This window comes from Phyllostomus discolor, chromosome 9 (genome assembly GCF_004126475.2).
Source record: "Phyllostomus discolor isolate MPI-MPIP mPhyDis1 chromosome 9, mPhyDis1.pri.v3, whole genome shotgun sequence".
Classification (NCBI taxonomy): domain Eukaryota; kingdom Metazoa; phylum Chordata; class Mammalia; order Chiroptera; family Phyllostomidae; genus Phyllostomus; species Phyllostomus discolor.
The window spans coordinates 82,169,272-82,241,042 of NC_040911.2; the positions used below are offsets into that span (position 1 = coordinate 82,169,272).

At 47.3% G+C, this 71,771-nt stretch overlaps 1 protein-coding gene across 1 annotated transcript; it reads right to left on the reverse strand.

Annotated features, from left to right (window-relative positions):
* Positions 1 to 14,206: 14,206 nt before the first annotated feature.
* Positions 14,207 to 55,168, reverse strand: TGM3 (transglutaminase 3). Its single transcript, XM_036009640.1, has 13 exons — positions 55,098 to 55,168; positions 43,955 to 44,128; positions 43,331 to 43,573; positions 42,585 to 42,703; positions 41,107 to 41,235; positions 37,992 to 38,169; positions 37,748 to 37,883; positions 27,509 to 27,612; positions 25,701 to 25,946; positions 21,885 to 22,193; positions 19,183 to 19,340; positions 15,215 to 15,348; positions 14,207 to 14,824 (listed from the first exon to the last, which is right to left on the reverse strand). Exons 1-13 carry the CDS (start codon positions 55,102 to 55,104, stop codon positions 14,677 to 14,679), a joined length of 2,085 nt encoding a protein of 694 aa, XP_035865533.1. The 5' UTR covers positions 55,105 to 55,168; the 3' UTR covers positions 14,207 to 14,676.
* Positions 55,169 to 71,771: the final 16,603 nt, after the last annotated feature.

Sequence of the window (71,771 nt, forward strand, 5' to 3'; positions counted from 1 at the left end):
AGCTCTCTACTTAGTCTGTGAGTTTCCTAGTGTCCTTTCAATATTTCTCCTCTCCTTGGTCCAGCCAGCGTCTTTCCCTTGCTCGCAGATGGGTTGACTGCGCTTGGCTCCTTCAGGTCTCAGTGGATAGGTCACCCTCTCTCCTCAGGGAGGCCTGCCCTGGCCCCAGGGGAAGGTAGCCTGTGTTCCCCAGGACAACAACCCGAGCCTTTCCTTCACTGCACTTGGCGTAACCTGCCAGTATTTTCTTTGTTTGTTTATCTGCTTCTGTCTGGCTCCCCTTTACGGTAGAAACTCCATGAGGCGATGAGCCACTGCGTTCTTGCTTGTGCCGACACTGTGTGTTCAGGACCGTTGTGATGGGCTGAATAGGTGCGGAGATGTCTGGTGGATGCATGGACAGTTAAAGAGCTTGGGCTGGGACAGGGCTAGCCCGGTAGTCACAGGTGGGCAGACAACCCCTTACCTCCAGTCACATTCCTTCCTCCAGCGTCACCTGGAGTCTCTGGTTCTTTCCCTTCAAGCTGAGTGGGTGCATCATTGACTATGAGAGAGCATCATGAAGAGAAAACCCGATTCTTAAACAGAACCATGACGCTGGTTCCTGCCCTGGGTGGGGTGTCTGCCTCCCCAAAAAACAAGCACCAGCCAAGCACAATGGGGAACAACAAAAAAATAATATTCATGTAAGAGGCTATAATTGGCTTTAATGCCTGTGTATAATGCCTATTTAGACATCGATAACCCTGGAAATAATAGGGAGAAATTAATGATGGTGGGACATTATTCACCAGGCTGACATGTGTTGGAGCTTGTTCCAGTTACTGCTGTTTCGTAACCAACTACACTCACTGTTTCTATGAGTGAGGATTTCCGACAGGGCGTGGTGGGATCGCTTGCCTCTGCTCCTTGACATCTGGGGCCTCAGCTTGAAGGCTTGATGTCACTCAGCATCTGGGGCTGAAGCTACTGAAGCTCATTTGCTCACGTGGTTTGCGGTTGAACCTGGCTGGTGGCAGGAATCTTAGCTGGATTTTCAGCTGCTCCACCTACACGAGAGCTTTCCACGTGGCCTGGGCTTTCTCATAACATAGAGGCTGCATCCGAGGTGAGTGTCCTGAGACAGCGACACAAGCAAAAGCCATGTTGTCTTTTATGATGTATCAGAAGTCACACAGCATCACCTCTGCTGCATTGTGTTCATCAAGGTAGTCTCAGAGGACAACCTGTGAGAAGGAAGGAGATTAGATTCCACCTTCGGATTGAGTCTGGGAGAGCATATGGAATCAGAGCTATTACTATGGCCATTTTTGGAAAACACAATCTGCCACAGGGCCCCTACCCTGGTCCCATTGTGCCAATTTGAAATTCACTCTGGCCGCTCAGTGTCCGGCTTTCCCCCATCCTCACCCACCTGCCTCTCCAGCCTCCTGTCCCCCAGGCTTAGTAACACGTCTTTCCTTCTCATGTCTCCCCCTGCCAGGGTCCAAGTCCCCTTCCTTAAAATGAGGATGTCTCAATACCCTGCAAAGCTAACTCATCTGAAAAAGTCTCCCTTTCCTCTGAAATTGGCTCCTTCTTGGCAGGACTGGCTCGGATCCCTGAGAACCTGGGACCTCCATCAGTGAAGATGCTCCCTGGGCTTAGGCCAGGGTCCCAACACAGTAGTTAGGGAGTCGGACACAGCGAGGTGGCTGGTGGGGGCCGGAGTGAGCCTGGAGGGGGAGATAAATAGCTCCCACTTTACAGCCCCCAGGGCTTGCCTGGTGGAGGAAGAATCAAGAGCTATGTTCAGTGAGACCTGGAATCACCAAACTGCTCAGGCTAGCAGGTGTTGGGGTCAGATGATGACTCCTTTCTTCATGTCCCACCCAGGATGTCTGGTGGGTTCTGCTTTATCCACCACTTCTCACCTGACCTGTTGCTACCCTCCTGGTCTGAGTCACCCTCACCTCCACCTGGGTGGTTACTGGAGTGGTTACCTGGGTGGTTACCTCCTCACGGGGCTCCCTGCCAGGACCAGATATTTCTTTCTTTAATTTTAATTTGATTTTTTCTTCTTTACCTTTTGGACCCCTTCACCCATTTCTCCTACTCACCACCCTCTGCTTTTGGCAGCCACCAGGCTGTTCTCTGTATCTATGACCTTGTTTTTGTTTGTTTGTTTGTTTTTAGATTCCACATATGAGAGAGGCCACATGATATGTCTTTCTGTCTGTCTGACTTATTTCACTTAACATAATGCCCTTGAGGTCCATCCATGTGGTCTCAAATAACGAGATCTCATTTTTTATGGCTGAATAATATTCTATTGTACACACACAGGGTCTGATACAAATAATGTCCCTTTTTCATTACAAAAGCTTTTATTATAAAATCATAAGCATGTAGTACGGTAACATAACCTTATCACACTCAAGCACACCATATGACATTTTAGGTGAAATGTTCAAATTAAAACTATAAATTATCTCACCCATATTATTATCCTTCCAACCACACTCAAGCAGGCATTACTTCTGCCAGAACTTATATATATATTTATACCACAATTTCTTATCCATTTATCCACTGATAGACACTTAGATTGTTTCCATATGTTAGCAACTGTAAATAATGCTGCAGTGAACATAGTGGTGCATACATCTTTCCTAGTTAGTGTTTTTATTTTCTTTGGGTAAATGCCCAGAACCGGAATTGCGGGATAATATGGTGGGTCTATTTTCAGTGTTTTAAGGAACCTCTTCCATACGGTTATCTGTAGTAGCTGCTTCAAGTTCCCTTCAGAAGGTCTCTTTTAAAACACAAGTCAGATCCGGTCACCTCTCTGCTCAGAACCTCCCCGAGGCCCCCATCTCATGCAGAAATAGAAGCTAATGTCCTTACGGTAGCCGGCAAGGCCCTGTCGGTGATGTGCCCCCCTCCCATCACACCTGTGTCTTCATTTTGATTATCCCCACCCTCCCTGCTTCACTTCCTTTATGTTCCACATGCACACGGGGAAAATCCCCCACCTCGGGCCTTGCCCCATGTTCCTGGAAATCACTCCTTTAGATCTTCACATGGCTTGCCCTCAACGTTCGTGTTAGGTTTCTACCCAAATATCACCTACCAGAGGGCCTGCCCTGTCCAGCCCCTCCCCAGCACACACCCCATCCTGACCTATATTTGGTCTTTGCTTGATTATTCACTTTATCATCTCCCTTCCCACATGCAGCCCCGCAGCTCTGTCTCCCCTGTGATGACAGGCTTCCAGGCAGGTTATCTGGTCACAGTAGGGGCTTACTAATTATGTGTGATTCAGTGAAATCTTGGCCATGGAGCCTGATGGCTTGGTCACCCTGAGCAGTCACATCTTCCAGACCCAGGTGAGTTGCATTGCCTGTGTCATACAGAAAAACACCACAGTCTTTCTGTAGAGCTGGGCCCCCAGCCCCCACAGGCACAGAAGGCTTTGTCTTCAGTCTGAAGCACTGTCCATCAGATTTTACAAAAGCATGTAATTCCTGTGATGGAACAGTAGGAGGCACCTGACTCTCATCCCTCATGGGCCCAGAAATATTGGGAAGGGCACACTGGGTGTCCCTGACAACTTGGGTGTTCTCTGGGAAAAAGAGTGCAAGAAAAGTGGGAAAGGGCAATGGTCTAATTTTTTCACTCTCTTACATGCTATGTACTTAAGGAATTTTTATACTGTGACTCTATTTGTGTAAAATATTTTCATAAATGTGCCTGCATATACTTAGAATTTTTTACTTTATAAGAGGGAAAGCTAATGTAATACACAGTGTCCATAGAGTCAGAATACAAAGTAATATTATTTTATTTTGTTCTGGATTAAAGCCCCTTGATTACATCCTCTGTGGCTTGCTGAAGGAGCAGGTTTATTCCGTGAAAGTGGGAGTCACAGATTGTCCGTAGCTGCGCGCAGGGTTGATGGAATCGCTGTGCTAACACTCCAGTTTCACCGCACGTCTGTGCAGCAGAGCAAGTTAAGCCGTGCAAGAATTCAAACACGTTGAACTTATCGTGCTACGCCACTGAAAATATTATGTATTATAATGTGATATCAATAAATCATTTTGGTGCACATTTGCCTGTTTCCACCTGTACACTGGCATTCACAGACAGATAAACAAATGATTGCAGAAAGTGCTGTAGGTTATTACAAAGGTGTGTTAAAGCTGGTATGAAAGTAAAAAATGGAGAGAACCCGCTCTAACTCTGTTTTCCCCATTGGTGCCAGGTGGGTAAGTAATGTCCGCCTTCGAACATTGCTCGAAGGAGAAGTGATATAATGGCAGGAGGAGCCCCTACTACTGAGCAAACTCCAGGACAGGCTAGGGTGTGGGGTGCAGCTGCTGGAGGCTGGCGCCTAGGCAGGTGTGATCAAGGTTGGGAGAAGGGGTGGCCTAGAGCCAGAAGCAGGGTGGGTGAAGAGGCTGCTTCTGGGAAGAGGGACTCCTAATTTCCCCGCCTATGGCACTTCCTCAGCGTGGAACCGAGCGAGCCAATCACTAATTATTGCAGGAAAGCAGGCTGGGCGGCATGCACGAATACCTCTGGAGGGCTGGGTGCTGGAGCAGACACCGGCTTCCTTGAGTTTCTGCATCATTTACTTCCCTGTCTCTTTGCAAACCTGTGAAGGCGCTTATCCCCGGGTACCTTTTCAGAATTTGTGTGGGTGACACGGCATAACACAGAGGTTAGGGCCTGGAGTCAGTCCGCCTGGGTACCAACGCTGCCATTTGCTAGCTCTCTTGTGACCTAATTAACTCTCTTAAGCCTCAGTTCTCTCATCTGAAAAATAGAGATAATTTTCATCCTTTCCTCCAAGGATTGTGGAAAGGATAAATAAACACTTATAAAATGCACAGAATAGACTTCCCGGTTTCCAGGATCTAAGAAGCTTGGGAGTTGCCACTCTTTCCTAACAACAGGTAAAAAGCTGAATGAGTTTAGAAATCAACAACTTCTTAGAACTGTAGGAGAACTGGGGCCATAGAGTCAATGGCTGCCCCCCAAATCAGAGAGACTGAGAAGGTGAGTACAGAGAATCCCAACTTATGGGAGCAGAGCCCTATGAGCTGCAACCACCATGGGGACCAGGGGTGGGGCAGGGAGACCTGAACTGTGATAGACACATTGCTGAAGGCTCAGCGTGGACAAATCTGACAGTTAAAAACTCCATGGGGACCCAGTCCTAGAGGAACCCCTCTATTTTGAGAGCTTTACATCCAGGAACCCTATCCAGCTCTCACAGTGAAGATCAGAGAAAAATGTCCTCTTGCTTCAGGCAGGGGTAAGAGGTAAGCAGCTATTTAAAAATTTTATTTATTTATTTTTAGAAAGGGGTGAAGGGAGGGAGAAAGGGAGAGAAACATTGATCAGTTGCCTTCTGTACTTGCCCAACTAGGGATGGAACCTGCGACCCAGGCATATGCCCTGACCAGGAATCGAACCAGTGACCCTTCAGTTTGCAGGTCGAGGCTCAACCAACTGAGCCACACTGGTCAGGGCATAAGCAGCTATTTAAAAATACTCCAGAGCATTCTCTTTCTCTTACCAAGGCCTGCCTTCAGAAGAACTATTTTACTAGAGCTGAACCTGCTGGGCTTTTGTCGGAGCCTAGCTGATGGTGGGGAGGGAAACAGCCAACTTTAGCCCTCACTAGCCCTCCGTGTAGAAGAGGGAAATACACAGCTAATAAGCTGTTATAGCAAGGTTTCAGGATTCAAGGTTAATAGACAAAGTCCATCATTTTCCAATATACCGGCAATGAACAAGTAGACTTGAAATAAAAGACATAACTGTTTACTTTAGCACCTATAAAAATGAAATAGGTATAATTCTAAGAAAATACCTACAAGTTGTACATAAGGAACACTACAAACTCTTATGGAAAAAATCAAAGCAGTAAATATAGGACAGATACTCCATGTTCCTGGAGAGGAACGCTCAGTATTGTCGGGAGGTCAGTTCTTCCCAACTCGATCTACAGAGTCAATGCAATTCCAGTCGAAACCCCGTCGAATTACTCTGTGGACACCAACACACAATCTAGAGTGTGTGTGGAGAAGCTGAAGACCTGGAAGAGCCAACACAATGTTGGAGGAGAAGAACAACCTCAGAGGACTGACACTCACAGCTTCAACCACAGAGCCACAGAAAGTAGACTAATACATCAGTGGAATGGAACAGAGGGCCCAGAAATAGACCTATGTAAGTATCGTCAGCTGATCTCTGACGAAGGAGTAAAGGCAACGTGGTGGAGCAAAGACAGTATTTTCAACCAATGCACTGGAACAACTGGACATTTATACGCAAAATGAATCTAGACACAGACCTTACACCCTTCACAAAAATTAACTCAAAATGAATCACAGACCTAATGTAAAAGCAAAACTGTAAAACTTCTGGAACAGAACATAAAAGAAAACCTAGATGACCTTGGGCTCACCAAGGGTTTTTTTTTTTTAGATACAACACCAAAAGCATAATCTATGAAAGAATTAATAAACTGTAATTCATCAAAAGTAAAAACTTCTCATCTACAAAAGACACTGTCAACAGAACAGACAGCTAAATCACAGACTAGTAGACAATATTTGCGAGTGACACACCTGACAGAGATCTGCTGTCCAAAATACACAAGGAACTCATAAAGCTCAGCAAGAAGAGCACAGCCTGATTTAAAAACAGGCCAAAGACTTGAACAGGCACCTCAGCCAAGGAAGATAGATTAGATCTTAAATAAGCCTATGAAAAGATGCTCTGCATCATGTCGTTAGAGAAATGAAAATGAAACCGAAAACGAGAGTCCATTACAGGTCGACGAGAATGGCCGTGGCCCAGAACTCGGGCACCACCTGCCCGTGGGGAGGGTGTGCAGCAGCAGGGGCCCTCCCGCGCGGCTGGTGGGATGCATAATGTACAGCCACACAGGGGGATAGTTCGGCGGTTTCTTACAAAATGAAACCAACTTTTACCATACAATCCAGCAGTCACACCCCTTGGTATTTACCCAAAAGAGTTGAAAACTTATGTCCACAGAAAAATTATGTACAGGGATATTTATAGCGACTTACTCGTAATGGCCCCAAATTGGAAGCATCCAAGATGTCCTTCAGTGGGTGAATGTATAAACAAATCGTGGCCCATTTGGACAAATGAATATGATTCAGTGCTAAAAAGAAGTGAGTCATCAAACTGTGAAAAGAGATAGAGAAAACTTTTTTAAAAGATTTTAATTTTTAGAAAGAGGGAAAGGGAGGGAAAAAGAGAGGGAAAGAAATATCAATGTGTGTGGTTGCTTCTCACACGCCCCCAACTGGGGACCTGCCACAACCCAGGCATGTGCTCTGACTGGGAATCAAACCAGCAACTTTTATGGTTCTCAGGCTGGCACTCAACCCACTGAGCCACACCAGCCAGGGCAGATAGAGGAAACTTAAATGTTTGTTACTAAGTGAAAGAAGCCGGGTTGAAAAGACTACGTACTAAGAGGTTCCAACCAGATGACATCCTGAAAAAGGCAAAACTATGGAGACAATAAGAGGATTAGTGGTTGCCAGGTGTTCGAGAGGGGGGTGATAAATAGGCAGAGCACAGAGGATTCTCAGGGCAGTGAAACTAGTCTGTATGATACTGTAACGGTGGATACTTGTCATTATAAGGCCATCCGAACCCATAGAACTCGCAGCTCCAAGAGCGAAGCTTAAGTTAACGACGGATTTCGGGGATAACGATGTGTCGGCATAGGCTCATCAGTGGTGTCAAGTGCGCTGTTCTAACAGGGGACGTCGATAGTGGGGGCCTGTGCACGTGTCAGGGCAAGCAGTGTATGAGGAATCTATGTACCATCTGCTCTATTCTGCTGTGAACCTAAAAATATGCTAAAAATGAAGTCTATTTAAAGAAAAAGTAGGGCAAAATATGAGTAACATTGATTGCTACTCAGGAATGTTATACAGAATTCAGTAAAAATGATGAATGTGAAAAATTGAGTGCAGTATCTGGCACATAGTAGGCACTCGATAAATTTTTAAAAATACTTAGAACAGTGACTAACAGATTATAGACTCCCCATGAATGTTAGGTGTTACATTTTTCCAGTCCTTCCAATTCATCACTTCACTCATTTCTCATCTACAATCCCATTCATTTCTTTAAACCTTCATGGATATTCACGAATGCTGAGTCTACACCAGACACTGTGCTAAGCGTAGAGGGCGAAGGGCTAAAGGAAACGTGGTTCTTGCCTATGACAAGCATGCAGTCTAAGAGGGGGAAGGGGATAGGCAGACCCAGCTGGTTTTAAAAGCCAAATCAGTCTCCAAAGACAGGCGCATCACGAAGGGAAACACAGAGAGAGGAAGGACCAACTGTGCTTGGGATGCAGCACGGCGGGAGAATGTGGGGAAAGTTATTTAGAAGACAGAATATTTGAGTTGGATGCTAAGGAGTAAATGAATGTTTCCATGGACACAAAGAATAAAAATAGTTAATAATATTCTTCGCTGCATAAGAAATCACACAGAAATGTAGCGACAAAACAACAACTACCGTAGCTCTATGGCTTGGCAGTTTGAGTTGGGTTCAGCGGGACAATTTATGTTGGTCTTTGCTTCAAATTTAGTTTCTTTAATAGATGTGGGGATATTCTGGATATCTATATTTCTTGAATGAAAGTTTGATAGTTTGTGTCATTCAAGGAGTTTGTCCATTTCATCTAAGGTGTCTAATTTATTGGCACAAAGTTGTTCATGATATTCCTTTATTATTCTCCAAATGGCTGTACGGCCCCTTGCTCTTGAAATTAGTGAAGTGTGTCTTCTTTCTTGACCAGTCTGGCTAGAGATATAGCAACGCTATTCTTCTCAAAGAACCCACCTTTAGTTTCATTGCTGTGCTATTTTTGTTTTTCTGTTTTCCATTTTATTAACTTATACTCTTTGTTATGTTTTTCCTTCTGCTTATTTTGGGTTCAATTTCCTCTTCTCTTTTTAGTTTCCTGAGGTGGAGTCTGAATTCACTGATTTTTTTCTTTGTTTATAATGCAGGCATATTAATGCTGTAAGTTTCCCTCTGAATATCGCTTTAGCTGCATTCTACAAGTCTTTGTATGTTGTGTTTTCAGTTTAAAATATTTTATAATTCACCTTTTAACTTCTATGACTCATGGGTTATGCAGAAGGTTTTTCTTTAGTTTCTAAATATTTGAGAATTTTCAGATAGATATGTTGCTGACTTTTCACTTACTTTCATTGTGGCCAAAGAACATTAAGACTAATTGTCCTTCCTGATAGATCGACCTTTTCATTATTATAAAATACTCTTTTCTAGATGTTATTTTCTGTAACAGTTTTCATCTACTTTGTTTGACGTTTGTATAGCTGCTCTGGTTTTCTTTTCATTGCTGTTTGCGTGGTGTATCATTTCCCACCCTTTTACATTTAACCTATTTTTGACTTTACACTTAAAGTTGAGTGTTTTATAGTAGAATATACTTGGTTTTTGGTTTTTGAAATCCAATCTGACAATATTTGCCTTTTAATTGAGATGTTTAGATCATTTACATTTCATTATTGGTTATACTAATTAAGTAATTATTAATATGTTGGGGTTTTAATCTACCATCTTGCTACTTTTTTTTATCTGTCTCATCTGTTATTCTTTCCCCCATTCCTCTTTTTCTGCCCTTTTTAAAAAAGTGAATTGAGTATTCTTTACTATTTGCTCAATGTACTCAAGAAGAGTCAGGAGGCTTTGGTTAGGAATGAATGACAATAATTTGTTCAAGGGCCCTAGAGACAGCAAACTGGAAAACACGCCGAGGCAACAACACCAGGGAGTTCTGGAGAAGAAGGAAAAACTGAGGGTCCTTATAATGGAGTCTTGGCCGTCCTGCATTCCCAGCCCTTAGACTGGTGCAAGCCAAGCTCTCAGGGAGATGCCAGGCAGTCTGGGTGATGGATGCCAGGTGATCCGGGGGCTGGGTGACAAGTGGACCTATGTCCTTCACAGAGTAGCCAAGGGTTATCCTCAGGTTTGGTATCTCTCCAGGCACTGATGCACAACAAGCTGATGTATCTCTAAGCATTGTCCTGGACAGTGCAAATGTTTGAGTCTCAGGCTAAGGAAGACAAAAAGAAGAATTGTTTCCTCATGTCTCAAACTTCATAATGTTAATCATTTAGCAGGTTGGTTAAAATGTCTCCATTTTATATTTTTAGCATCTTCACTCTTTCTTCATATTGTATCTACTTTGTTATTTATTAATCATAAATATTTGGGTTTTTTGTTTTATGTTTTTAATGGTTGCTTTAGGTTTACAGCATACATCTTTAACTTATCAATCTGTCTTCAAATGACGTTTGATCACTTCGTGTATAGTTAAGTAATTTGTATCATACAGTTCAATCTCCCCCTCCCAGCCATTGTGCTATTATTTTCATGTGTTATACTTACAACATTACTTTCATATCTTACTTATACTTATAACATCTATAACATTATAAGTTCCACAACATGTTGCTATTGCTTTTGCGTTAAGTGTAGAGAAGCCACCACTGAGTTAGTGATGTCAATGCACCTGTCACCAACATGTTCCTGCTGGCCTAGTGAGTGGTGGGTGTATCCTCTGCAACCCTCAGTGGGCCATAATCCTCTGAAGGGGGTAGGGGAGCATCTCCTGGACCCTTATAGTATGTTACCTCTAGCATGCTTGTTACCAGACAGCAAGCAGCCCAGAGTGGGTCTGCCTCAGGCTGGCCTGTAATGTGTGGGTTCTTGACTCTGTGTCAGAAAGATTTCACAACACAAGTCTAGGTGATTTTGAGGATATGTTTATTAAAGCTGAGGACAGTGAAACAATGGAAGGACTTAGGGTAGAAGAAGCAACAGGAGAGAGCCTAGGTGGTGCTCTGTCTTGGCTCCTTAGAATGTGATAGGAAAGGAGAAAGCCAAGGCAGGGGCTGCTGTGAGCTCACTTGACAGTCGTAGAAGTGAGAGTCTTGGAGATAGTATCGGGGGTGAGCCCAGGAGGAGCTGCCATTGCCCACTGCCCACTGCTCCCCTGGCTGCAAGCCTTGTGGGGACCCTTAGAGACTAGGAGAAAGTACGAAGTTTCTGCCTGGGGAGGGGCCAGGGAGTGCTCCGGAGTGAGCGGCACCAGGTCTTTGTCCTGGGGGTTTATTCTCTCTCCTGCGGGTGAGAGTCTTAGGGGAGGGTCTCAGCAGGATACTCATCAGCTTTCCAGGCGTATTTAAATATTGCGGATGCATCCAAATGAGCATACAGGTGGAGGGTGGGGATAATTCTTTGGTCTGCTTTCCTGTTTAAACTTATATCTTGGGTCTGTCTGGCTCTAATGGAGTTTTTGTTATTTGTTCCCTTGACTTCTCTGTCCTTGGGTTTAGCCTGCACAACTGGCATTAATTGGGTCTCTGTCCTCTATCTCCCCAACCAGCATGATTTAAACTATGTATTCTCTGGTTAGGGAGGAGAGGGAAAAACTATTCACTCTCAAGTGTCCTTGGTTGGGGAAAATAAAATCTTGTGATTCACTGGCTGTAAGTTGTTCAGAATGTTTGGCCTTGTTTAATTTTCTTGTTTCAGTTTCCCTGTTCCACTTGCCAGGTCTTTTCCCAGCTTCTTCCTATCCCATGACAGTGAGGCCCACCCATGGCTGACACGAAGATAGACTAGGTAATGGTCTTGGGGCAGCGTTCTGTTGCAAAAGGGTGAGAACAGAAGCACACAAGGCCTCTTGAGTCTTACTTGTGTGTGTATGTGTGTGTGTGTGTGTGTGTGTGTGACTCAGCTTCACCTTTGCTGCTCCTGGCTCAAGGGTCTTCCATACTCCTCTGGGCTTTCTGCCACCATGGAGGATAGTGTCACCCTAGGCCTGCATGGTTCATGTCTTGGTGGGTCAGGGTAATGGAGACAGCTGGCTACCCCAACACCTCATCCCCTTCTTTCTATAGTCATGGAAACCCTGACTATTAGCTGGGTAAATGTCCACCAAGCTAATGACCACATTTCCCAACTTCCCTGGCTGATGTGGCCTAAGTTCTGGCCAATGGGATGTGAGCAGAAATGAAATGTATCATTTTAACTTTCAACCATCAGACTGTTCCCTTGGTGGGAAAGAAGGTGCCCATCCACTTCCTTCTTGTCGGATGGACTGTGGGCATTTTGCCTGAGCTGGAATAGCTGCCTGGAATCACCAGGTGAAACTGCCAGTGGAGGATGGCAGATTCTTGAGACACAGGCACCTGGGCTCCTGAGCTGCGTCCTGCGGCTCTTACACAAGAAAGAGTAAACGACTGGCTTGTTTAGGACCCTGGCGCATTGGGGTCCCCTGCCGTGGCACCTGAGCATATACTCTAACCAAAGCTGCCTAGGCTGGGGGTCAGCTCACAGGGCCCCTTGCCTCTCTCACTGTGCTGCAGCCTCCCACTTCCGTTCTATTAGAAATAAAGGTGGGGTTGTGGCCTCTGTCTGCTTTTTCTTTGTTTTATTGCTAAAATTTCTCAGAACCCAAGAGGGGTGGAGGAGTGTTGTTAGATATGAGACGCATGTGCCCGGGGTTGACCAGAAACTCCACGTGGCTTTTTAATGTCACACCTTCAAGTTGCCCTCGGGGGTAAAAACCCCATGGCGGGGGTCCTGCTGTTCTTGATTTTTAATCTCTTCGGACTCTGTGCTCAGCCCAGAGCCTGGCACAAAGTAGGCACGTAGGAAATGCTTGCTGACAAGGCTGATGCTTGAGAGAATTAAGGTCTCGGGTGAGGCCTTGCATGGATGGCAGGCAATGAAACCGCTGGATTTCTTTCTTTCTATCAGAAACCAGAACAGAAGTCTGTCTATTTCACCCCAATTCTCCTCGCTGGGACTGGCAAAGAGGGTCTGTGGAAGAGTGGAACACCCTGGCTGTAGGCCAAGCCCAGGGGCAAGGCCCCAAGAACGCATGCAGGCTTACTGTGCTATGGAGACTGTGAGGCTCAGCTGCATCCACACACCAGAGCTGGTGGGAGATCCTTGACACCGGGAACAAGGATAGACTCAGCTTCTTGGGCTGGCTATTGCCCAGGGCATCCTGGAAGTGGGAAGCTGGGGCCAGATCGGCTTGAGACACAGGAGGAGAGAAGGGGCTGCTGGGGCAGCCTGCTCACCCATTGTTTGGGGAGGCAAGGATGTGTGAGCTTCCCGGGGCCAGTGGATCCCATGAGAGGGAACTGGACCTCAAGCATCGTGAAGGCACCACAACTTCCAGTGCAGTAAGAGGTAATGGGGTGAACTCTGGGGCCTGACACCGAGGGGCACGTTGCCCACGTCAGGGACCATGCGGTGCAGAGATCCTGCATTTATATGCTGGCCACACAGAGGGCACTGGTGGCCATGCTGCATGAGCAATAGACCTTGGTCGTTCTCTCTAACTCCCTGTCCCCCTGCTCCAACTCTGAAGGATCAGGCAGCACATGGGGAGGGGAAGGATGCTGAGGACCGGACATTGCCTCCTCTGCCCACCTGAGTCAGGCCCCAGCAGAGCGTGGGGCAGAAGCTTTGAGTGGGATGTGAGGTGGGGCTGGTCCCTCACATTCAGGAAGTGAGGTATGATTGCCAAAACAGGATTTGTCAGCACAAGTGACAGGAAAGCTATAGGATCCGCTTGGGGTTACTTCAAGCGGCAAAGGTGGAGGAACCATCAGAGCGTGTGTGAAGGCAGAGAAGGTTCCAGTTGAGTTAGCCTGGCTGAGGCCACTGGGAGGGGCATGTTCTGTCCCTGCCTCAGGCGGCAGAGTGTGGTGTGAGGAGGGAAGAGCCCACGTGAGCAGAGGCCAGGCCACCGAAGGCACCTGCCCTGCTGAAGTGTTCCCGTGCAGACTCTGAAGTCCCTTCTCACTGTGACACTTGTAAGGGGCCCTGGAAGAAGGTGCTCAGCCAAACAGAGAGCTCTGGAAGCCGGCGTGACAAGGAGCTCCCTCCCACGGTGGCCAAATGATGGCCTAATGGGCATTGTATTAGAAAGTTTTCATAAATTGACTTCAACCATCTCCCCGGTTTTGCATCTGAGCCGCACAGAACAAACTCACTCCCCTTAAACACCGGGACCTGGAGAACAGGTCTTCCCGAGGACTCTGCCCCAGCCCCTCTCTCTTTCCCCACCACCTTCGGCAAATCAGCAGTCTCGCAGAGTCGGTGCTGTGTGATTGTGCTCTTTTTAACTTTATTTGGAGTGTAAGGATGTGAGCGCCATGACAGATGGCCAACCCTCCCCTTTTCTGTGGCCCGAGGAAGGAGCAGGAGTGTCCCAACTGCAGGCTAGGGATCAGCAAACAGTCCAGACCGTCTTCTTCCCCGTGCCCACTGAGAGAGTCGCTGGGTCAGGTGCCACGCATCCTGCCGCACTGATGGACTCGAGGGCTGGGCAGGGCCATGGGGCTCACAAAGCAGGCAGCCACAGGGAGAAACAGCCAGAGAACGTGCAAAAGTGATCAAGTCTCGGGCCAGAGTGGAGCCAGCCCAGCATGGGAGTGAGGGACGGGGTGTGCTGGAGGCTGGGCCTCCCTGTCCAGGCAGCTTTGGGGGATAAAGTGGGTTTCCCAGGCTGGACAGGCAAGCCCTGCTTGCTTCATGGTACCCAAGTTTTTATGGGGCCACCTGGGCTCTTCACTCTGCCACGTCGATGGACAGCATGGCCTTGATTGCAGGGAACTTGTTGCAGGAGAAGTCAGCGAGCAGCTGCTTGGTGCCGCTCCGGGTGGGCAGGATCTCAAAACGTACCCGGGACCGCTCCTTGGGGCGCAGGGTTGGCACACTGGTGGGGAAGGGCACAAATCAGTGTTGATGGTGAGATTCACAGACCTCAGGCTGCACAGGCTCTGTGGCCTCAAGTCCTGCTTTGGACAAGGTCACTGCTTCTTTAGCTCCCTCCAGATGCTGCCTTGGGTCACCAGGCCCCTCCAGCCCTGTGACCCATCAGCAAGGGTGCGGGGGACTCCCGATCTCCCAAATATGCTGAACCCTGAGGACCAGTTCCAAGCTCTGGTGACTGGCACCTCCCAGGAGTTCAAATCAAATGCAAATGTGTTTGTCTACTGGCAGAATCTCCAGTTTTAATACTAGAGAAGCTCTGTCTGCCCTGCTCCAGGACGTCCCCCTGCCCCCTCCTGCCACCCCACACGGACCCCTCAGGCCTGGGACTCACTCGATCTTGAGGCTGCCCAGCAGCAGACCGCTGCCCTCCACCATCAGCACGCAGTTCTTCACCGGCTCATCCAGAGGGTTGGAGAAGAGCATCTGCACATTCACGGGCTGCCGCACCTGGGCCTGGTCCAGCAACTACAGGGAGAGAGGTGGGTGGGGTCAGGGCTTGGCTGCTCATCTGACCTGACACTCAGTGAGAGCTGGGTGGGCAACTTGGTGAAGATGGGGAAGATGTCGCAGGGAATGAAGGTAGAGAGGACTGTCTGTTTAGTCCTCCAAAGTGCCAGTGACGTATCCATGCAGGGGGTTCCTAGGACATTGCTATGGCCCCCATGCCACAGACAGGACACCTGGACTCAGGCAGAGAGGGCTTTAACTTCTCTGCCAAGTTCACAGGTCCCCTTCCCAGTACATCCTGGGAAGGGCAGCCACTTCTTCCCAGGACAGCCTGGTTCCACTGCGGGCTGCTCTGAGGGTTGGGGAAGCTTTCATTCTGAACTCAGTAACAGTACTTTTCTTGAACCTCCGCTCACTGGTTCTGCTTCCCCTCCAGCCTGGAAGCCCTCTCCCTGGGAGGCTCCAGCTTGCTCGGGTCCACTCCTCTACACAGCACACCGTGCTGGGCCCCGACCTCGATCCAGGCCAATGTCCTCTGATGAAACCTGGTCTAGTGATGTCCTTGTAAGCTTCTGGAGCCTAGAATTTCCCTGCACGTCATGCTGTCATCTAGACAGGGCTCCAGCATCGCACTGTCTTTGGTCAGGGGCCAGAGAAGCCTAGGTTTCCAGCCAGAAAAGCAACCAGGATGATCTGTTCACTCCCAAACATGAAAGCTTGTGGTTCTGCCAAGAAGCAGACACAACCGGGCTTCAACTTCCTCATCGGATAAGTAAACTAGTCATTCCTTCCTGCCTTCCTCCCTGGGCTAGGAGGGAGCGGGTGAGATCATGGGTGGGAAGAAAGCATTTTGGAAATAGAAAATGAAATTGTATGGCTGGTGGATTTCTTCTCTTCCCTTGAGGATCACAACAGGGGGGTGCTTTTGTGTTTGGTTTTTCTTTTTCTTGCCACTAATCCTTATAGCGACCATTTGTATGGTAATGAGCTCCAGTTTGGGCAGATTGAACAGCCAGGGCCTCCCTGGTGCGGGAGCCTTTAGTCACTAGGCCCTGCAATGCCTACTAATCATTTGTACATAACAGAAACATTTTGGAGCCCATGATCTATACCGTAATTTCTCACATGGAACTCATTTGCGAGTATGGCATGATATGAGGGGTGAAGCATATTCTATGCCGTTGGGTTACAACAAGGCTACACAAACGGTGCCACACTTCTCACATTGATATTCAATTTGGGATCTCCATGCATTTGTTTTGCTTCTCTATTGCTGTTTACCACCCCGTCCTATTGAACCAAATCCACACACGCACCCAAGGAGAGGATAAGGGCTACCAGAAACCTGTGCCTTCTGATTGTCAGTGGTTCCTGGGTCAATGTTGGAACAATATTCAGATTTCAGGGTCTGGTTCTATATATAATGTGGGGTCCTCAGTGCTCACTGCCAATCAGCATCAGATAAGACAATGGCGTTTTACCCAAATTATTATCTTTTCATACAGATCACTCTCATGAGGTTAAAAACCTGCATCTTGCTCTGCATGCACTGTGCATTGGTTCATTCCACTGAGACAAGGCGGTGCTGATTCTCTGACAGCCAAAGTAGAGGAGAGAACGTGTTGGGAGGAAATTCACACAAAGATGCCCCAAAGAAGAAAGAGCAGATGCCTTTTAACAAGATTCAGCAAGAAAGTTCTCAGTGGCACATTTCCAGCCTGTGTGTATTCTGATTTCCTTGCTGAAGATTTTATAGTCTCCTTAAAGACAAAGCAGACGTGCTATGGAAATCCCAAAGATGGAGCACAAAAGTGTTGAATAAAAGATAATGTTATAAGAAAGGCTGAGAGTATTAAATAAGGGAATATATGGGGAAAAACCTAACTTCATTTAAACACTGATCGTTTTAACACAGTGTTTCCATAACTGAACTGGCTGCTGCCCAGCCTCGTTTCCCAGCCTCAGGAGTAGGAATCGGCATTCTGCTGCCCATCATGCCTACAGGGACTCTGGGAAGCAGGAGAGGCCTTAACATGCAGGGGACAGGCATGGACTGACAATGCAAGCTCTGTGGGTGGCGAAGAATGCCAGCCAGGAGCCAAGCGTCTCTGTTGCAGTGGACAGGGGTGTTTCTGGCTCACAAATACTGATTATCTTCCCTCAGACATTCTATCAGGGGAGACAGCGATGGGCTGGGGAGAGGAGGAGACTGCCACCAAGCAGTTGCACAAATGAAGGGATAACTTCAACCAGGACAAATGCTGTGAAGTAAAAGGACACAGGCTCACAGGCTCTGAGGGTGTTTAATAGGGGACAGGCCTAATTTAGGGGGGGTGGAATGTCAGGAAAGTCTTCCCTGAGGAAAGAATAACCTGCAAGGGAAGTAGTCTATTACCCCTGTGACAGAGTTGGAGCAAATGAGAAGCAGAGGTTAAGGGACTTACTCAGGGTCACTGCTGATAAACGGTGGGGTCTGGATGAAAGGTTACAGGCCCAGCGTCTGAACGACTTCCCTGCTCTGCTTTCCCTCAACCTGGCCGTCTAGTCACTGGCTCCCCAGCCCCTGAGGTGGGGAACCGCCCCCCTCATTCTGAAGCACAGATCAGATTAACCAGGACAGGGAAAGGGCTCCACTGTAGGCTAGCTCGTGGGAGTGGAAGCCTTGGGTCCCCGACTCTTCTGAAGTCAGGAGCCCCTGCAACTAGGGTGTGGCTTAGGGAGGGGTGGGACCAGGGCCTCCACAATCATCCAGCTCCTTCAGAAATCTGGGGCTTGGGAGGCAGATGGCATTGTGATAGAAGAGAAAAAGATACTGTCTAGACAGGTGAGGCAGATGATACACACAGCAGATGCCTGATCCGTGAGGCTGTCTATGGGACCCAGTGGAAGACCCATCTCCTCTGTCTTTGCCTGCCAGCCTCTACCCTCAGCTTTGTGTTATCTGGTTCTGGTGGCCTCCAGCCTGGGCTAGGGGGACCCAGGGGCTGGAGAAAGAGAGACAGGCTTGGAGTCAGCACCAGTATTTTTGGACCTGGCTCTGAGGAAGGGACAGAGTGATCTTAGGCGCCTCCTGAAGACCTGTAAGCTCCCATGGCCTGGGCTCGTGGGAGCGAGCCCGGGAGCAGAGCCTGGGAGCAGAGCCCGCAACCAGAAGTGGAATCAGAGGCAGCCTCATTGTCAACCACTGTGAAGGTGCTGCTGCTGGCTGCAGATGAGTCTGGATGCCTGGAAAAGGGCCCTGGCCTGGGAGCCCCAGGGCCTGAGGTCTAGCCCTGGCTCTGGTAGTTACTGGCTCTTCCCTTCTCCTCTGGGCTTTGATTTAGTCTAGTGTGAGATGGCCGAATATGGGAACATGGGATTAGGCTTCTAAGAGTCCACTATTCTGTAGCCCTGTGGTCTAGAGAGTAGACAGATGCATAGGAGTTGTGCCCATTTGTGACCCGTTCCACAAATGTGTCTGGGCACTGGGTCGTGGGCTTCCTTCAGGCAGGACCCACCCCCTGTGCCCCTCTGTGATCTCTGAGTCTGGCCTGGCCCAGAACACAGCAGATGCCCAGAGCTGAGTGGGTGTGTGAGTGAGCAGAGGAGTCCCGCCAGCCGCTCCTCAGCTGGTACCCTAGTGGGTCTAGAACTGGAACCAAAGAAGCCATGGGGCAATGTGCCCACTTCAGTTAGGGAGTGAGGATGTTAGTCTGAGCGAGATCTCTTTGATCCATCTGGCAGAGGCTGGACTCAAGCTGGGCCCTGTCCTCTGCCCCTCCCAGCAGGGAGGGACCTTCCTTGTGGTCTGCGAGGGGCTGGGGCTCGTGGGGGTTGGCTGGCTGGGGAGGCACCCCTTCACCACCCCTTTACCTCCAGGGTCAGGGTGGGGTTGTCCAGGATGACGTCCCTCTCCACCACCAGCTCGGCCTCATCGGGGGCCTGGCACACGGCCGTGGTACGGATCATGTTGTCTGCCTTCAGGTACTTCTCATACTGAGCGTATGTGATCTTCACAGGGTACTGTATTTCTGGAAGGAGAAGCCAGGGCAGCCAAGTGAGAGGGAGTGGGACTGGCTTCTGGAACCTTCAGAGCTAATGCCAAGCCGAGTCAGCATGAGCTGGCCAGGATCATCTGTAGCCCAGGGCTTGACATAGCCTGCCCTGGGCCAGGCCCTGGAGGAAACACCCCACGCGGTCCCGTGTAGACTCCAGGGACCAGGGAGAGACCAGGACTCTGGCTGGCTGGGCAGATTCCTAGGAGGATGGGCTTGAAAGGGCTGAAGCCTCCTCCACATCCAGAAAATGCCAGAGGGTGAGTTCCCTTCTAAGGGGCAGGGGAGGACCATGAAGATTAACCCATTGTGTAGTGATGACACCAGACACAATAGTAACCAACTCAATAGTAACCAACCATTGAGTAACCAATAGTAACCAATGAGGACACCAACACAATAGTAACTGGGGAGGGAAGCCAGGGATTGGCAAAACCAGCGCTCCGGATCCTCCCAGGTCATCAGAGTGTGGGATTCTATTGCGACAGCATCTGAACTGCCTCCCCACCTCTGGTCTCTCCTCCTTCCAAGTCATCCACGCACGTGAGTCAGACAAGGCTTTAGAAGAACTCCCTTGCCCCCTTCATGCCACTCCTCTTCCACATCACCTCCAAAATCTCCCTGGCTCCTCACTGAATGATGTTCAGAGCCCCCGATCTGGCCCTGCATCACTGAGTCTAACTCAATTCTCCCTTTTCTTGTGGTTCCTTCAACAAACGGGCACATTGTCACCCCCCTGCCAAAGCAGGGTTCCCTCAGATGGAAGTGCCTTCCTCAGCTTTTCTCCATTTGCCTGGCTCCTCCCCAAGCCTCAGGGCTCTCTCTGGCACCACAGGACACAGGCACCTCTCCCTCTTCTGCACTCCAGAGCACCCCTACCTCTGCCTCACACGGTCATGCTGGGGGGTTAGGGGGGGCCCTGGCACTCACCATGTCATATACCCTCTGAGGTAAGACTGTGAGGAAGAAGCTGCCCCACCTTTGCCACTAAGGTCATTTGCCCAGTCTGCCCTGGCATGGAGCTGATAGGCCCTTGCAACCAACTGGTCCAGCTCCCTCAAAACCCAACACTGAGGCTCCCTTCTGAGAAGGGAGGGGCGCTCACAGCATCACCCAGAAAGCAGGTGACAGCGGCAGGCCTCCAAGACCACTTCATCTGCCTCCTCCCCCTCCCCATGTCGCTCTGCTGCCCCTTGCAGAAGTATGTGCTTTGGGGAACCATTTCCCTCACGTGGGTGATTTTTGGCCTACAAAAATAGCTCTTCCCTTGAGCTCTGAAGGTAAACAACAGCCAGGCAGCTGCTTCTGGTGCAGGAAGATCTCTGCTAAAATTCTGTGAGAAACCAGGTTGCTAGGGGAATGCTGCCCTCTGGTAGGTGTAACAGGTCTCAGATTCTCTGCAGACAGAATTCTTTCAAGATGGGCTGTATAATTAATCAGTTTTTATTAGTTCCTTCTGTGAAGTAAATCGCCACCCCACCCTTGTTAATCTGCTTGGGAAGTTCCAACTCTTCGAGACAGCTTGAGGGATTTGGCGAATGTGGGCACACCTGCATTCTAATCCTTCCACAGAGCCAGGCTTTCTCTGCTCCATCTGCTTCCTTTTTGTCTGTGCTACCCACGAGCAAGGAGCCACTGCAACATGCCCCACGGTGTATTGCAACCCTTCTCAGGTCAAACCTGAAAAGTGATTCATTGTGGGGTGGGGTGGGGGTGGCAGCTACACATCCTAGAAAAGGAGGTTAGCATTGGGTTTAGCAGCAGGATACCTAGGCCCAAGACCCTGGCATTGCCACTTCCTAGCTACGACAATTTCTTAAGTGGCTCACAATCTCTCCAAGCATCACTTTTGGCATCCGTAAAACAGGGGTGCTGGAATCTATCATCTTTAGAAGGTCAACGAGGTAGTACGTAAAGAAGTACTCTGCATGCCGTGGGCAGTGGCATGTACCCATCAGGCAGCGATTGTCAGCCTGTTTTCATCTCATGGCACACATAATTGAATTACAAAAGATTTTGCTGTGCACCAAAAAAATATATAGTATTTTTTGCCTATCTGACCAAAAAAAATAGGTATAATTTTGATTCATTCACATCAGATAGCTATTGTTGTATTGGTTGTTGTCATTTTTTAAAAAATTTGACAATAAGGAAAAAGTGGTCAGTGTCCTTGACTAAATAGTGAGGTATTGCATGTTTTAAAAATTCTTGCTGCACACCAGTTGTGCCGCACTGGTGAAAACTGCTGCTGTAAGGGACACTGTGGTATGTCATTAATTGCCTAAGCCTCCCTCCTTCCTCTCCCAGGGTGTAAAAGAATTTGTGGTGGCAACACCCTAACTTGCACTGTTCACCATGACAGTAATTTCCAAAACCTCAAAATCCAAGGCTTAACCACAGAAGTCGTGTGCTGCTCCTTCCTTAGACAACTGAGTCAGTTCCAGTAGGAACTCTCCAACCCCTGCAGAACATCAGTGACCTTGGGTACACGGTGCCTCAACAGCCTATATGATGAGTTACCTTCTTCAGGGTCCAGAGACAGTGTGATGGAGTCCTTCCACACCTCGTGGACGAGTGTGCCATTGTAGACGATGGTCCAGGCAGTCATGTTCACCGTGACTGTCTTCATGTCACTTGTCAGATTTTTGAGCATCAGGGCCAGGTTGACTTCTTTGCCCACTGCCAGTATGCCATTGACCTTGAATACCCCAGAGATGCTGGGCTCCCGTTCCTCTCTTCCGGCCTCGGATGCAGACGTTGGGCCGAATGTGCTGTTAGGTTTAAGCTTCCCCATTGCCTTGTCAAACACGTCTCTTTCCTGCTTGGAGCCTGTGGGGGAGGGGAGACAGAATCATCTCAGAAAAGCGGTGGCAACCTGGACAAAGGACAGGGCCTGTCTGGACAGCTGGCCTGGGACTAATACTGGTCAGTATTACTGGTTCTGAGGCTGCACAGAAATTCTGATCCCAGCAAATGGTCGGCCTCCCCTTGTCTCCTTTCATCCTCCTTAACGTGAGGCTCACAGACCAGCTGGTCTACGGCACTTTTCCAATCGGCCTAAATTTCCAGGGAGCTGTAGGAAAAGCTCTATTCAGCAACTGTGTAAAATTACTGTAAGACCTGGTATTTTGCTTAGGTCAATTAAGTTAGATTTCTTTCTTTTTCTTTTTTCTGATAGAAATTCCCTTGTAAGACTTAAAGAACAAATAGATAATTTAAACATAAACAAAAGCTGAGCTGAAAAGGTCAGAATGAGTTCATACATTAAAAAATGTTATGATTTAGAATGGACTTCATTAAATTTCTTTTCAAATCACTAATCCATGTCGTTCTGCTTTGTCTCTAAAGGTGCTTTAAGAGCTGAAGAGTGGCACTTTTGTCCCTGCCAGCTGACAAGAACTTCCCATGGTTGGTATGGCTCCAGGTCATAACTAGTTCAAGTTGCCGAGAAAGTTCAGGTTTCAAAAACACAAAGGCCAGGTTTTATGACCCTGAGTCCGATTGTGGGTCCTGTGTGGACAGCCCCAGGAGAATGGTTATGCTGTACATTAAAGACCATGGCTGCTGGATGCTAAGAGCTGAGTAACCAACTCCAAGTGTCTCAGCCAGCGTTGACCACTTAGTTCACATAAGGCTCTTTGCCTTGACCTGTAGATAGATCCACTAGCAGTGAGAAGGTATTGACCTTCCAGGAACACAGAACACGAACAGAGATACACAAAGAATCACCATGTTTAGCCCTGCCTGGTGTGGCTGAGTGGATTGAATGGATTGAGAACCAAAGGGTTGCCAGTTTGATTCCCAGTCAGGGCACATGCCTGGGTTGTAGGCCAGGTCCCTAGTAGGGATGTGCAAGAGGCAACCACAAATTGATGTTTCTCTCCCTCTCTTCCCCTCTAAAAATAAAATAAATCTCTTTAAAAAATGAATTTCCATGTTTATACCCGCAGACCGTATTTTTGGTCCCTACCTTCCCCAACAAACAGGTGAATTTTTTAAGACACTAGGTGACTTATTATAAGTACTTTACAACTTAACAAGTTCTTGCCCATAAGTTATGTGTAACAACTGGCTGAGATTTCAGAGGTCAACTCATCAAAGCCCACCATGTTAGAATTAAGGCCCTAAGAGGGAAAGCGACTGGCCCACGCACATAGTCTAACTTGGGGACTAGAGACAGAGAGGGGGCCAGTCCTCAGGATGCATAGTCCAGGGTTCCTCTCACACATCCTACTGAAAAGGAGGCAGGCAGCCAGATTACCCAAGCTGATAGCTCCTGGTGGGCTGGGTTCCTTTTGCTGCCTCCCCACTGTTTAGCCAAGCTGTAAGTCCACACCCAGGGCTGATGTCTGCACAGGGAACTGAGCCTTCTGTGCCCAGGACCTTGAAGCAGGCATGTTTGTACAATGAGGCTCAAAGCCTAGATACCTATATAGGTCACCTGCTGGGCTTACTCAAGACTAAGCTTCCTGCTACTGTTTTCTCCCTTGGTGTTGCTATTGCACAAATGCTTAGCAAGTCATTTTATGAGCTTTTCCTCCTCGGGGCCCTCAGGGACAAACTGGCATCACGAGGTAAGGAGAACTGGGCAACAACTGGCAGGACGATGAACTCTGCTGTCCCAAAGGGGCTGAGGCGTTGCCAGGAATCCTGCAGGTGTTCCCCCAACCTAGCCACAACTGGCCCCATTCCATTGCTTAGGAGGCTTCCCTGGGACAGCCAGAGCACACGAGATGTGACAGTAAGATAAGGCACCCCATTGAATTATATACCCATGTAAGTGAGTAGTACACTTCAAAAGTCATTATTCCAATGAGGCTGCAGATGTTTAAGCTGTAAAAATCACCACTATTTATTAAGTCCTCACTCTGTGCCAGGCACTCCACTTGGCACTTCATGGACACCAGCTCATTTATACTGAAGACAGGCATTGTTACTCTCATTTCATGAGAGAGGAAAGGAGGGATTGGGGACCCTAAGAATTCTGCGCAGTTCTAAGTGTTTGGGCTGGGGCTCACTTCCTGCCCTGGATGATGTGTTCTCTGGCCTCTCCACTTGTTTCGACACCATGACATTGTTGAAAACGCTCATCCTACATCCGCCTTCCCCTGGCCTGTGAGTTCTGCGAGAGCAGGGGCCCCATCTGGTTGATCTTTGTTGCCTCCCTAGAGCTGAGCACAGAGCATGCACTTGGGGAGGTCTCAGTCAGTCCATGTTTATTAACTGAGAGAAGGGCCATCTGACACCAACAGACAATGACCAGCAGAGACAGATGGGGCCAAATTAAGGCCACAATTTCATTGCCCTAGACTCATGCTTCAAAATGCTCAGAGGGGTCATCCACTTGAACTTGAAGTCAGACCCTGTCTCCTGTGCTGTTTTCCTTTTATGAAAACTGAAGCCATCACAACAGCCAGCAGTTGCAGAGTTTGAAGGTTTACTTTAGGATGTACTATGGGCATCTTTACAAGAGCACCTTTCTTGACCCTCAGAGCCAACTGTGAGGGTCCACTGAAGCAACTATTTCAAAGCATTTTAGGGGAAGAGCAATGTTGGCTCCATTAAGGAGTGACTGTGGCCTGCAAGAGCAAGCATTAATTTGCTCTTGGCTATTTCTAAAAATGAACATCACTTTCAAATGTAGACCTTTTGGCACTACTGAGAACCCCCAAGAGACAGGCTGTTGACTCTGACAGCAATTTCCAAAATAGAGCAACAAATGGCATTTGAGTTAAAGGGGGCCTCCTAGCAACTAGTCCTCCCAATGACTTTGAGGGGACAGCATGCCTGTGGATGCTAAGATTTCAGGGACCTGGGCATTCTCACAATGCCGTCCCACCTCCTCCGACTTCTTGGGAGGCTCTGAAGTGTACATAGCACAGCCCCAAGGCCTTGGGCTCTTTGTCTTTTTCTTTGTTCAGATCCTAGTTCCTGCCTGTGTGTCTTGGAGCTAGGGGAGTGGGCTGATTGAACAATCTCTCCTAAAGCCCTTGAGAGCTTCCCATGGCAGCCATGGCTTTCCCTGTGCTGTTCAACCACCACGTTGTCACCCTGTTTGTGCAATTGGCAAAGAGACATGGCTGGAGATGAGCTGAAATGAGAGCTGCCTGTGCCCTGTGGCAAACTTCTGCTGGCGCCAGTCTGCCCACGATAGTTCTGTCCCATTGGAAACAGTCTGGGGAACTGGGTGTTTGGTGCCAGGGAGCAGTCTTACCATTCAGGCCAAACTGGCTGAGAAAGTGGGAGGAGCATGTGGCATTTTCTCTTCCCCACCCTAAAAGCTGCCTTCCTGTCATCAAGCCCTGAGTGGCACAGCACCACCAGCGCCCATCCTACCTTCTGGGTACTTGTACTTCTCCGTGACGTCCATGCGTGAGTAGCTGCCTACCGCCTTGGTGCTGATGTACCGGCCAATGGTGTGAGTGTCCGAGGAAGTCTGCTTCGAGCTGTTACGGCTGGCGTCGTAGATCCAGGTGATGCGGTCGGCATTAACCTCCGCAAAGACGAAGGGCATGTCGAAGTCCAGGTGCACATCACCCTCTCGGATACCGCTAACTGAAGCAGGGCCGCACTGGAACACCCCTAGTGGCCAAGGTGGAGAGGTTGGATGCAAGCCAAAGCCAGGCACATCTGCAACAGCCCACCCAGGGCCTGCTCCTCTGGGGACCATCCAGAACCACCCAACTCCCCTGCCTCTACCCTGCCAAACTCCCTCAGCCTTGACAGCCTGCCCCCCTCATTTGGCACTCAGCACAGACCCTCCCAGGCCATCATTCTATTCTGCAATGGTGCCCTTGTCAGACTCCACCAATCCTGCATTCTGTGGGTGCGTAATTCATTTTGACCCACTGCCCTTGGTCTTGCTGTCTTGCTTTCAGGGTTGCCTCTTTTCTACATCTGGAAATCATTCTTCCCAAATATTTGCCCCTCTGTTTCTGGAAGACTTCCCTGAACGCTCAGCCGACAGGGGTCTCTTGCTCCTCTGAGCTCCCAAGCCCTGACCATCACCTCCCTTCTCTAGCACTCAGCATAGATAGCTCTGATTGATGATAGATAGATGGATAGATAGATAGATAGATAGATATCCTAGATAGAGAATAGATAGATGGGTGGGTGCATAGGCAGGTAGGTAGACAGGTAGATGGATAAGTATGTAGGTAGATAGATAATAAATAGATGGCTATAAATTAGAGATAGATATATAGTTTCATTCTTGATATGCCCACCTGGCAAAAAAGCAAGGTGCAGCAGAATAGAAAGAAGAGCATTATCCCATTTGTGGCTACAAAACACATAAAAAAGATACACAACTTTGATGTGCTTAGAACGGTCACCTTCAACTGTTTTTTGCTTTTAAATCATGACCTCTAGAAATAGATTGTAGATCTTGGCATATATATGAGCCTGAAACAAAAGTTTCACAGGACAATACTTACTATGTCCAGGGCACCCTGAGATTTTCTTTTTATTTCCTTCTACCCACCCTTTCACAGGCCAACCTCTTTCATGTCTGACAATGATGGTCGCACCCCATGAACTTGATTTTATGACCACTCATGGGTTGCAGCGAGGAGTTGAACAACAGTGGTCCAGAAACAATCTGGAGGATCACTGCTCCCCCCTGCTCCCCCCCCCCCCTCATCTAATCACATTCACTGCTTCCGGTACAGCAGGAGTGGTTGAGGGACTTATTTTTCATTGTTAGGACCTTTGAGAGTGGCTTGAAAGTTTTTTTGACCACATGCACATATTACTTCTATAATTAACTATTTTTTAAGTTTGAAAGAAACAACTGAAAAGGAAGGTAACAGATAAGCTCGTGCTAAGAGGGACAGACGGCCAGAGGCGGAGCAGGCAAATCACTGTTGGCACAGGGACGGCTTCTTTCCCCTGCTGCCTGGCAGGTGCCAGGGCCTCCGCAGCACGGGTGGCAGCATGTGGGCACAGGGAAGGCACTCAGTTCAATAGCAGGAGGGGAAATCTACTTTGAAAATATTTTGTTTTAATTCCATTGTGCCTTCCAGAGATGGAGAGGACTGGGGTGACTTCCCTGTGCCACTGTCCACTACTGTAAAGAACTGAGAGGCTGTGACTTAGGGCCAGACCCAGAGAAGGTGGTCATCAGTGGGCCAGTAGGGTGTTACCTTGGCTCCTCTCTTGGGGGGTGGAGTCCAGAACCTGCCATCCACTGTAGGAGGAGCCCAGGTCATTCCGCATAAACCAGGCTTCATTCCAGACGTGGAAGTTCCTGCAGATAGAACCAGAGACTGCACAGCTTGCCCAAGGCCACACAGCAGGTGAATGGCAAAAACCACCTCTCTAATCTGACCATGCAGGGACCTAACACTCATCAAGTGAGTTCACCCTGGGCCAGCTGTTGTGGTAAATCTTGGTGAGCATCGACTCACTTACCTTATCATAGCACTGTGAAATGGGTAGCTTTTGTGCCTGTCTCATAAAGTGGAAACAGGCTCAGAGGAGTTAAGCAGCTAACAGTGACAGAATCAGTGTGGACAAGGCATGCCTAATTCCAAAACCTAAGTCCTTGACCACCATGCTCTCCTGCCTTTCTGAGGAGCAGAGCAGACCTAGGTCTGAGCCAGTGAACCAGAAGGTAAGCCCACAGAGCTTACCCTTGTGTTTAGGGCATGCCATTATATTCTGTACTGGCTGAGAATGAGTGGGGCTGCAGGGAAAGTGACATGTCTGGTTAGGAGCCACGAAGCCTTTGGGTTGAGATCTGGACTGAAGAATGACCAGTCCTGAAATGTTCTTCATCAATGGCATCTCAGTTGCTATGTCTCAGTCACTGGTCCCCTCTCTCAGCAGATATACCCAATTAGCTGAAGTCTTGTTCATTCTTGATTTTGCCCTCTTCTCTCCTCTCCAGTCCCCCAGCAATGACATTAATATTGGCTTTGGCAGTTCGAGGTTCAACTAGAAGAAAATGTAAGTCTGACGTACATCCAAGTTCTATCCAACTAAAAAAAAAGCACTTTTTTTAATGCTCACGTGATGGAGAAGATAGTTTTAAGCAAAGAACCAACTTCAGAAACCATTAAAGAAAAACTAACTCATTTGATTAAATAAAACATCAAACTTGCATATACCAAACAAACAAGCAAATAAGCAAGCTCTGGTTCTGTTTCTAACATGGAGGAGTAAGTTCACAACAGATAGTCTCCTCTGCAGATAACAATTAACTGAAAAAATTCAAAAGACAACACTCTGAGAATGAACAAAGTAGGAGGATTTTGGAAGGGAGTCAAAACCTGCAGGAAAGTGGATAGCATGGGCTGAGTTGCACTTTTGGTGACTTTGCACTAAGACTGGCCAGAGTTGGGGTAAATGCAGGGCAGTATAAACTCCAATAGACAGCCCACCTCTTTCTGACCTGAAGAAACAGAGCCTGGGCTAACCAAGTTCGCTAGAGAGTGTGGAGGAAGTCCTAGAAAGGCAAGAATTGGAGAAAGGGAAGCCCTAATTTGTATATAAACTCTGCCTAAGCTGCTGGGTGACCTCTTAGCCATGTGTGCATGAGGCCGACTACAAGCAGTCCAGCTGAAGACAAAAGTACACCGAGACTTGAGTTGCTGCTCACCGCAGGTGAGACAGAGTTTGCAGTTTGACTCTACCCCAGGGAGACTGCTAAGACAAAATATCAGAACGCAGGCATACCCAATGTGTGGGGTACAATCCCAAATTACTCAGCATACAAAGAATTAGAAAAACATGACTTATCCTCAAGGGAAAATGCAATCAACAGTGGTTACTCCTTGTATAATCCAGACATTGGAATTATTGGATAAGGACTTCAAAGAAGCTATTATAAATATGCTCACTGAAATAGAGGAAAACATGAGGATAACAAATGAAGAGAGGAATTCTTGGCAGAAGCTGTTTTTAAAAAGAACCAAATAGAAGATTTTAACTGGAAAATAATTAACATCTGAAATTAAATAATTCCATGGATGGGCTTATTAGCAGAATAGGGATGACGGAGGAAAGAGACTGTAAACTTAAACCCAGAGCACTAGAAATTATTCAATGTGAAGAAGAGATAGAAAACAATGGAAAAAGTCAATAAAGTGAGGAAAATACATGCAACATATATGGTAGACAAAGATTTACTATCATTGATATTAAAAAGTGCTTACGAATCAGCCCTGGCTGGTGTGGCTCAGTGGATTGAGTGCCACCCTGTGAACCAAAGGGTTGCCAGTTTGATTCCCAGTCAGGGCACATGCCTGGGTTGTGGGCCAGGTCCCCAGTGGGGGCACGTGAAAGGCAACCACACATTGCTGTTTCTCTCCTTCTCTTACTCCCTCCCTTCCCCTCTCTCTAAAAATAAATAAATAAAATCTTTTTAAAAAAGTGAAGTGCTTACAAATCAATAAGAAAAATACACAAAATAAAAGGTCAAACATGCCAATAATGGCCAAAGAGCAGGTGATTTTCATAAGAAATATCAATGATCACTGAATATGTGAAATACTTTTAACCTCGCTACCATTGAAAGAAAATTAAAATGACACCGGGATACCATTACACCTATTAGACTAATAAGGATGAAAGCATCGGATGATACACATTTGTTCTGTGGGAGAAACCAGCATGGCCGCTAACTGCTGGTGGGAGTTTAAATTGGTCTGACATTTGCAGAGGGCAAGTTGGCAGTGAATATGAGAAACCTTTAAAAATCTGTAGCTGTGATGAGCCAGTAATTCCACTTCTAGGAATTTCTCCTATTAAAAAGTCTCGTGAGTGCACCTAGATGTACATGGAGAGACGTTCACTGAAGCATTGTGGGTAACAGCAGAAATAATGGAGGAAAAGTTCATCAAGAAGGGAATGGTCAGGTAAACTGGGGCACAGCCATGCAACCGAATGTCCCAGAGCCGTCCAAAAGAATAAGCAAAACCAATCTAGCACTTATGGGGAGAGATGCCTAAAGTACATATAAGCTTATCAAAATGTATACAAATATGCTGAACCTATTTGGATTTAGAAAATTGTACATTAAAAAATCAGCCCAAGTTAGTCCCCAATAATTCTGTTATCTTAGATAACCACATTTTAAATTACAGTTTGGTGTACATATTGTGTATATGAACAGAAACTGGTGCACATTAAACTATGTTTTCCATGATTTATTTTTGTAATGTTTTCAGTTTCTATAATGAGAATTATTTATTACTTCCATAACTACAAAATAAGTGAATATTTAAACATGTGTATATTATAGAAGCACTAATAGCTAATATAGTACATGTCAACACACAAAGTTATTAAGTATTCTAATTGCCCCATATATATTGACTCACTCAATCTTCACAATGCTCCTAGGAGACAGGAATAATTATCGCCCCTGCCGACAGTTCTGAAGGCTGGGGCACAGAGCAGTTAAGTGTTCCTGGTCTCCCAGAGAGGAAATGGGGGGAGTGGGATTTGAGTCCAGGCAGAAGGGCTGTAGGGTCCCTGCTTTCACCTACCACGCCATGCTGCCTCTCTAAATTTTTTACTCCTTTCTATTGAATTTATTGGGGTGACACTGGTTAACAAAATTATACAGGTTCAGGTGCACCGTTCCACAACACATCATCTGTACACTGTATTGTGTGTTCACCACCCCAAGTCAAATCTCTGTCTATCACCATGTATCCCCTCCCATCCCCTCCTCCACCCCCCTTCCCCCCTCCCCCTGGCAATCACCACATGGCTGTCCGTGTCCATGGGTTTTTTCTCCTTTTTCCTTTTTTGTTCAGTCCTTTCATTCCCCAGCCCTCTAACCTCCATTTTTATTTATTAACATAGAGATATATAAAAAATTATAAAAGATAAAATAGACAGCTCAACTTGATCCTATTCAGGTAATTAAAACTCAACACACACATCTCATGTGTGTGAATATAAACAGAACACAATGTCTAGAAGGATCTATTTCAAATGTTCTTAGGACTGTTCTCTGGGTAGTTATGTCACTAATGACTCTTCTTGTTTGTTTATTTTTATTATTGCACTATCAGGAAAAGTTGTTTTCATTTTGCATGTTCTAAGAGGCTTCCTGTGTGGACCCGAGGACATGAGTGCACAGGGCGTTCCCCACTGTACAGTTTTCAGGAGCTGAAGGTTCTCCTCAAGCACTGACCACATGCAGTGTGACACTGCTACATCTTTCAGGGAAAAGGGAACTAAAAAGTCAGCTCCAAAACAAGGCACAAAGGGATAAGGCCATAAGAAGTGAACAAACAGATAATTAAAAATAATACCAACCGATGATATGAGTGGGAAGTAAGAATATCCTTATTCATGATCATAATGAAACATAAGTTATAATAATCTTTCTGGAAGGCAACAGCCATAGATGTCAGAAGCCTTTAAAATGCCCATTCTGAGTCTAATCACAGACATGCTCAACACTTACATATAAGAATGTTCATAGCAGTGGTATTTACAATAGTCAAGTGCTGGAAACAGCCTAAGGGCCCATGAGTAAATGAGTGGATCAAAACACCGTGGTACATTTACACAATGGAATACTACACAGCAGAAAGAGCGAAAGAACTTCTATCTTTCCTGACAGCATGGATGGAACTGGAGAGCATTATACTAAGTGAAATAAGCCAAGTGGTGTAAGAGAAATACTATATGATCTCACCTATAAGTAGAACCTAAGCAACAAATCAAACAAGCGAGCAAAATGGAACCAGAGACTTGGAAATAAAGAACAAACTGACAATGACCAGAGGGCAGGAGGGGGTGGTTAATGCGGGAAAGAAGGGGAAGGGTCAAGTCAAGGAACATGTATAAAGGACCTATAGACAAAGACAACAGGGGGGATGATTGAGAATGGAACGTGGAGGGTGGGTAGGGCAGGGTAGAATAAGGGAGGGGGGAATGGGGACAACTATAATTGAAAAACAATAAAAAATTCTTGTTTCTTAAATTAAAAAAAAAAGAATGCCCACTACTGTGTTCTTTATAATAGGTAAAAAGGGAAACAGATAGGTACCATAGAGAATGGGAAATAGGTAGCAGTGGGGAAGGTGATATGGTTCAACCATTCAACAGAATATGATACATTTAAGTATTATTTTTGAAGATTATTTACTAGCAGATGGAACATGCTCATAATATAATGTTTAGTCAAAAACACGTGATTTAAAACTGTGACCCTGGCCAGGTGGCTCAGCTGGTTGGAGCGTCACCTGGTACACAAAAATGTTGTGGGTTCAATTCCCAGTCAGGGCACATACTTAGGTTGTGGGTTGATTGCCAGTTGGGGCTCATACAGGAGGCACTTGATTAATATTTCTCTCTCAAATCAATGTTTGTCTCTCTCTCTCTCCCTTCCTCTCTCTCTAAGATCAATGAAAATATCCTTGGGTGGCAATTAAAAAAATAATAATAATAAAAAATGAAAAAAAGTATGAAGTGTTGGGTTTCCAACTGTGGCAAAAGTAGGATGTACCTATCAATGCTTTGTCTTGTGCCCATGCGGCGTAGACCGTGTAACCCCAATTCTATAAAAAGCACACAGAGAAAAGATTGGGTAGAAAATGATCAAATAGTAAAAGTATGTTAAAAATCAGATTACAGAGGATTTATATATCCTGAAAGTTCCTGTAGTTGTGAAAAAGTCATCACAAAAAATGATCTCTAGGGAGACCCACAAAACGTCATTTTGAATGGCCCTTTAAGGTCAGTGAGATTTCACCCAGGCCGGCGGAGGAAGCAAGAGAGGGGTGAGAAAGCAGTAACAGCGCCCAGTTTCTTGTTCCTTTTCTGCCTGGCAGAGAACCCTACAGGAAGGGCGGGTTGGTAAAAAAATGGCTCAGTAGCAGTTTTAATACTTATTTGCAAGGTGGGAATTTGAGGCAGAGCAGATAACAAACACATCCTGGTTCCTCCCTGGCTCAGAAGCCAGCACTTTACTCCCACTTCTTTGCGATGTGTGTGCCTTTCAAAGGCCCCAGGGCACCGCCATAGAAACCCTGGTTTGTCTCTGTGTGGGCCACACTCCCAGGCTTGGCCTCCGTTCCTCTCTTGAGGGGTTTTAGTATCAGGAGCTCAGGACAAGGACAGGCGGCCAGTGTCAGAACTACCGGAGGACTGATTGAAAGATGTGTTCCTGACCCTTCTCTCTCCCTCCACCCAAGTCAATTCTAATGAAATCTTTGGAGTTCATAGACCAATGTTCTTAGAGACAGAAACCTAGTTACGCTCACCTTTGAATTTACAGGGTTAGGAAACCAGGTCTAGAAAGTGACCCCAAGTCCCTCCCCTCCCCACTGGTAAGTGCCTATTTGTCCTTCCAAATGTAGTTGAGATTTTGCCTCCTCCAAACACTCTTTTTTGGACATGCCTAGAGAGTGCCAACCATACCTCTGTGCTATCTATAAATCTTACAATAACTCAATTATTTGGCTTTTTTTACTCCAAAATCTCCAATCTTCTCATGCAGCTATGAATTTTCCAGCATGGTCCCTGGGTGTCACTGCTCCTGGTACCCAGTGCCCAGGGCAGCGAGGAACCTGCCCCCTGGTCTGGCACACAGTAAGTGCTTAGTCATGTTTTCTGAGTTGAATTGCTTTGGGGCTGGGGCCGCTCTGGGAGCCTAGGTTTCCTTGCCGCGGATCTGAGTGAGGTGCTCTAGGTAAGCTGGGAATGGTTAAGTGATAGTGGAACTGGTAGCCCTGGAGAGACTGCATTAGGAGCCAGGGGCTCGGGCTGATGGGAGGGGTGCCAGCTCTTCTCCAGAACTGGCCAACTCCACCTCCCTGATGACAGGGCAGGGCAATCCCATGTGCCTTCCACCCTGGAGCTCTATGGAGTCCACAGACAGAGGAATCAAGTCAAATAAATTAAGAAAGCAAGTCCGAAATGTCAAAATAAAGATAACCTTGGCCGGACTGTTCCAGATCTCTTGGTTTCTGAGCAGGCCCCAGAGAGACCCTGTGCAGTGGTCCCGAAGGGAACCGTACACAAGAGCAACCCAAACACACTCCCTACAAAGCGTCCATGCTCTCAAGGAGCGGATACTGCAGAACCTGGTGCCTCTTAAGCCAAACCAGTGTTGTGAGCAGAATGGCTTAGAAGAATATGAATTAAAGAAGGATCTGAAAGACATTGCTGAGATCCCCTGACCTAGCCCTTCAGTTCACAGACGAGAAGTAAAGGTACAGAAAAGTTAAGGAACTTACGTGGAGTCATACTCTAATCTAGAGTGCTTACATGTCTCCACTGTTTACTCTCGCCACAGATCTGAGCCTTCTCTCCGGGCCTTTGTTTTCTCATTTATGAAGCGAGAGGGTCTCTCTAAGGTCCCTTCCAGTCCTCATGTTCTTTGACTCGGGAGAGTCTTGTTGAAAGAGTCCTGTGCTCCTGTGCTCCACTCCTAGCTTGGACACTAATACACGGTTTGACTTTGGGCGAGTCATTTCCCTACACTGAACTCCTGAGACAGGGTTTAGCCTTACAGGGAGGTGGCATTTGCTGCCCAAGTACACCCCGAGAACCCAGCTTTCCCATCTGCATGGGTCGGGCAGACGCAGCCTAACCAGAGCCCCAGCTGGTGCCCCGTCAACCCTTCTGATGTCAGATTTCTCAAACATCAGCCAGGAGTAATAATAAAAATATTGTCTGGAAAAAAGAAGAAGATATTGTCTGGCATGTCTCTAGCACTCCAGAGTTTACAAAGCCACCTGGGTTCAAAGTCCAGCCTCACCACTCTCTAGTTACATGCCCCTGGGTAAGCGAGTTTCCTCAAGTGTGAAACAGGGATGGTCATTCTGGTGCCTGCCTCATCATCTCTGAAGAGTAAACATAAGCACCTAGAAAAGTACCTGGCACACAACAATTGCTCAATGAATTATTACTTACTGCTGTTACTATTATTAATTACTTTCAGATGCACAATCTCAATTCTGGCACTCGAATACTTCAGGAAAATTTGGACTAGTTTCTAAATCTTTCAACATTTGCAACATACAGAGACTCAGATCAAAGTTTTCCTGTCCAAACCCAAACTGTCCTTATAATAATAGGTTAGTGATTTCACTCCAGGCAGAAAATGGCTCATGGTTTAACACCCCCACCCTGGGTGGGATCCATGTACAGGGGAGAAGAGAGCTCCCTTGGGAGGGGCAGCTCTCCTACAAAAAATAGGGTGCGCCAAAGTGACAGAGAATCAGAAGACGAAAGCCGGTAGAAACCTGAAGTGAACATCTAGTCTTAGGCCAACCAAGTTCAATGATGGAGAGACTTGGGACCCGAAGGATGAGGCGGCTTCCATAAGTGCTAGAGCAGGATGGTGGTGGGGTTGGAACTAGGACTCAGGACTGCCTGTCCTCAGACCATCCAGCGCTGGTTCCCCACTCACAGCCAGTAGGAAGAGGGGTGGGAGGAGCAGCAGTACCCCCTGCTTTCTGAGGGGGGTTCAGAAAAGGCTGCTGGGTCTTGGGAAGGGGAGGGGTGATGAGACTCCCAGCAAAAGTCAGAGCTTTTGTGCCTGTTTTCTTCCAATGAGACACACACACACACACACACACACACACACACACACACACACGGAAGAAAGAAAAAGAAGAAAGATGGTAGAAACACCCTGGAAGTGGAAGGTCTCCATGGGACCATACTTCTCCGTGGTGACTGTATTTGGAATGAATTACGAAGCCGATGGGAGGCGGCAGCATCAAACAGTGATCAAGAGATCTGGGTTCCAACTCCAAGTTCAGTTCAGAAGCCCCGCCTTCCTGCTCCCTAGAAGCCTTTTGGTGACTCCCTCCCTGAGCTGTTGCACTGTCTGAGTCACTCACCGGGTGCTCCACACACCACCCCAGTCCTCAGTCAGCCTCTATGCCGATTAAGGCTTCCCCACGCCCTGGTCCCTATCAGCACCAGAAATGCTTTCAGGAGAGGGACTGAGTCTTAAGCTTTCCCGTCACTGAAGTTCCTAGTGTGCAGGGCAATCACAGAAGGATTATGCCAAAAGGAACCCCCTGTCCTGCCACCAAACGGTCACCTTCTTGGAGCAGTCATCTCCTTTAGTGAAGGAAACCAGGGCCAGGAGTGGCATTGCCCCAACAATCAGAACTGGTTGCAGTGGGATTTTGGACAAAACGACAAGCAAAAAGCCAAGAGGAAAAGATATCTGTTTAAGAGAAGCTGGAGAACAACCCCTTGCCACAAGTAGCAATGCCATTGGAGAGAAAGCTGTGCATGTGCAGATCCAGAGAGAGCACCCTAAAAATAAGCTTTGACCCATGTGACCTTGGGGGAATTACACAAGCCTCACTCTCCTTCGGAGCGGCTTGTATCATGCACTTCCATTGTTGGCTCAGGGTTGTTGTTTGTTTTAACAGCGTTTTGCACTAATTTTTATTTTCCTTGGACTATTCCATTACTTACACTGAGCACACTTCAGAAAATTTAGATGTACTTATTCTGGGGATAACAAGTAATAAAGAACATTTTGTACAGACTATCTCAAAGTTGAACATGTGGGAATAAGACAGCATCTGCCATCAGGTTACCGACTAGATCTATGCATGTGACTGTGTGTGTGTGTTTCTTTTGAAATGGATGAAAACAATGGATTGCTGACATACATGTGTTCTTTCTATATAGACACATAGGTATCCGGGTGAGCATGCAGATAGACATAATTATTTTCAGTTGCCATATGGTAATTGGCATGTGGTATAACCTTGAAGAGCTGAAACACTATTTCATGTACATATACTGCTACATGAAGTTACATGTATATGCATACACGTTCTATGTAACTTCCAGCTCACATGTATTATACATGCTATATGCATATGTGTGTGTAGACACATGTGCACATGGTCTATTTATGGTTGGAAACATACATGCCCTTATACATATAAAGCTTCTTATTTTCAGGTGGATCCAGAATAAATTCACTTTTTATTCTATCAACCAAGGTAATAAAATGTATATAAGCATAAGAAAAAATGGGTAGCTTTTTTTTAGAAAAAGAAAGTCCGTAAGTTATATGGATTATCTGAAATAAGGTAAATGTATTACTGGAAAATCAATAGCTTCAATGTTTATCTTCTAAAGCAGCATGGGGTCTAATAGACCCTATCAATTAGGCAGTTTCGAGAGCCCATGAGGCACACCTGATATCACCCTGTCATCCAGCCGTGAGAGAGAGCAAACCACCGGAGTCTGCGGAACCCTGGGAAGAGCCGTGTCGGGTTCTGCTGACTGTGTGATGAGCGCTGTTGGTAGCATTATCCTAAACCCTGCATTGGCACGTCGCTTGCCTGCCAACTCCTGTTTGGAGCCGGGTCCCGGGGGCTGGGGTGAGCAAGACGCTGCTCAGATCTGGTGCTCAGAGAGGGTTAGACACTCACCATACACTATCGCTGCCTTTGTCCAGGGGATTTCCCATGGGGTCGTAGTACACGTCCACACTGAGGTTTCTGTCTGTGTCGTGAGCTGAGTTGAAGTTCGTGATCACCCGGGAGGGAATCCCCAAACACCGCAGCACTGCAAGTCAAGGGCCAGTCTGAGGCCTCGAGTGGCAGTGGGGGCGACAGCTTGGAGCACCCCACTGCTGCCCGCTGACCCAGCAGAGCCATGTCACACCCAGAGTACCTGTGTTGAGGGTTCCAGCGAAGACCCAGCACTGGCCGTATCGCACTGGCCTGAAGCCAGATTTCTTCCATTCCTTGAGGATCTCCACACTGCCGTTCCAGTTCCTGGGGTCCCGGCCACCGACGTAGTTGCCACTCCAGTTCCCAGCTAGCACACCGTTGTCATCATTGCTATTGATCTGGGCAAGAAAAAAAAAACTTCAAATGAATCAGTAGAGGGGGACATGCAGAGTTCAGGGGACGAGGTGGGGAGATGAGGAAGGAAGGAAGGAAATCAAATGGATTTCTTGTGTTTTTCTAGGTGGCTTGGCGATGAAAATTGTAATAATGTTCCCTTAGGGGTATTGAGTAGTTTATGAATTTAAAAGTGCTTTGCTTGATGGGCCCTGTTTGTTGCCCCTAACCCCCGTATCAGTCATGTGCGGCAGGCTCTCATGGAAACTGAGGCTCCATGGCTTGTCAGGGGCAAAGTAAGTTCAGAAATCTGGCCTGTGGAGGATTTCTTTTAAAGTTTTTTCAGTCCTCACTCAAGGATATGATTATTGATCTCAGAAAGAAAGAGAGAGAGGGAGGGAGAAAGAGGGACAGAGAGAAAGAGAGAGAGAGAGAGAGAGAGAGAGAGAGAGAGAGAGAGAGAGAGAGAGAGAGAGAGAGAGAAACATCAATGTGAGAGGGAAACACAGATCAGTTCCCCTATACACCCTGACTGGGGATTGAACCTGCAACCTAAGTATGTATCCTGGTCAGAAATTGAGCCCACAACCTTTTGATGCATGAGACAACACTCCAACCAAATGAGCCACCCGGCCAGGGCCCTGCAGAGGATTTCTTGACACAACTCACAGGCTATTGCACAGGCTACCGCTGATATCTGACTTGGGGTTCTGAGGTTTGACATTCTCCTTTGGTGTACTGGTCTAAAGGATCACTTTAGAATTTTAATGACTAACTTCTTGGAAAGAATAAAGAAGGAATATTGCTTTTCATTCATTCATTCATTTATACATTCATTCTGTTTAAGGCATGATTCTCATACAAGTAACATAACCATGATACAGTGTGAAAAGAGCACAGGGCTGGGAATTGAGAGGCCTGAGTTCCATTGTCTTCTAGAGACGCATATTGAAATGCTTTTTAATGTAGTGATGTAACATCTGGGGTTTATCAAATAATCTGTGTACGGAGGGGGTGATCAGAGATGAAAGAAGGCTGGTGCGGGGTGGGTAATTATCGCTGAAGCTGGTGATGAGTACATAGGCATTCATTTTACTTTTCCCTCTACTTTTGTGAAAGTCTGAACTTTTCCAGAATGCAAAGTTAAAAGAGAGATGACGAAAGAGAACCCGGAGTAGCAAGCCCAGCCTCAGCACTATCAGTTCAGGGACTGCGGACAAGTTCATTCACCAGCCTGGGCCTTTGCTCTTCACCTTCCAACACAGAGGAAGTAGGGAAAAAGGAGCTTGAAGGTGTTCCCCGCAGCCAAGTTTTCAGGGTTCCTGATTATTTCACCAGTATTTATCCAAACCCTATGGTGAGAGGCCAGATCAGGGTCTGCCAGCCTGTGAGCCCTGCTCCCTCTCTCTGTGGGGGCCTGCAAGAGGCAAGGCCCATGAGAACAGGCGGTCTGGGAACAGAAGGGTCCTTGCAGCCAACAGGCTCTCCCAGTCTCCCAGGGCGCCTCTGAGCGGTGCCTGAGCTCCGCATCCCACTCCAGGAGGGCCTGGGCAGCAATCGTGGGATCAGGCAAGACAGGGCCTCCTCCCAGGGGGAAGACAGTGCAGCCCGGCCACTGAAGCGGTAATCAGCAGGGTCATCTCTGGCTGAAAGATGAGCATTTCAAAGACCCGCACAGGCCGTAATTAGCTCATGGCCCAGCCCAGCCAGGAGGCCTGGAGAGAGCGGCAGGGAGCTGTAGCTGAGGAAGTTGGCACTGAGAAAAGTGGTTAGTCCCAAGGGTGAGAGTGAGTCAGCAGCTGCTGGAGCCGGCTGGCCTCTCCCACTGTCTTCTGGGCCAAGGATGCTCAGCTTCATTAGTCACTCTGAAGGTCAGTTCTCCTTAACGTTGGCTTTGGCTTTAAACCCATCCTTCTTGGGCCTCTTGCTTGTCAAGGTTCAGCGCAGGTCCCACTTTCTCTCTGTACCTTTTCCCAGCCACCCTGGTTCCCCCATATCTCCTCAGTGCCTCCTTGTTCCCTGGGCCTCTCCACTCCTTTCCTGCAAGGTTCAGTTTAAGCCCTCTTTGATTACGCCCAGATATTTATCATCCAGTGAGAAGGTTGTTCAAATTCCTAACCATGTAATTAGCTTGTTAGCTTGGATATTCTCCAACTCAAAAGTAAAGAGGCTGGGACCTGCCTGGTCCATTAAAGAAGCAGTTAAAGAAACCTCTGGGGTAATTACTTAGTTTCAGAGGATTAAAGATCAAGACCTCTCTGACTTTTGGCTTTTTAATATGTTGCCCTTGAGCAGGTTGGCCCCATATTTGGACGGAGGTGTTTTCTGCACACTGAGTGCAGAGAGAGAGAGTCCTCCAGGATCTGGCATGTGTGTGTATGTGTGTGTGTGGGGGGGGAGAAGGGGGACAAGTGTCTCAGGTGGAGAGACTGCGTGAGTGGAAGGGCCTGGGCGGGCAGCTTAAGGCCTTGTTCTGGTTTGACTCACACACGGGCCGTGTGCTGTAAGCAAGTCATTTCTACTCTTGGGCTTCAGTTCCCTCCTCCCCATAGATAATAATGAGTGGGTTGGCCTTTGTCTTTCTAGTCTGACATTCAAGCACCCTGTTGTGGAGGGGACGGATCACAACAAAGGAGCTTACCCCTTTAGGCTCACTCAGGAACTTACCTCCTTTCCAGGAAGGCCCAGGATGGAGCAAAATCTCAGTTTTGCATCCTCCCAGCCGTGGTAGACACTAAAAGGTCAAGTCCTCTGCCACTCACTGTGCCATCAGGCAAGTCCTTTAACTCAGAGGAGCCTCATGCTCCACATGTGCAAAATGGGGATGCTCATGGCCACCAGCTGCACTTTGTGAGAGGACTGTGTAAGAGTGCCTGCACCTAACCCACATCTGGGTTTGCTCTGTGGGAACAACTAGTTATTACGGTCTGCTCACCACTCACCATTGCACTCAGCACCCGGCCAATGTATTTGGGGTCACCTCTGCGGGCCACGTCCGTAGCAGGGTCACGGCGGAAATTCAGACTCTTATCCAGGATCGAGAGGCAAGTGTTCAGGATGTCTCCTTCAAACTGACCAAAATGGAACCATGCATTACGATGAGAGAAATGACAAGCAGTGTTGGCTACTTAAGGGTGCGGGGGTTGCGCTGCTGAGAACCGCATCAACGGCTTGGGTCCTTTGGCTCTGTGGCCTCCAGAACTGAGAGCTGCTGAGGAACGACCACCTCCCCCAACCTGCAAACTCGTCCAGAGCTCTCGTGACACATGAGACCTTGTGCAGAGGCCCCTAAATGAACAGGACTCTCTTGGCATCATGAACTAGGGAGCGAATCACTCAGCCTGCCTGGATCTCGAGTGTTCCATCTGTATGGCAGAGGATTGGCCCAAGCTCATCCTAAAGTTCCTATCTAACTTGGACTGTGATCTTCAGCATATTATTTATACTCTTGAGGAAGTAGTAATAAAGTATCTCACGAAATGAGGCATTTGGACGTATTTTCACCAAATAAGACTTATTTTTAGCCAGTGTTTCTCATATGGAGAAGATCAAGCTCTCTCTTGCCTTAGGGTCCTTGAAAGTGTTATTCCTTCTGCCCTCAGTGCTCTTCTCTGAGATGCCTGTCTGGTTCCCTTGCTTCCTTTAGGATCGTTTTTGATCAAACGTTCCTTCCCGGGAAGGGATTGTTCAGACCACGCCACCAAAAGTAGCCCCTTTTCCAGATGTGGATGCATTCTGTGTCCTCACCCATTTTTTCCCCTTCCAGTGAAATTTGACATAGAACCCCAACGTGTAAAATGTATCACAGGCTAGAGTGGGGTCTGGAGGTAGGCAGAACATGCACCTGCCCGTCTCCTCCTGCATGTCCAAGGCATCCCACCCAAGTTACCCCAGTTTAAGGCCTTCATTTGTCTGCTAGAAGAGAACTGGCGGAGGAAATCCCTGAGGGTATTTTAGGTTGAGCAAACCTGGAATAGGGGAACCACAGCAATGAAGGACCTTTGGAAGGTTAAATGCACACAACAAGGAAATTTGATGACATTCTTACCTGGAATGAATTAATAGAAATTACATTTTTGCCCCAAGTCTCTCTACTGGGCCTTATCCTCATTTGTGTATCGTGACACCAATACCACTTCATTGCACTAGTTTAATCATATGTCTGTTTTGCCCACTAGATTGTGATTCTCTCAAAAAAAAGAAATCTGTCTTTGCATCTCCTGTATTCTTACTGTGCAGCCAGGGTCTGGCACATAGTAGGTGGTCAATAAATGTTGTCTGAATGAATGAATAAATAAATAAACTCATAGAAGGACAGGCAACTAGACAGATCTGGGAACTTCCACCCATCTGTGTGGTCAACTGCTGAGCTTCTTGGGCAATAAGGACATTAACCCTAGCCTCCCTATGACCCTTTTACCTGTCCAAAGTTCCAGCCAACCATGTTAATTCGATTTGCACTTCCCACAAAGACGGCTCCAGAATCTTCCATAACGTACTCCTCTCTCTCAGCCTGGTTACTCATAAAGACACTATCCGCTGTTTGACAAAAAAAAAAAAAAAAAAAAAAAAAAATCAGACATTAGGAATTAGAGTCCTACAGAGGACTATGGAGACCAGTCCTCCTCCCACTCCTGAGTACTGTCCCTGGGAGCTGGAGCAGGTCATATCTGCAGCCTTCCCCCCAGTTTCCACTGCAGAAGGAAGCCCTGGGCTATAATGCTTCCAACTCATATTGTGGGAACTATGAGTTAGAAAGAGAAGCTGGGATGATCTGAGAGTGTGAAAATGAGACTCCAGGAATGAGAAACTTGCTTCTTTAGGGAAAAAGCTATCTCTATGTCACACAATTGTACTGCAGTCATTGTCTGTTACGATTACACCATACTCTGCCTTTTGTAAAAGATCTGAGATTCCTGCAATACTTCCAGAGGAGATAGTAGGATGTCCATTTAATGGTGAGGAATTTGAGATTCAAAAAGGTAGAGGGATGGCCCAGACCCATGTAGCCAGTTAAGTGGCAGAGGTGGGACTTCTAGCTTCTATGCTTTTTCAATATCCAAAATCAGGAAATCAAACCTGAGCCCATGAAAACCACCCACCTCTTCTCCTTTCTGGGGGCATCGCTTAGCTGATGGCTGGGAGTGTGGGTGAATAGGTGCCTACCTTGCAACCAGGGGTTAAAGAGCAGTATAAACGTCCCGAGTTTCATGGTAGCATTATTTCTCTGGGAAGAGATCTGCATGTTCAATGTGTACCATCCTATGGGTGCATTGGCAGGACTGGAGATGGAGATGGTCAGAGTACTGTCCCTCTGGCGCACAAGCTGTGCATTCCAGCCATTGCTACTTGACCCACTGGAGAGTGGAAACACAGCCTTCGTTCTGGCCGATTCAGAGGGGGAGGGTCCTGTAAAGGAAAATGGGGTCAGTGGCAACCAAGGAGTGCTGGCCAGACTGTGGGGAGAGATCAGATTCCAATACAACTGCAGGGGCCCTTTGAGGGACGTCATCCAAGCAAGCACATTATAGCACTGGGAACACCTGGAGAGACCATGTAGGCCAGAGTCCTCTTGATTTGAAGATTAGGATTCTTGGGTTCAGAGACAGGCAGAAACTTGCCCAAGGTCACACCCAATCCATGCAAGGTCACATCAGGTCAATAGCCGAGCTGGGCTAGAGCCCAGAGACCAGTGACCCCAGTGTCACCATCACCACCCCTTGGATGCATAGCCCCACGGGCTACTCAGGTGTGTTTGTGGTGGGGTGGAGGGGAGCAATGAGCGGGTACCTGTGGAGGTTGTGAACTTCAGAGTGTCTTCATGACTAAAATGTCGGTTGAAGGTCAGTGAAAAATAGAACAATTGGCCTCTTCTCAAGATGAGCTCCTGGCTGTTGTATTTGTCTGTGTGATGCTCATTCTGGTTGGCAGCTGCCTGCCAGTTGATACTCTGGAATCTTAAATCTGTGAGAAAGAAAAGAGAGGAACTTAGCTCTTCAGAGGCAAGGAATAGCGGCATGGGGAACAGGTTTACGTTGCCAAAGGGATAGCTCTTAAGCAGGGCTTGTTAGGGCAGAGCAAAACTTCTAGGAAAAATCGAATTAAAATGCAAGGTCCTGACTCTGTGTAGCAAGAACTTCACAACTTATTCCCCTCTGTCCTTTCAAGCAGCTGAACCTCTGCATACACTGTGCACACTGCCGCCTCTCTGCTGCCATCAGGCTGCTTCCCCTGCGGCCGGGTCGGCTGTCACTCAGCCCTCCTGGAGCAGGCCGTGTGCTCAGCGTGGCTTCCCCCAACCAGCCAGGAGAACTGTATAACCAGAGCACCCACATTGTGTCCACTTTTAACACCATCACTTGGTGGATGAGGGCTCAAGTAGAATTGGGAGGAGGCTACTTTTCTCAAATCCACCACCCTGGTTTGGCTCGCTTGCTTTTCCCTTTGCATCTCCCCAGACACTAAGTGCCTTCTACAGTTCAAACGTCCAGCAAATGTTTGCTTGTGCATTCTATACTTTCTATGTGCAGCACCCTGGTGTTGGCCTGGGCGTCTGACACTGGGCAGAGCAGCATGACTCTGAACAGCATTTGTAGGCCCAGAGACTGAACTTCCAAATGCTCACTGGCAGGAGCAGCATAAAGGAGCAGGTCAAAGGCCCTTGAGATCTCAGAAGATGATCCCGAAGGCAAACACCTTGAAATTCACTGCCCACTCTCACTTCTTCTCATGTGATTGTGGAGGCCATAGAGCTAAACTGACAAGAGTTTATGAGAGATACCACGAGGGCTGAGGCGTTTCGCCTATAAAAACCTTTAAAGAGTTTTATTCCTCTGAGTCATATTTGAGACATTTCACTGTCCAAGCCTCTGCACAGAAAGTCTGACTTCTGCTTGGATGATCAGACCACAGCTAGGAGAGTACACGGGACATCCCAGCGCCAGGCACAACTTCTCTTTATAAACGAGTCTGTCTCTCTTCCTCAGAAGTGCTGTCCTGAGTTTTGTATTCCGACACCTAGCACATTGTTGATTACATTGGGACAACTAGATAAACAAATGAATGGAGGGATTAGATGGACAAGCCAACAAAAACTAATGTCACCCAATTACCTTCATGACTACAACTCAAGATTTAGTCCATAAAAAAGGTGAATATGGGGGATTCATTCAGTACCTATACAGAGAGCACCTGTTATTTATAGGACACTAGGTTGGGCACAATGTGGGCAGGGTAAGAAACATTAAAAGAAGTTTTAAGCCTCAAAGAGCTTTAGCAGTGGGTAAGACAAGCGCATCATGAATGATGGAACAGGGTAAATCTGGCCTCCCCGATAATGGGTGTCTAGGAGATGCAGGCGGGGAAGAATCACTTTCAGCTTCAGGGACCAGAAAAAGCTTCATGAAAATGCTGGACCTTGAAGGAAGAGAGAATTTTGTCAGGTGCAATGGAACAGCCTGCATTCCAGACAATGGGAAGAGAGGCCAAGACTCAGGGGAGCGGTGTGTTGTTTGTCTAGAGTTAAGAATTTGTCCAGAAGAGAAAGGTGAGGCAAAGAGGGTGTGGCTCCAGAGCAGGCCTCAGGCTGGGGCATCCCTCCCCACAAGCAGCTTCGGACAGGGCCAGAGAGAATCATCGCAGATACTCGTTCAAGTGAAATCCAGCCAAACAAAGCTATTGGAGAGGGAGGTTCAGGAGGTGATCTTGCCACCAGCTCTGGTACTAAAGATTCATTTATTCACATATCCTCTCATTCATTCATTCAACAAATAGTTACTGAAAGGATAAATTAATTAGTTTTTGCACAAACTCAGAGAAACTAAAACATTCAGGCAACTGACAAGTATCTACTGAGTAAAGAGAAGGGCAAGAGGAAGAACGAAGGGACAGAGGGAGGGAGGAGAGAAGATGAATGTTCCTGTACATAAATATTGAGTGGAGAGAGCCCAGGTCTTAGACACTCTCTGACAACCCCACGCTCTACATGGCTTGTTGACGCCAGTTCTCTCTGGGACAATGGCCCTGCCTTGCAACCTCCACATCCTCCCCAACCTTGCTCACTACCATCTGTGCATCCCTGCCAGCTGCAACTTGGTAGATCTTTATTCCTTGTCTTATTTTAGAAAAAAGGAGAGCCCTAAGGAACATGTGGGTTCAGATAACATAAACCCCTAGAGATTCTTCACTCCATTCCCTAACTCAAAAGGATATGTGTCTTCTCCCCAGGTGAAGCTCGCCATTCCAGACCATGAGCTCTTTGAAAGTAGAAAGAATGTCCCCTGACAACTTCTGCCAAACACAGCTTCAAAGGCCCACATCCTTCTTCGCTCTGTCAAGGATTATGCACCATATGTTGTAGCTGTGCCCACAGCAGGGACTGTGGCTCATCCACAGGGAAAATGATGAAGAAAAGACTGAGCTCCTGGGACTGGGCTGCACAGACATGGAAAAGAGCCGACGGGCACTCCCAGCTGGGCCATCTTTGCTTCTCCTGACACCAAACATGAGCCCTGGTACTAAGGATCCTGCTCCCCATCAGTGTGCTTGCGAGATATGCAAGGCCTCTCTGGGCTGGAGGGTGAGGAAAATCAGGACTCAGATTTGCCATCAATCATTTGCCTGTCAATTGCTACTAACAGTGTACAGAGCACTTTACATATCATCAATGGAATCCTTACAGAAACTAGAAGCTGATGTGCAGAGAGATAAGCATTTTACTTGAGGTCAACACCCAGTGATTGGCAGAGCCAGGGTTCTGAGTCCAGGTCTTACTGGCCCTCCTCTGTTGCTGTGGTCCCCAGTTCTCTGCCTGGAAGGGGGACTCATGCAGGACCTTCAGCCCAGAAAGTACCAAACGGGTGATGGTCCCTCACTATGCTTCATCCTCCCCTCAGGCATTGGATCCTGACAAAGGAGGGAGTGAGCACCTGGAAGGGAAAACTGTGCTCCAAGAGGGCGTTTTACACGTGAGGGGGCTGGGAGGGGCTCAGCCTCCCTCTGTGCCCCCGAGTGAGCAGGGAGGGCAGGGTGAGAGCTGCTCATAAAGCCTCCCCTGTGGTTTCTGAAACCCTCTCCTTCTCCTGCCCTTGGTCATCAGCACCCGTTAAACCAGAGGACTGGCTTGGCCTGCCCCCAAATCAAGGATCTGATGATCCTGCCTGTGGATTATTTAGGCTCCATACTTTCCCCTACTGCCCTCCCTTTGACGTAGCAGTAATCACAACCCCCTTTGCCAGAGTGTTTTCTGGAAGGGGAAGGGCAGGCGTGGGAAAGTACACATCTAAGTTTACAGCTTCAGGGATAGTTATAAGACCCAGGGCTGTCTTTTGCATCAGCCAGATGAAGGGAAGTAATAAAACGAGCCTTGCATCGACCCTACAATGGACTCATTAGTGTACATACTCTTAAAAACATCAGAGGGGAAAGTCCTTGGAGACAGGACATATACTCCCACCCTTAGCCAAATATGAGGACGTGGAGACCCAGAAGGTCATTTGCCCACAGAGGGACATCCCCAGACTTTCGTTCCAGTGCTGTTCTCACAGTTGCAGGCCCTCCTCCCCCGAGAATATCAGTGCCACCAGTGGTCCTAATGTGGCAGGACTGTACAGTGTCTATGCCAATGTTCACTTGCTCCTTCTTTCTCAGTAATAAAATCCCCCGTATTAATGGACACTACATTTCCCAGGATCCCTTGCAGCTGAGGGTCATGTGAGTGAGTTCTGCTCAGTGGCTTGCAGGAGGAAGTTAATGTGTTAACTTTCAGGCAACCTCCTTTAAAAAATTTTTTTTAAATTGAGGTGAAATTCACAGAACATAATATTCACCATTTTCACCATTTTCAAATGTACAATTGAGCAGTAATTAGTACATTCACAATGTTGTGCAAACATCGCCACTATCCAGCTTTAGAACTTTCTCATCATCCTGTAAAGAACCCCCCTACCCACTAGTGGTCCCTCCCCATCTCCCAGCTAATTCCAGCCCCTGGCAAACACTAATGTACTTTCTGTTCTCATGAATTTGCCTATTCTGGGCATTTCTTAGGAACAGAATCACACAAGTGTGTGGTCTTTGCGTCTGGTTTCTTTCACTTAGCATGGTGCTTTTCAGCCCGGATACCAGAAGAGTTTTTAAAACACACAATACCTGACTATTTAGTCAGGGCCACTGACTTCTTTTCCCTGAGACTTTCAAATAAAAAAACAACAGCCAACACAGCAATAGCTGTCCAGTGTGAATGAATCAAAATTATACTGATATTTTTGTCAGATCGGCAAAACATATATTTTTTGGTGTGCTGCAGAATTTGAGTAATTAGTTTATATGTGTCATGAGATGAAAAAGGTTGAAAATGATTGACTTAGCATGCTTTTCTTTAAGTTTTTAACTTTTCAATTTAGTCAACATTCAATATTATTTTCTGTTAGTTTCAGGTGTATAGCATAGTGATTGGATGTTTACATAATTGATGGAGTAATTTCCCTCGATAAGTCTAGTACCTACCTGGCACCATCGTAGTTATTACAGCATGACTGACTATATTCCTTATGCTCCACTTTACCTCCCCATGACTATTTTATAATTGCCAATTTGTACGTCTTACTCCCTTCACCTCTCCCACCCACCCCACCAAGCACAAAGTTTTCAAGATTTAGCCACGAAGTAGCATCTGTACCACTGAACAACATGGGGGTTAGGGGCACCAGCCCCCTGTGCTGTTGAAAGTCTATGTATAACTTTTGCCTCCCCCAAACTTAACTACTAATGGCTTACTATTGCCTAGAAACTTTACTAAAATATGAAGTTGATTAATATATATCTCATATGTCCCATATATTATATACTGAATTCTTATAATAAAACAAGCTAGAGAAAAGAAAATGCTATTATGAAAATCATAAGTAAAAGAAAATGCATTTACTGGATTTATGGAAAACAATCCGCATATCAGTGGACCCGACAGTTCAAACCTGCGTTGTTTGAGGGTCAGCTGTATATCAATTTACCATATTCTGTTTATCCACTCAACAGCTGAGCGGCATTTGGGTTGTTTCTACCTTTTGGCTCTTATGGCTAGTGCTGCTGTGAACATTCATACACAAATATTTGCTTGAATACCTGTTCTCAATTATTTTGAGGAAACCTCTTTTTCAAAACAGTTGGCCAATCCCCTTAGTCTGCTTACCCTCTTCTTCCATCCTGCTGTCTGGACTGCGGGTGTGACACGGACAGAGCTCTGGTGGTCATCCCAGACCATGTGTGGCCTGGTGACAGCCCTGTGGGGACCGCACAGATCTGGGCCCCTGGGGCTGTGCAGCTGCCTTATCTGCCCAGAACCGCCAACACCCAGACCTACGGTGTTGGAAAATGGACACTTCCATCTTGTTTCTTTCTCTCAGCCACTGTTATGTGGAGAATCACTGTCATTCACAGCCAGACCCAATCGGGTATACCTGATGACGTAACCTCCCAACTTATTCTGGGGTTCACTTTGGCAGGGGTAACTCAAGAAGCATGGAACAGATTTCCAACTGTGAAAGGGGGTTGCTAGTCGGCCGTCTTAGTCCTCATCAGCCTGGCTCTCTGACTGAATCCCCCGAGGCAGACAGGTGAGTAGGATGTGGCTGTGGTGAGAGAGTGACTGGGGTTTTTCCACCTCCTGTTCCCGGGGGACCCCAGCACAGAACTGTCGGCAGGTGGTCCTACATGATGTAACTGATGCGCCGGGGGCTGTGTCTCCCCCACCCACCCAGACCTTCTTCCTCATATTTTTTCTCTAAGCAAAGGCATATTTTTATCTCACAGTGTTTTAGAGTTTAGGGCTGATAAATATATTAAAAATCACCCAGCCAAGTTGTTTTCAACTATTTTTAGAGACCACATTATAAGTGCCTTTTACTCGGTGTTTCCATACAGGGGACTGAACCTGACACAAAGCTTCACAGAACAACGCTAACTCCTGCTGATATTTTTCTCTTCTACTTCATTTTCATTGCTCGTCACAATCCACTAAACTGATCTTTGTAAGCTGCTAATGGGTGACAAACAGCAGCTCGAAGAACAGTGTTGTGACCCCATATTCCCATATTACAGGTAAGAAAATGGAGTCCCCAACAGGGGAACCACCTGCTGAGGTTATAGGGTCCTTTAGAAGCAGAGCTTGGCCCAGAATCCAGGTCTTGGATCCTGGTCGCTGTGGGGCCATGAGTCATTCCCAATGTACCTCACCATCCTGCCCCGGGGCCCAGGAACCAGGTGCTCCCTGTCAGCTCTCACCTCTCCTCCTTCTTTCTCTAGCCTCTGCCATTCCTTCTCTCTTTCCCCCACATGCACACATTGGCAGCTGCTGCCCAGCACGAGTACTAGGATGGCTTGGTACCCAGTTGGTAGAGAAGCCGGGCGTGTCAGTTGGTAGCTGAGTGAGGGGCTGGTGAAGCTCCCTGGGATGAAGTGAGGGAGCCCTGAACTGGTGTTCTGGAAGGCTGAGGCCTTGGGCAAGGTCTCAGTGTTTCTGGAATGTGCTTTCCACCTCCATAGAAGGAGATACTGAAACCTGGACACCCTCGCTTGTGGAGTTATTATTGGGATCCGACATGCACCCATCACTAGCACCTGGGCCTCCAGAAGTCAGGGCTGCAAATCCCTTGGGATCCCACACACAAGGGCAAAGGCTACACAGTAGGGCTTGAGGGTTTTTATGAGCTGCCATTGGGGAGGTCATCTGTGCCAGGCACTGTGCTAAGCATTTTCCTTGCATTATGTCCTTTAATAGTCACAAACGCCTTTGATGTTATTATTCTCATTTCACAGGTAAGGGATTTGAAAGTCCAGTCAGGTGATGTCACTTGGCAAATAGCGCACACTCAGGCAGAGCCTGGACCCAAGCCCAGACTGGAAGCCAATTTTGTCTGACCACACAGGACTCCAAGCTACCGACCTGCAGCCAACCAAGGTAGTGGTGGTGACAACGACTTAGAATAGTTCCAAGAAGCTGCCGCAGAGAAAGGGCTGCCCATTCCCTACTGCCTGTCTCGACATTACAGGGTCACGGTAAGAAGAGAGGAAGGAAGAAGGACTCCTGCACAAGTTCACTTCCAAAGAGAACTTAACCTGGGCCAGTGGCTCCCCACCCTTGCTGCACATGGAGTCATCTGGACAGTTTAGACAGGCCTGAGCCCCACCACAGACCGACTGAATTAGAATTTCTGGGTTAGGGACAGCATTGCTTTTCTTTTTTTTTTTTTTTTTTTAGCTCTCTTGGTGATTCTAATAAGCACTCAGGACAATCACTACCTTAGGCTGATATGCCATTTTACACTTATCAGAACTCCGTCACATTAATAATCTCACCTGAGCCACACTAGCAGCTCTGGGAGGGAGATGGGGGGAATCACTGCCTCCTTTCTACAAAGGAGGAGACTAAGGCTGAGAACGAGGAAGACCGACTCCTTCTGAAGACATCTCTCAGTGCCCACTGAGACCCCAGGGCCTCATTCCCTCCACTCTGGAGTAACAGGGAAAATACTTTCCTCACTTCAGCTCACACCCCAGGCTGGCATGTGGGCCCTGGGGAGGAGAGTGATTGCCCCACCTGTGGAGCATGGCCAAGCCGGGTGGAGGCAGAACAGAGAGGTTGTCTGAGGTTAACAAGAACAGCTCACTGGGGACTGGGAAATGTGCGAGAGGGCTGGTAAGGGGGCCAGGGAGGCTTTCAGTGGGAGAGGTTCCCAAGAATCACCCTTGAGTAGAGAATGGATGTCACCTCGTAAGATTTTTCTTTAAGCTCATGAAAAGCTCATGAAAAATTTCCTCAAATCAGTAAGTCGTGTGGACTTAGCACCTATGAGGTGGCTTTCACAATAACCCTATTTTAGAGATGAGGAAACTGAGGCACTTAGGTTAAGTAACCTGCCCAAGATCACTCAGCTAGTAGGGGACAGAGGTAAGCTTCAATCCCGAGCTTGTGTCTGGGCTCGAGACCCTTGCACTCCTCGGCCTCTGCATGGGATCATAGGTAGAAAGTGGAAACCTGGGCAGCCCTCATTCCAGGTGGATGCAGCTGCCAGCAGGTCTGTGTCTGATGACCTGGGAGTAGCTGCTGCCCCAGATGAAAGAAAGTGGGAAGCCTGGGGTGGCGCTGGAGGGAAAAGAGGCAGCTTGTCCTTTCACAAACACTGAGGGCCAGGAGCCACGAGCCCCTGAGCCCAGGGGCCATCTGCTTTCAGAGGGATGGTAGGTATTGCTTTGGTCCAGGTGGCTGGACCAAGAAGCTGTTGCCCAGTGCAGGGAGAACCCAGGGTGCGCCTAGATTTCCAGACCCGAAGGAGGCAGGAACCCAGCAGAAAGAGCCAAGGAAACACATTCTGTGGCAGACCCATGGCCTAGAACGGGATGGGTCCTCTGCAGATTAAGGAGTGAGGCCAGAGGAGGTGAGTCTCCGCAGCCAAGGCCAGCACTCAGCCCAGCAGAAAGCCACCTACCCCCATGGTCAGAGCGTTAGTCCCCTGAACAGAGGTTCTGGCCTTCTGCAAGCAGAGGTCTGCTGTTGGTATCCAAACGCCAAGGACTCTGCCTTTGACCAAGGGCCTCTAAGTGGACTTGGGGCCGAGGAACAAGGCTCCCACTCCACGGTGTGCCCGAAGTCTGTGTTTGCAGCCTGTGTTCCAGTCCACCCTGGGGCTCTGAATCAGTGGGTAGCAGGCAGGGGGTGCTACACTACAGTGGATCCTTGAACAACGCAGGGCTGGGGGAGGTGAGGGGTGCCGGGGTTGGGGGGTGGTTAGGGGTGCCAGTGGCCCTCCAAGCTAAAAATCCACATGTACCTTTGCACACATGGATTCCCAAGTGGGGAGTTGACCCTTGAACAACTCAGGTTTGAATCATGCAGGTCACTGAAAAATCTGTGCATAAGTGGACCCAGTTCCAACGCGTGCTGTCCAGGGATCGACTGTCCTTTGTTCAGACCACTGCCAGGCCCTCCTCCACCCCTTCACCCCCACGCCCAGCTCAGGCTGCTCTCTCTACCCAGAGGCAGAGCAACTGAACCCCCGCTGACTCCAACAAGAAGCTTCAGTTGGGAGCTGGACACAGCCCTCCCCAACCAACTCACATTGACCTGATGGCCTCTGGGTCACACCTGCTGACTCAGCCACACTTATTTTCCTGTTGCCTCTGCCTAGAACACTCCTCACCCCACGAAACTACTCCTGACCATGCAGTGTGAGCACACATGAGGAGAGGGCACAGCTCACTTACCTCTGCATTCCCCACTGCACCCACTGCAGCCCCTTTCCCTTGGCATCCAATAAATGAACCCATTCATTCAAGAGACACTGAGCACTTCCCAGCTGAGTGACTAGGAGCTCCCCTAGGAGTGACTAGGGGACTGTGCTGCATGTGTGGCAAATTGAAGGGAATTCAGGTATTCACTGGCCTGTTCCCCACCTGTTTAATGATTTATTTTCCCCCAACTAGCCATTGTCTACGTTCAGTGGTGACCTCAGAAGATCTCTGGTTGATTTAGATGTTGAGCTCTTAACATCTTTGAGACGCACAGGCACTGATGCACTGGGCTATTCGTGGGCCCATAGCGGCCCGGGGAGTAATGGCTGCACGGGCCCCCAGGGGCTGAGCGCTGCTGGGGCCCATCGGACTCTGTCCCTGGTTTCCTCTCAAGGCAAGAGTCATGAGAAAGTCCGTCTATTTGAAGCCCTTTATCTTGCAATTGGGACCCTGAGGCTCAGCACAGAAGCTGCTGGTAACAGGATCCAAATGAGAAACCAGGTTCGGCATTGCTCTGCGGCATCCTGAATAATAGCACAGGTACTTGTGGGTGAGCTCAGCTCTAGTCACAGGTCACAGTGGAAAGGGCTCTGCTACCAACTGTCTGAGGGACTTGGTGAGTCTCCAGTTAGACCTTCCTGGAACTGCTCCTCCCCCTGCATGGAGAGTGGTGGCCTAGGTGACAGCTGACATCCCCTTCTAGTAAAGTCTACAGGGTCCAGAGCTCCTCTTCCTAGGGACCTAGCATGTTCACAGGATGTAATAGGAGGCACAGGGGAAGGGAAGGGTGATAGGTCCATTTTGCAGCCACCCCGTCCTGGTTTTTGTGATTCCTGAAGTAACCAGCATTTGCCTTTTGCATATTGCTCAACAATTTCTTTGGCACACCTTCCTGTGGTCCTAACCACCATTCATGATATTTACAGATTTGATTCATGCTTGTTTGGGCTTGGCGATGCACTAGGCTGAGCATCCAGGACAGGCAGTAACTAGCATGCGGCTTAGCAGGGGTGCTGTCCAACAAGAGCCCAAATCCTTAACAGTGACCGCAGAGCTATAGAACCTGTGCTTCCTGGCATTCTTAACCACCTGCCTTCCCTGGAGCTGCTTGTAGGGACAGTCTTTGGCACACCTGCTTCTGCTGCTACTGGGAGGTTCCAGCTCATCAAGCCACTTTCAAAGAGGCTGCCGGTGCTTCTGAACGTGTAGTTTACTTAGAAGCATTCCAGCGCTGCTGACAGTTTCTTTGAAGTCAATTCACAGGCTGTCACTTTCTCACTGCTTGTAGCTCTGAGGTGTGCTTTTCTTCGCCTGTGTTACTGACAGCAGGTTAAACTGCCCTGAGAAACATGGGAAGCAGGTACCAGCTGGCTTGACACAGCAAAGCTTATCCATCTGCCTAAGGGAATGTGACCTCCAGCTGCACTGAATACCCTGCCCATTACTCAGGACTACATCCCAAAGATGTTCTACCCCTGGGACCGTGAGAGCCATTGAGAAAGAGCAGAATCGTCAACGCACTAAGATCCCGCCTTCAGAGCCTCCGGGGCAGCTGTCCCGAGCTAGACACTCCGGCCTCTCAGGCTGGCCCAGGAGAAGCACGGGCTTCCAGCAAGGACACGTGGTAGAGAAGATGCTATTCACTCACCAGCCATGTTTCACCTTCCTCTGCCTCTTCCTCTTCTTGGGGCTCCACTGGGAATGGCAGGAAGAAGTAGGGAGACTGGCTGCTGAGGATTGCCTTACCATTTATAGAAGCTACACACCCCAATTAGGATGGTAATGAGGTGGGCGCGGCACCAGGCCATTCCTGTAGTGCCTGTAAACATTCCCCTTACGACATCTCAACATCTCGTCACCCAGTGGAAGGAAACCCTCTTGTGCAACATTCACTTGGGGAGAAGAGGGGAGATAAGAAAGAGTTGATTTTTGTGATTTTTTTCAAAGGTGAGTAACTAGATTGCAGAGTTTAGGAAATTTTGTTGTCGTCTTCTTGCACTATCTTGTCCAGAGCTGGAGCTGAGAAGTCTCCAGGAAACGCCTCTGCAAAACCTCGAAGCAGAAAGTGGCTTGGTCTTCCCTCACTACACGCACACGTTGGGTCGCTGACCACGGCCCACCTGTTCAGGGTCGCAGTGCGCCCGAAGTGCGCTCGCATTTGGGTGGGAGTTAGAAGCGCTCAGCTCCGATGCTGGCTGGGCCGGCACTGACCCCTGAAGCCTTGGCACCCTCCTCTGTGGCTTCCCTTCTCAACTGGCTAAGTAGAGGGGACAACCGAATGAGGTGATGCTAGTCAAAAGTGCATGGATGCCAGCTGCAACGGGTTAACTCCAGATGCTGTCTGGGTTGAAATGTCAGTTTGATTCCAGATTCAGGGGAAACTGTTCTTTTTAATGAGACAGTGGGGACAGCCACCGATCTTATAGTGGTGATGTGGCTTCAGCCCAGTTCCGTCACATGCTCTCTGTAGGACTGGAGGAGGGTACGTCACAGACCCTCTCTGGACCCAGGTTCCACATGGGTGAAAAAAAGGAGGAGGAGGGATTCTGTGTTTCTACTTTTTTTTTGTTTGCTTGCATGTTGTTTTAAGGGATATATTTTTCAAAAGACCCCATTGTGAATACTTACCAGTACCAACATTTTCTGGGATAGACAAGGGAGTTTAAAAAACTGATAATACTTTGAGGACTCATGTCAGAGCAGAAATTTCTCAAGGCTTCCCCCCAAGTTGGGGTGGGAATGAAGACCCAGCACTGGGAGGACATGAGGGGGCCTTTACAACCATGTGGGAGCCCTGGGTCTTGAGAAAGGTGAGACTGAAGAGGCAGGTGGGTTGGAAAAAGAGGAATCTACATCTTCTCTCTCCACACAACATTTGGTACATTGTAGGGCCTCTGTTACCATCTGTAGCTCCCTGGAAGGACCTATTTATGTCTGCCTCCCACCCCCAGACTGAACTCTTTGATGGCACAGACTGAGTATTATTCGCATCCCAGAACCTGGCAGGGGCTGGCCACATAGCAGGAGCACATGTATTTCTGAAAATGTGAATCAATCACTCACTACAAAGATGGGAATAACCACCATCAATCCTGTGCTCACCATGGGCAGGCACTGGCTAAACATTTCACTTATGTTACCTTTTGTTATCTTCATATTGACCCTACGACATAGGTACCCTTATTATTCCTATTTTTCATGGGGAAGAAACGGGTTAACCTGAATCTCTGCAACCAGGGGATTCATGTCCATACGTGAGCAGCTGCAGAGCCTGTCTTAACCCGGAGGTCGGCTGCCCAAGAGAGGTGGGACCTCGGTCCTTCCCAGGCTGCTGGTGGCTCTGAGAGAGGTGGTTCTGCACCCGTGCCAGGCAGAATGACCGCTGCCGGCTGGAACAGATGACCCAGAAGAGAGAGGAGGTGGAGAGGTGTGTGACGCGGACTGCTGGACCCTGCTGGGAGCCTCGGGTGTGGGGTCTTGGCCCTGCAGCACTAGCTGGGATGTGGACAAGCCCTTTCATAGCTGCTCAGTCCTGCCAGAAACCCCAAGAGCTGTGGGGACCAAATGGGATGAGTGGGTGTGAAAGTGCCCCGCACACTCTCAAGAGTGTTACAAAGAAACAGGGGTTGTGCTTATTATTGTTGTTACTGGTGGCCTGGGGGCTGAGAAGAATCGGGTTCTGTGCATTCCTTTCAGTGGCTTGGCAAGGCCACCTGCAGCGGTGACAGAGAGGCAGTGCTGTCCATAGAGAGGACCCCTGAGATCATATGGACGGAGGTTCCCAATCCCGACTCTGCCAGTCACCTCACCTCTCGGGGTCACTGCTTCCTCACCTGTAAAACTGAGGTAGAATTACTGTGAGACTAAGGGAGACGATGAATATCAAGTGATTAGCACCGCGTCTCGCACTGCTTCTCATTATCCCTCTGGAGTTCCACAGTCCCGAGCACCACAGATTTTGCAACGGGAGCCACAAGCATGGACAGTGGTGCCTGACCACTGACCACGTGGTCTTCCCTTCGAAGGTCTGTAGCTGATTGGCCTTGACCCCAGGGGTTGTGGCAGAAAGATACCCACACTGGCTTCAGGAGACCCCAGCTAAACTCGGGGTTCTGTGTCTTGTCCACTGTACCCTGGCAGAATCCTTTTACGTCTTGGAGCCTCTGTTTTCCCATCAGCCTCCCCACACACCTTCCAGGGCTGGAGTGAAGCTCAGAACCATGAAATCGTGGATGCAACGTTCCTCTGTAGACAGGGTGGTGTTGCGCCGACGTCAGGGGGCCACTTCCAGCCTTTCCCGCTGCTGCTCCACCCCACCTGCTGTAGCTGGCTCACTGCAGCAGGCCCCCACCACCCCACAGCCTGCCCCCAATCATCTTCATGTTAACTGCTGGAGAACTGCGCCAGCCAGGGCCACGGCTGCAGCCCCAACCCACAGGTAGGCAGTAATTTGCACATTATGTCACAATTTCAGCTAAATGATTTTCAGTTCATAGGTGGAGTCATTCAGCTACGCATAGGGTGAAATTCCTGCTTGGCCACACTCTGTACCTCAAACTCCGATTAAGATGGAGCATGCACATGTGAGCTTAAGAAAAAAAAGAGGATGTTAATTGACCTTTTCCTTTTTCCCCCCTTGTAATTAAGGGATTTAGGATTGCTAAAGGTTTTGCAACAGGTGGAGAAGCACAGGATCTCATGAGACATTATCGACCCCGCCTTTCTCAGAGCACAAGAATCCCCTTTCCTGACCCATTTCTCTGGAAAACTCCAGTGATAGGGAACTTCCATCTGTCTAAGCAGCCTGCACTTGCCCTGGACAGTTCTGGCTGCAACATTCAGTTCTGGGCTTATTCTCTTTAAGGTGTATCTTCTCCCCATTTCATAGAAGCTCTGTGAGGGCGGGAACTTTGTCCCCATCTAACCCTGTTCCATCCCCAGTGCATGCCAGTGCCCAGGGCATACCTAGTACCCTGGGGTTAAAGTGCACTAAAGGACCAGAAAGTTCTCCATTTGAACGGAGAGTTTGTCTCAGAGAGCTTCAGTGCACTGGTCTTCACTGCCTCCCTGCCTATCCCCCACTGAACCCACACGAAACAAACCTGTTTCTTCCTTCACCTGACGATGGTCATATTCTTCCCCAAGTCTGGCAAACACCCGCACCGTCCCAAGAAGCCTTCTCTTTTCTAAGCTAAATATGAGTTTCTTCAACCACTCCTGGTGAGTCATGATTTGGAGGCCTTTCACAGCAGGAGATCACGTTATCCCCCCTCTGAAACCTTCAATGGCTCCCCATGACCCACTGCAGCTTCAGTTCCTTAGTCTGGCATTCAAGGCCCTCCCGTGCTTGTTCAACCTTATTTCCATTATTTTATGTCACTCTTCCGTGAACTCTGTAGCAAAACATGTCGTCATTTTTCCTGGAACCCAACCTGATTGCTCCTGCCTCTACACCTATTTATGAAATGCCCCTGCCTGGAACACTTTTCCTGTTTCTTCTGTATCCAGGTCTTGTCCTTACAAAGGCCGAAGGTAACTCTTCCCCTCCACCTGATCATTTCAGCGTATTGTGGAAAGAGGATTTGCCATGAACCAAGCAAACCTAGGTTTAAGTCTCAGAGACACATTCTAACTCAGCAGGAGCACCTGTTTTGTAATCAGACAGGCCTTGGGCAAATTGTCTAACCTCTGTGAGCCCAAGGTTTCTCCCCTGAAAAGTGGGTATAATGATACCTGCACCGCTCACCTCCTCGGGCATTCTGGGGAGCCATGAGACAACATCATAAAAGCTCATTGAAAATGACAAGATGCACTGACTTCCCCACCTCTGAGCCTCTCGAATATGCCCTGGTCACTGACCAAACAAGACACCATCTTAATCTGTTAGCCGATCTCTAGAATCAGTGGGGCGGTCACAAGGTAAGGTGCAAAAATGTTGAATCATTGTATTATAAACCTGACACTAATATAACCAATATAACATTGTATACCAACCACACTTAAGTAGAAATAAAATTTAAAATCTGTTAGTGACAAGTTTCTTCAGGAGGGGAGCACGTGAGTCTGGGTCACCGGCCACTGTTTCCCGGTGCCAGGCTCTGTGCTGAGAGTTTACATTCATTAACCTTTAAGCCTCATGCCCACCCTATGGGGGAGATATTGCTGTTCCATATGATAGAAAAGAAACCAGAGGCTTAGAGCAGCTAAGTAACACAGCAAGTGACTAAGTTAACCCCGGGCAACAACATCAGGATCTGAACCCAGGCCAACCCGGCAGCAGAAACCTCATTTATGCCTCTTTGTCTCTGACAGCTCACCCAGTTGAGTGAAACCTGCGTCTTTCTGGGTCTTTCATTCAGGAGGCTGTTGTTACTTACTGATACTGGTGATGATGGTGTTAATGACTCAGGCCTGAACAGGGAGGCAGGGCCCCACTGAGACTCACATCAAAGCCTCGACTTTAATGAGCAAAACCTTGGAGGAGGAGTAGACATAGAAAAGTCCCGTACGACTCACGCCTGTGCTCCTATACGACTCATGCCTGTGCTCCTCTTGTCGCATGCTTGCTCGTCCGACATGGGTGGTCAGCACCAGGGGATGTCCAGCCCTTGAGAACACAGGCAGGAGCAACAAAGGTTTTTTTTTTTTTTAATTTTTTTAAACATAGAAATTGATAAGGACTGAAAAAGGGCCCTGGCTGGTGTGGCTCAGTGGATTGAGTGCCAGCCTGTGAACCAAAGGGTCACTGGTTCAATTCCCAGTCAGGGTACATGCCTGAGTTGCAGGCCAGGTCCCCAGTAGGGAGAGCATGAGAGGCCACCACACATTTATATTTCTCTCCCTTTCTTTCTCTTCTCTTTCTCCTCTCTCTAAAAATAAATACATTTAAAAAAGAACGATAAAAGAGGTGCATACCACACATGGAAAGAATTCAGAAGGAGCGATTATTGCAGATTATGGAGATAAGAGTGGTTTTTGGAGGAGGAGGCATTTTTCAGGCATTCCCTGAAGGCAAAGATCACAGAGAGAGGCATTCTGGGCAGGAGGAGAGAGAGGAGGGGAGGGCATGCAGCTGACCCCAGAAAAGAGGGCATGTGAGTTTATCTGGAGCACACAGCAACTGGGACCGTGGGAAAGGGCCAGAGGGGCCCTGGCTGCACCCGGAAACGGACAGGATGTAAGCACAATGAAGGTAAATCAGTGGGCAGCCCTGGCTTACCCCGTGTCATGTCGGAAGCCTCTTAATGGAAGGATTGGATTACCCTGCTAAGCTGTGACACGGCTATTTGTGAGCATGCAGCGGAAAAACCAAACAGAGAGGAGAAACCACAGCCCACCACCTGTGGACTCTGAGGCCACACCTGGGAGGCTGAGTGGTATTTCCCGTAGGTGTTCTGGGCCCCAGAGCACCCCAGGGAACAGGGAGGACAGAGGGCAGGTCAGCGGGCAGTGTGAATTCTCAGAAGTGTAACAGATCATCCAGCCCAGCCCTTTCTTTTTACAAATGGGAGGCCAAGGCCTTTGGAGAAATGACTTGCCTAAAATCACAGAGTAACTGAGCTGCCTCTCGGAGCTGGAAGAACATTAAGGGTCATTTTGTCCAATTTCCTTCTTTTGCCCAAATCACCTGGAAATTCAGACTTTCTAGCTCTCTGAGCTCTGCTCTTCTGCTGTATCATCTCAGTCCTCTCCATTCAGTTGAAGAATCAGTCATAAGGGGTTGGGCATGTGAGATTAGGGAAATATTTTTCAATTTATCAGTAGTAGCAAATATTATTAATATTGTCATGCATTTGTACAATCATCACAAAATTTCCTTTTGTGGTCATTGTCTCACCTGACCATTACCCGGCTCCTAGGAAGCACTTTTTAGCACAACTGCCCTGTCTCAGGGGAGAAGGTGGATGCCCAGACCAGTGGTGTGTCTCAGCAGAAGCTGGACTCAAATCTAAAACTCTGGATTCCAAGTTTTATGCTCCTTCTTCTCCAGCTCACATTAGGCACTAATAATAAATGGGTCTGAGGAAGTATGTTCCGAATCAGATGAGTGTTGGATGCTTTATAGTAACTTGTACGTTCAGTGCTTTACTATATTTTTGCCAGCCGACATAGCATAACCCACTTGAATATAAATGTGATGTATAAAGAATCCTAAAGGTTTGGGAGGGGGTGAAGGCTGTCCAGGAGAGTGTGGTAAATAGGGACAGCTCTATAGTAGAATGTAGTCAGTAGTGTACTAAAAGATACTCTTGATTATTTATGCAATCCTATATTTTTTCAATTTTTTACTATGATAACATATTTTTCATAACCAGACAACACGCTTCCATTTTTAAAAAATGACCAGACTATCACAGAACGATGTGGGTGATATATAGTAATATACAAGTAGATCTTAAGACTTTATGTATAGGATGGCCCAATTTTTATATATCTTTATAGCAAGTTTTAAAAGCCTAGCCCTGGCTGGTGTAGCTCAGCTGATTGAGAGTGGGCTGTGAACCGAAGGGTCGCTGGTTCGATTCCCAGTCAGGGCACATGCCTGGGTTGCAGACCAAGTCCCCAGTAGGGGGGCACGTGAGAGGCAACCAAACACTGATGTTTCTCTCCTTCTCTTTCTCCTTCCCATCCCCTCTGTCTAAAAATAAAATAAATAAAATATTTTTTTAAATAAAATAAAAGCCTAGAGCATTGTACAACAAAATCCAAATGGTTAGTATTTCCTGATTGTGTTTTGCTATATTGCCTGGTGTCTGTAATGAATAGGCTTACACTATGTAACAAGAAAGAAACAAACAAGCTTTCTCAGCAGAGAAAAAGGTAGGAGAGCAACACACTGAAGAGGTTTGAGCTGCCTGCCATCCCCCCCAACCGTCAAGCTTAGCCATCAAACTCATCCGTATCTTTTAAATGAGGCCACTATGAATGAGGGCAAAGGGTGCACCTTCCTTCCTGATCTGTTCCTGTTACATACTGAATGAACTAAGTAAAAATAGAGGCAGCACTAGACAACTTATTAGTGAATTATTTTACAGTTTGAGTATTGGCTCTTGGCTGAATTGGATCAGCAATTTTGGTCTTCACAAAATTTATCCAATACGACAATTCTTTGATTCCCAAGAACAAGAGGGAATGCCCCACGTAATAGATTTAGATCTCAGTTTCATGCACCCATTGTAAAAAAAGCTCTAAATTGCAGAGGGCTAAGGCTTGTCCTGGCATTACATAGGCCTTCACGGCAAGGAAGTTAATAATGTCAAACTGGAGGAGTGACTTCCCAATGGTGCTAGAGCCCCGTCTCCCAGAATAGAGTCAGGACAACAGGAAGGGGAGAAGCTTGGCTCAACTCTCTGGAACGTATAACCTGGAAAGTCCAGTTCACATCTGCTCTTTAGAGATGTGGCAATTGTCACAGGACTTGTGCACAAGGAAAGTAAGAAGGAAATGGATATTTAAGTCGATCACGATACAGGACCACACAAAGAATTTCTTAGCCACATCGACTTCCAACAGGCCCCAATCACTTGGCCTCGCTTCGCTTCTGCTCCGCAGCAGAGCAGGGAGGAAGAGCCTCTCTCCTTGATGACTGCACTCGGGTGAAGCTGGAACACTGAATTAGGTACCTGGAGACTGAGGTTCTAGTCCTGGCTCTGTCACTAACTCACTTGGAGACCTTGGGAAATGAGGAGTTTGGTCGAAATCGGTCGCTCTCAACTCTGTTTGGTTCCCACACCGTCACAGGCTCTGCACACATTCATCATGAACACCTCTCATTGGACACTGTGATTGTCAACGAGGGCGGCCACCTCTACCCGTTCCCTATCTTTCCATGAGAATCTCTGAACTAAACGATCTCCCTGTGTTTCACACACTCCCCTCTTAAGTTTTAGGATTCTAACTTTAAATGAACATCAAAAGAGCCTTGAAAACATAGTCACATCCACGCCTGTAGGTACTTGCATGTTCTTACACAATATCTGGACAGATGTAAAGGAAGTTGCTAACGGTGCTTTTTCTCTAGGGAGGGAACCCATGAGCCTGGTGGTTAAGGGAACAAAGGGACTGAATTTTCTTTGTATACCACTGAATTTTTTTACTGAATACCCATTGTTAGGAGTTTCCATTGACTGCATGAAACTGAGACTTGAGGATGGTGACATAAGCAAATAGGAGTTTTATTTTTCTTACTAAATGAAAAGTCTGGGACAGGCTCTCCAGCTCTCGTTCCACCCTCCTGAACTCGTGGCTGGCCGCAGGCTCAGACAGAGCTGCTACGCTTTCAGGCAAGATCCCTGTGTTTCAGGCAAGAAGGGGGATGGGAAGAACTGTGTGGCTGTGGACCTCTGGTTACAAGAGTCTGGGAAATATTCCTTACTGCGCATATTGTCTTCCATGTGAAATTGGGAATCGGTTAGTAAGAATGGAGGGAATGAATATGGGGTTGATGATTAGTAGTGTATGGCATACATGTATTGTCTTTGTTATTATTAAGACTATCTTTTTCAAGCAGTTTTAGATTCACAGTGAAGTTGAGGGGAAGGTGCAGAGATTTTCCATATACCCCCTGCTCCCATACATGCGTAGCCTACTCCATCATCAACATCCCCCAGCAGAGGATATATTTGTCACAATTGAACCACACTGACACATCATAATCACCCAAAGTCCATAGTTTCCATTACTATTCACAATTTATGTTGTGCATTCTATGGGTTTGGAAAAATGTATAATAACATGTATTTACCACTATAGTGTCACACAGAATATTTTCACTGCTCTAAAAGTCCTCTCTGCTCTGCTTATTCATCCCTCCTCCCCCCAGTTTCTGGCTCTTTTTACTGTCTCCATAGTTTTGTCTTTTACAGAATGTCATATATTTGGAATTATACAGTTTGTATTCCTTTCTGACTGGCTTCTTTCACTTACAAATGTGCATTTCAAGTTCCTCCATGTCTTTTTATGACTTGATAGCTCATTTCTTTTTAGTGCTGAATAATATTCCACCGCTTGAATGTACCACAGTTTGTTTATCCATTTACCCACTGAAGGACACCTTGGTTGCTTCCAAGTTTTTTGCAAATATGATACCATTTCTATAAACATCTGTGTTCAGGTTTTTAGTGTGAATGTAAGTGGTCAGTTCCTTTGGGTAAACACAAAGGAACCTGATTGCCAGAAACCACTAAACTGTCTTCCAAAGTGCCCGCACCATTTTGCATTCCCACCAGCAATGAGTGAGATTTCCTGTTGCTCACATTCTTGCCAGCGTTTGGTGTTGTCAGCGTGCCTGAGTTTGGTCATTCTAATAGGTGTGCAATTGCTATATATATATATATATATATATATATATATATATATATTGTTCTTATCCCACACAGGGGAAAATGCTCGGAGGGCTTTATGTGTCTTGCCCAAGCTCATGATATATATATATATATATATATATATATATACATACACACACATGGAATCAACTCAGGACTGTCCCAAAGACTCAAGAGTCACAATCTGACTCTACTGTCCCCACAGCCTTCCCCTCCTGTGGTCTGTTTCCTTTCTTCCCACAGTAACTCTCATATACTCTCTGTCTCTCTCTTTGTCTCTGTCTCCTTTTCTGTCTCTCTGTCTCTTTCTTGCTTGTGTCCACTAAAATGTTTATCTTCTGAAAAGCTCTGGAAGATGTATTAAAATGTGTTGGAGATGAGGATTTGGCATAGGTGAGTAGAGCTTCTGATGCCGGAATGTATCAGAAGACTTGGGCAAAAAAGAATGCCATGAGGAGGGAGCTAAGAGCTAGAAGGAAATGAAAGGAAGGGGGGCAATTCATACATAAAGGGGAACTTGAACAAGCAGAGTGGGGCTAAAGTAGACTTACAAGTCATGTACATAGATAAAGAAGTAAGTTTGCTTCCTCCCTCATTTCACCTTCCCTCTTCTATTCTCCTTCTTTTCTGCTCCCAAGAAAGGAAGAAGAAATCACCTGTTGTGCTTGCTGTGTGCTAGGCAGCAGATCTGGTTTGGTTGTCACTCAGAGTTTCCCATTCTTCTGTCACTCACATAACTTATTTATGGGTTTTGACATATGTACACACTGGCCATACTATTACTGACTTAATAGTTTTTCTTTAAATCAACTCTCTTTTTCTTTTTTTCCCCTTTAACTTATATACCTACTTTATCTTTGTATCAATCAATAAGATTAATAAAAGGGTTTGGTATGTTCATTACTTTTAAATGAAACTATTAGACTTCTAAAAAACTGGTCCCCTTTTCTGAGTCACCTGTGCCCCGTGCCAGGGTACATATAGATTAGCTCATTTGGCCTTCCCAACTACTCTGTGAGCTAGGGATGATTGTTCTTATCCCACATGGGAGGAAATGCTCGGAGGGCTTACGTGTCTTGCCCAAGCTCATGAAACTAGCATTTGAAGGCGTTATGTCCTTAAGGCTCTTTCTCCTAACAGTGCTCTACAGTGGGAAGGGAAGAAAAAAAGAGCAATACAAAAATGAGATCAGTTCACAACGATCTGGATGTATTTCATCCAGCCAAGGACTTCATTCCCTACAGAAAACTAAGTGTCATTGCCCATTGTTGCCTCCTGGAGAGCTCGTGGTTTCTTCCACCATAACCAAGCCTTGTGTCTGGCACAGACCTGGTGCTTATTTTGTGTTTGTCAAGTGGTGGCTTTGCTCCAAGGGCAGATCCTTCAATGGCTGTTGCCAAAGCTACTAGAAGCCATCCTGAACCCTGTCCTTTCTGTTTGCCATCACACAGATCAACATGTTGGTTTTAGCTTCTTGCTCAGGCAAACAGGTCAAAGCTTTGCCCTCAAATTGGGATATGGGAGGGGTTTGCTATTTTAAATAGCGGTTTTATGACACTGGGCATTCGTTCTGGAAGAACTTGAAAGATTCTGTAATCTGTTCTTTTCAGTCTGATACAGAGGACACAGTTTCTTGGCAGAGAAGGGCAGGATCATCTGATTCCTCCTCCTTGGCCCCTTTACCTTGGTCCTGCTGGGGTTTGGTCCGTCCATGAAACTGAGAGAACATGATCAGGGTCATGTGAGGACTTGGACTCAGGCTACCCTTCTGCTATATTCTTTGCCCTGCCAGGGGCTGGCCCTGGGCTTAGGGTGCAGGGGTGAGATATAAATGAAGAGTGTCAGGAGTAATAGGGCAAAAGAACTAATATTTATTATGGGCCTACTATAGGTCAAACACTATACTAGATACTGGATATCTGTTATCTCATTTAATGCTCTCAATAATCTATGACCTTCACAAATAAATGTTATCATGCTCATTTTACAGATGATAAAATCCAAGTATGGAAAGCTAAATACCCTATGTAAGACTACTCAGATGCTAAAAGGCACAGCCAAGATTCAAACCCAAGTCTGTCTGACTTCAAAGCCCCTGGTCTTTCCACTGTACCAGGCCACTTCACGTTGGGATGAGGTCTGGTTACAAGGAGACTCGGAAATCATCTGGTTCAGGATGTCCTGGGCTGTGTGCTTCACAACACCAGCGCCTTGGGTAGGAGAGGTCAGAAGAGTTTGGAGAAAGTTGGTTCAAATAAAATGAAATAGGTATCTTTACTTCAGGACTTCTCAGAGCCTTTAACATTTTAACATGTACATGAATCTCTAAGAAGGGTCTGTAGTGTGATACGTCATCCACGTCACCCAGGGAGACTTCATTTTCCTACAGAATACCCAAGAAACCAGTGTGTTGTGTTATAGAAGAGTTTGGAAGCCATTTATCTAATCAAACTGCCTTATTTTATAAAAAGGGAGGCAGGAAACTTGCCCAAGTAATATGACAAGCTGAAGCAGGGTAATTCCAAACTCCTTACAACCTCACTCCTGTCCTTCCTTCCTGTCTCAGTACACAGGGGTTCTGCCCATTTCATCAGTTATTAGGAATGAGGTAAATACCCGCCGTGTGCCAAGCAGTGGGGTAAACAAGACACAGTGGAAAGGCAGCTACATGGCAGTGTGGTGATGGCACTGATGAAGCTGTGGCAGCACATGTGACTGCCCGTGGACCAGGCTTGGGGACCTCAGAAGGCTTCCCTGGAGACAGAGCAGGTCAAAAGTCTCCACCTTTGCTAGGTGCCAGCACGTCTCATGAGAACCTGGAGCATCTTCCCCTTGACCCACAGGCTCCACGTGAAGGTGTGCCCTCAAAACTCTTCCTTCTCAGCTGGCAGTAAAAGAAGCAATTGGCGGAGATATAGATTCCTTATTAGTTCTGCTAACAGTGGTCGAAATCCCTCTGTAACATAAGCTAAACAAATTCCTGGGGTGCCTGACCACAGAACAGTCTCAGAAAGTCAGACCTGGAAGGATATTGGTGACTGGCTAATCCAAACATAAATATAAAAATACAAATGGAGAAAGTGGAGCCAGAGAGCTGAGATCTAAGTTACAGAGACTAGCATGGTGCGTGCACACCATTTGTTAGCCCGTGGTTTAGGTTCCATGTGGCACCTAAGCTACTTGAAGTGGAAACCACAACATAGTGGTTGTGAGCCTGCATCCCGCCTGTGGGAAAGTGGGTGATGCTTTCCTGCAGTGGAGCCTTCGTGGTAGATCCTAGGAAACCCAGATTCCAGGAGGTGGTCCTTCTCAGCCTCTGCCTCTGCATCACTATGTGCCCTTGAGGGGGTCAGCTCCCCTCTCGGGGTCTGTTTCCTCATCTGTAAGAAGGAGGAAGTTGGGTTTGTGATGTTTCTTTTAGCTCTCAAGTTCTAAGGATGCTTCATGGGAGGGAGCTTCATGTCAAAGGTCAAAGCACTGCTGACCCCTGGCTGCCTCTCAATGGCCATGATCTCCAGTTCCACCTTTTTTAAAAAAAATCCTCACCCTATGACATTTTTTCATTGTTTTTAGAGGAAAAGGGAGAGAGAAGAGAGAGAGAGAAAGAGAGAGAGAGAGAGAGAGAGAACAGTTTGCTGTATCCAGCACCCACCCCAACCAGGCATGGAACCCCCAACGTGAGTATGTGTCCTGACTGGGGATTGAACCCACAACATTGTGGTCTATGGGACAATACTCCAAACAACTGAGCCACACTGGGCAGGGCTCTGGTTTTACTTTTTAAATTCCCGGTCATTTACTAGGCTCATTTTTCTCTCCTGAGACTATAGAACTTGGGGTGGAGAGACTCAAAGCCCCAGATGGGCAGGCTGTGCTGCTGTCAGAGTACAATTTACAACTAAATTGCTGGGGCAAGAGTGGGCCTGATGGGGCTGCTGGCTGAGCTGCAAAGAGGGAGACTCAGCCTGCCCCTGAGGGATCCTCTGGAGAATGTGGTCCCTCACCCACTGCTGGGCCCACAGCCACAAGCCTGGGCCAAGGCCAGGCCCTGATCACTGTGATGTTGAGATATTGATGTGGTGCTGCCTGTTGCCTTGACAACCCAGAACATTCCCAGGCTGTGGACCCTACCAGTGCTGACTTCCAGCCCTGAGATCAGAGAGCATGCTTCCTTCCTATACTTCATCTCCACTTACTGGGCCTTCTTTCGAGGTCAGAGGTAGGTGTCAAGTAACCATCCCAGAGGAAGTGCCCTCTGCAGTACAGAAGATCTCTGGAGTCTGGCTTTGCATCCTGAAATTTGTCCAGGAGGGTGGCCGTGATAATGATGGGTCTGCAAACCTGGTTCTCCTTGGAGTGTTTTAACTACCCTCTGGCTGGAGATGTTTAGCTCAGAGATGTTTGGTTGCATGGGGCAGAGCATCATGATTACAGTCCTCAGGGGTTGCTGAGCTGTCACATGGAAGAGGGATTCCTTTTGTTTGAAATGGGCTGCCATATAGAAAGACCTCAGTGACAGTTTGGGGCTCAACATGAGGACAACACTTTCCAGAACTCAGATAACGAGAAACAGTACTTCAAGGGATGTTGGATTTGTCCACTCCTCAAGGACAAGTGGAGGCTCAATGACTGACAGAAATGTTTTGGACACAATTCACCAACCAGCCAGGACCAAAGTGGTTACAGCAGATGGTCAATTTAATGTCGTTTTCAATTTGGACACATGAATTCCGAAAATTTCCTGATGAAAAGGTGCTTGGCCTTCTTGGCAGAAAATGTCTGGCAGTGCCTGAATCCTACCTGCATGAAAACAATTTGTACATTTCTCCACTTGCCCCGTTTTTATAGATGCCTCTGGATCTATAAAAATCACATTCTATCCCTCATCACTGACTCTCTCATTCTCCCTTTTAGGCTTGGTAATAAACACACAGAGTCCTAATTTTCTTCTAAGGTTTCTCTCTTCAATACTGAAATTCCTGGAGGCTAAACAAGCACCCTCTCCTCTGTTGAGGCATCTGTGTCATAAACTGGGATCAGTACCAGGAGCTGCTTGGGGTATTTTTAAGTGTGTGTGTGTGTGTTTATTTTTTTCCACTTTCTTTGCCAAGCTGGCGTTATTTTATACTTGTGATAGATAGCTCATAAATTAATCCTTCTGCTGCGGTTTCTTGATGAGATGATTAGAAGTTTGGGTGCTGCTCGCTGCCATGCTCACTGTGCTTTGGGCTGTTTGGGAAGCGGAATGCCAATTTGGTCTTTTTACTGCTGTTCCAGAGAGAATGAGTAATGACTTAATTCACAGCAATGTAAGTGATTAGAAATGACTGGAGAAACCTGAGATCCTCCAAATCCTTACTTCATGGAAAGTGTAACAGCTTGCCCTGACAATATTCCATGGTGCATGTTTACAAACCCATCTCATGGGAGAACTCAGGTAGGAACATGATTAGACTTGAAATCAGAAAATAATGGGTTTCCATCATGGTTCCCTCATTGGGACAAGCCCCTCAACCTCTTTGGATCTCAGTGTTCTCACCTGTAAAATGGATTCATTCATTCATTCACTCCACAAAACACTGTACAGAAGAAGTAGTGACTGCTCACTACTTGTGGAATTGCTACCCATCTGACTGACCCAATTGACTGAGATAAGTCTGGAAAAGTTTCATAAATTATAAAGTGCATGTGAACAGAAGAGGTTATCCTATATCAGATAGGGTGTAGAATATTTATTTTCCTTCCTAATAAAGCTCATGTTCAGTCCTAGGGGAGTGTTTCTCCTCAATGATTCTGCTTCTTTTGTGGTTGATATTACTAGAAATACAGTGAGTAAGAACAGCTTTTCCCCTTTTCTTTTCATCTTGTCCAAAGTGGAAAGTCTATGCATTTATGAGAAAATGGAGGCCAATGTCCTTCTATGCCTGAGTTTCTTCAGTTACCTGGAAGCAGCTCAACTGCTAGGGCCTCTGTAGACACACAGTCTTCTGAGAAGCTCTGTACGTGCTGCAAGTTGTGTAAGGCATCAGGGCCAAGCTTCTGTTCTGGAGAGGCTAAGGAAGGCACAAGATGTAATGGCGATAAACAAAACCCAAACGAAACAACCCGTCGCTCTTCCAGGCATCTTTGCCATTCACTGCTAGCCTCTGTCTACTTATCTGCGGAGTGGGAATTACAACAAGCAGCCTGCTTCCCACGCACGGCTGCTCTGAAGCTCCGAAGAAGCCATGTTGTGAAAGCGCTTTGCAAAGTTAAAAGGCCTGGTACCAAAGTCAGGGATTATTTTTTGGTGCTTACCAGCTGGGTTTGCATTAGCAATCTCAGTGTCTGCCTGTGCCCATGTTTCCCGGCCACCTCTGCAGCTGGGGCTGCCGCCACCAGTGATGGTATCTGGTTTTCTGATCATTATCTGCTTAATAAGTTTCTAACACTTCTATTTCCTAAGAGTCATTTTCTCTCTTTCTAAATACCTGAGTAGAATAATTTTTCCCAACTGATTTCACCTGAGAGCCTAGGTGTGTGGCCAATGCCACTCTGTTCTCGGGAAATGTGACTCTATTTCCTTCTTCTGTGTAAACTGCAGTCATTCCTCAGTCATGGCCACCTACAAGTTAATGCATCTGACTTGAAAATTGGTCTCCCAGCTTTAATGACAGTACTCAGACAGCCCCAGCATGACTTCTTGCAACACCTCTGAGACACCTTCTCACTGTTAAACCTACTACTTACTGATAGGCAGTAAGGAATGCTCACTTGGTTTTTTATAAAACACTTGATGTCACAAAGGAATTTATGGCTTGTTTTTATTGTCCTCCCCTATAACTTCCCTAAAAGGATGGTCAATAAAATACCGGTGAAGAAATTGGGGTCCCGGGCAACACCGTCAGCATGACAAATTACCGTTTCCATGGAAAAGACTCGTGTGATTAATTCCCCCAGTAAAATCCTGTGGGGTTGATCGAGTTTTCACATTAATAATAAAGGGATGGTGAGAACTC

Bases quoted from the DNA above. Each gene is read 5' to 3' on its own strand.
- TGM3 (XM_036009640.1), bottom strand. The intron at 43,574-43,954 runs GTACCCGCTCAT...TTTCCTTTACAG, and splicing joins GAAGTTCACAACCTCCACAG to GACCCTCCCCCTCTGAATCG. The intron at 41,236-42,584 runs GTAAAAGGGTCA...CATTTTGGTCAG, and splicing joins TTGGCTGGAACTTTGGACAG to TTTGAAGGAGACATCCTGAA.